We start from the raw sequence: 72,089 nt of genomic DNA on the forward strand, positions 1-72,089 counted from the left end.
TAATATTGCAAATGGAAAAATTAAAAATATGTAAATCTTCACCATATTTTGTATTTGTCTGTTCAAGAATAAGTATAGTCAAATGGGGTAAGACAGGATTGCAGCCTTCATGGGGTAAGAAAGGACCAGCCCATGGCATGCATTCTAATTGCACTGAATTCAATTTGACAAAAGAATATTTTAGAACAATCATTGCCTTAATTTGCCTGTCATTTCAGTGTTTGTGGCACAGTGGCAACCATCTTCTGCAAATAATGAATTTCTGACTAATTTTTAAAGAAAGCCTATGGAAAGAAGGGTCACAAAATAGTTAACCCTGTTTGGGAAATAAGCTCTGTCTAATGACAAAAAAATTTTTTGACCAGGTTTGTGGATGTAGGCAGGTAACCTCAAGTAATAGGCAACTTTTTAGACAAACTAGGCATTCCTACCTGCTACCATCACTGCCTGACATGTATTCCAAAATGGGGTAAAAAAAGGACCGGACATGGGGTAAGACGGGACCACTAAATGATCCTGTTTTACCACACAAATGGTCCTGTCTTACCCCACAAATGGTCCTTTATTACCCTACAGTTTATGAAAAATAGTTTTTAAATGAATACCTATATTATTGTATAGTACATGGAGTATTTTGGTCAAAATTTTTATCTTTTACTCAAACTTCATTATAACTTGTTAGCTTTTTTAATTAGAGAAATTTAGTGCACTATTTTAAATTGCATCAAAGGGATATAGAAAATAGGGATGTCTATTCCCATTAGTGAGCTGCAGAACTATATGCAAGATTGGCTGGGGGAAAAATCACTGCGTGAAACATTAAAAAGAATTATCATCACAACTCTGTGAGAGGGCATGAGCTATGTTTGAAGAAGTGCACCACAAATGCAGTTAGCTAGAAACCACGTGACATCTGACACTTTTTATTACTGACATCTGACATTTTATTTTTATAACCAATTTGATAAATTTTTCAGACAATGACACTAATGGTATATACATGAAGCATTTAGCAGTGCTCTACAATGAACCAAAGCTAACCCACTATTACAATGCTTAACAAAGTTTTCTCGTGACAAAAACTTCAATGTGACTGATATTAGAGTTGACTTCCCACAACATAAAACAGTAACAAGTGATCGTTTAATCAAATAATGTGTTTCTAGATGGATAATTTTGAATATCAGGTTTGTACTTTTATTTAAAACCTTGTTACATAAGAATTACCTGTTGGTCCTTTCTTACCCCAGCCTGGTCCCATCTTACCCCAATGGGGTAAGATGGGACCAGCTCACTTTTTTTAATCTATACAGAAAACTATATTAGATGCAAAACATCTGAGTTGTAGCTTAGAAGCCCATTGCGTAACTACACCTTGTGATAGGTTTAGGGTTTTTAGTTATTCATGGTATGGATGCTACAGGCTTGTTAGTGATTTCGGTCCTGTCTTACCCCATCTGACTATATATTGTGTAAAACAGTAAAATTATGAAATGTAGCAAAAACAATTTTAATTGCCAAACCCACTATCGGAATTGTCAATGATTTGAATACGTCTCAAGTTATTCTAGGTACATGTCATAAACTAAAAAAGTCTACATCCCAAGGTCCCATCATATCATTAAGTGGCTTGTCTGGTTATAAAAGATATAAATTCCGGGAAATTTAAAACCTCCTATTTTAACCAGGATGTCTTGACCTTGTCTTGTCTTGATATCATGATATCATCCCAGAATTCCCACTGAGTGCTGAAAAGTGACAGCTGAGACAGGAAGCTTTGTCCCGGTTCGCAATAAAAACCGGGACAAAGCTTCCTAAGTTTCTCTCTCGTTTTGTCTTGTCTCGATTGGAAAAAAGTTCCAAACGCAAGAGTCTAGTGTCCAGTGCAACCCTAATCATCGGCCTGATGGGCACAGTCCCTGCACAGATGTCTGTGCATCACTGCATCATAGTGACAAACCAGAGATTTTTTAGAATCAGTTCATTTTTAATTTCCTCATTTATTCAAGATTTTAACCAATTTCTTAAGTATGATAATGATGGTATCCATGATACTTTGCTGGTCTACTTATAGGACTCAAAAATGAACTTGAGAGTGTGCATTACCGTACAATTGACATGGCCTATGAGTATGGGCTATGGGCCCTATGGCTGCTATGACTATGAGGGATTATTGGCACAGTTGTATGCACATTGCGTTTGACATAGCTGATGCATGAAAATTGGCTTAGATGTATGTGTATTACAATTGGTAATTGGTATGGGTGAACTATAGGTCCTGGCAGATTTGGGCAATCAAAACGAGCTGGAGTTGCATGCAGTAATGGTTGAATACTTCTTGGTAATGTGGCAACTCATCCCAAATACTGCTGGCTATGTTTTGAGTTTAAAAACCATATCTTGGTGATGCATTTGCAAAGTCTGCACCTGGCATGATACTACAAAGCTGTTTTGATCACACAAGAAAGTTGCATTTCAGTTTTGTTTATAAAATTAAGCATTTTTATTGAAGAAAGGCAACTTTAATGTTGCTGGCAAGGTTATTGGCATCTTTAATTGCCATATGTCTCTAAATTTTTTTTGCACAATTTTATTCAAATGAGACATGGTTGTGTGAGAATTTGTTTACATTCTGAATTATTTCTTTGCTATTGTTCAACATTGAATTCCAAGCAAGTTCAAGTTTTCCCTGTTCAGCATCCTTTGCAAATAGAAATCTAAATCCCATTTATTTGGACTTGTTATAGTTGCCAAAAGTTATCCTTGATATTCTGCAAATCATGTGCCTTTTGTTAGGTGAAGTTTGATTTAACTGACAAATTTAAATATGTTACAGCTCATATGCTTTTTTTCAGGTGAAGTTGTCTTAAACTGCTAATTCGACATTCACATTAAATTTAAATTATTGTGAGTTTTGGCACATTCCTCTTGCACTGCAATGAGCATAATAGGAATTTTATGCTTTACTTTATTTGTTGGGTATGTGAATGTTGCTGGGAACCCATTAGCTGCTGACCGAACAACAAAATCTCTTTACAATGAAACTGACTTGGTAACAGTATTGGATTTGAACAACTTCTATGAGACCCTGCTGGGCAAGGATCATGCCTGGCTTGTGCAGTTCTACAGCTCTTATTGTGGACACTGCATTGCTTTTGCCCCTCAATTCAAAATTTTTGCCAAGAACATTTCTGGTGAGTTTTATTCTCTTCTATGCTTCTGTGTTCAAGTTGATTTACTAACAATTATTATAATTTGCTTGTTTTCTGCTTAATTTATTATGAAATCTGGTATTTTACTTGAGATTTTTTTATGAATTTTGTCCTGTTGAAACAGGGTTAACACAATGCCAATATTAAAGAGTACATATATATTATTTGCACATAGCTATAGTGAGCCCTTATCCTCCAAAGATATCCAATAAATTTCAGTAATAGATCTCTTTACAACACTTTACAACCTTTACATGCATAGTGACTCAGATACATCAGACAACATGTAAAATCAAAGCTATGTAGATGAGTTTATATCCACATCAAGACTAGCTTATGCCAACACATGTAACACTCTAGTGCCTAGTTGCATTATAAGCTTAAGAGCTGGTTTTATTAAAGCAATACAAACCACACTGAACAAAACCAAACATATATATGACAGAAATTGTCACCTTCACATACGGACTGTGTTAAGAAACTCCTACATAACACACAAGCAGTACATAGGCTCGTTGCTGAACTATTTCAGACAAACCTTAGCTTTCACTATCTACCAGCCTACTTTAACTTGCTTAAAAGGCATGCAAAACCCATGCTTGACAGTGCACTTGGGGCCACACCCGGCAGCACACAAACAATTTCATGTCAAAGTTGTACAGAAATACTCAAAATGAATAGTCCTTAATACACCAAGTCTTCTGCCTCTGCTCTGCATGACCACACTAGTCCTGGCTGAGCCTCCCAAAACTGTTCCTCAAAGTGCCTGAGAAGTACGTAGTAAAAATTGTTCTATATCATACTTCATAATACTCAATTGTATCCCTTTATCCACTAACTTGGCTTACCTTAAAGCACTGTTGCACAGCAAATATGACAGGCTCTCAGAAACTTGCCCACAAGCTAAATATGGAACACGCCCCCATTTAACAGCATCACTGGAAACCACCAACTAATGTTGAGTTACTTTTGCTTGACTCGGCTCTACCATCAGTCAAATCACATCTCAATGAACTTAATATAAACACATTCAATAGGAAATCAAAGTCTCCTAGAATGTTGGCTGTATTGACTTTGTCATTAATATTTACCTATGTATTGTAAATTGTAGTTACTTGTATTTTAAATAAGAAAATAATGATATGATAATGAAGGAATATTATTTAGACTGAAAATTTTCTTTTTCAAGTTATAACCTAAAAATAATGATAAATGGTTCTTTATGGGGCAATTTCAAATCTTACATTTTTAAATTTAAACTGCAAAGTTATTTTTATCAGTACCATTAAATGCATTACCTATATCTATTTTTCTGCAATCTTGAATGTATTAGCACCAGCTGCTTGAAGTGTCATTTCTTCCAAATAGAGCTAACCTTCTCACTACTTGTTTAAAGTAGATGAAATATATAATATGAATATGAGTGTTTTGATTGTGCCACAACCAATAATGTTGTTTTAAATTATGATTGATTCTGCTAAGATAGGTGTCTGATGGAATTTAGTATAAGAATGACAATAAATGATGTACAAATTTGTCTAATTTTTGATCTTAAAATCTTGGTAACTATTAATTTTAAGACTTTTTTATTTTCAAGACTGGGATCACACTGTCAAGCTTGCTGTGTTGAACTGTGCTGATGAAGCTAACACAGGATTGTGTCGACAATACGAAGTATTTAGCTACCCAACACTATCATTCCTACCACGCAATTTATCCAAGGTAAGAATGTCAATTGAACTCTTATGAACACCACCATAAATTATATTTATACATACCTACCACTGAACTTTTCTATTGAACATAATGGCATTGCTATTATGTGCTATCAATTATAATATTCGATAGATATTCCTTACTATTGAACTATGGCAATGCTAACAGTAAGGAGTGCAAGATGTGTCATACATTTAATAAAGAGTATATATTCCCAGAATGTTTATGTTTTGGTGCAGTGTCAGTGTAGTTTGATTTTGATCACAGTTTTTGTGTTTGAAGTCGTTGCATGCATTCTTACTTTGCAAAGAAAGTCCATTTTATATTTTTGTTTAATTCAGAAATGTGTTATCATATTTGTTATGAGTATATAGGTATATATAGGTATATATATATTGAAATAAATCACAAATATTCAGGATAAAATGAATTTAAATGCTAAAAGTTTCACCTCGATAAACTTGGAATTGTGTTTGGTCAAGATGAATTGCATTTGTGCTCATCAGGCAGACATTGTTCTCACTGTAATTGTTGTATAAATAGAGCTTATGTAATACAGGGTGATGTAGGTGTCCAGCTGCAGACGGAGCGCACTGTACCCAGCCTACGGGCAGGGCTTGTTCAGTACCTGGCAGCACAGCAGGCTGCAGGCAATGGGTCTGCCTCCTGGGTCAATCTGCAGCCATTCTCGTAAGTGCTTCTAGCTATTTTAGGTCTTGCCAGAATTATCACCTGTTCAAATGTGTAATTTTATTGAATACCTATATATGAACATGGTCATTGACCATAGTATTCATTTATGATTTCATCGCTGATGCGGCTGCAAGTGAATTATCCCAACTGAATCAATATTGCTGCTAGAGGTGACCCGAAAGTCTGGATGTTGACATTGTTGTGTTGAGTCCTATAGGCTTGGAATTTGAAGTCTGATATTTCGTAGTGAGATAAGGAGGTGGCTTGAAAGGTGAGCAGAGGAGGGCGACAAAGATAGGAGGAAGGTGGGCAAGTGATGGGAGGAAGGCTAAAAAGGCCGCAGCTTGGAGGGCTGTCCCAGAGAGAGGATGGAGAGGACGGGCAGGAGAAGATATGCTGTAGAGTGTAGAGGATAACTGCACTCTGGGCAGGCCATACTCAGAGAGTGTGCTGGGCAGGCCTTACTCAGAGAGCCTAAAAAATTGGTATGCATTGTGACTGCAGAAGCCTTACCGTACCTGAGCCATTTTTGAGTGATAGGGGTGAAGGAGCAGGGTTTCCTTCGGGCGCTATCAAAGGTGGTGGGGAAGTCAGGACCCTGTTGTTCCCAGCGTTCATCGCTGCATGGTCGGCAATACCTTCAAGGCTGGGTTATGGATGACTTGCATTCTTGGGAGGGACAACGGGACGGGTATATTGGATATACCAGATTGAGACCGAGTTGTAGAGAATTGGGCGTGTGATGGTTACTATGTTAGTGGCCGTGATGACTTTGTTTGAGGAGCCCTTGTTGGTGCTGGCTGAGTATATCTGGTGAGTCCAAGAATTCGGATGAAAAGAGAGACTTGGGGGCTTATAGGTCTTCGAAGAGCAGGGAGCTTATTGAACATAAATGTGACTGGTGGAACACGAGCAGACTATAATGTACCAAAATTATGATCTAGATTGTAATGTAATATAAATCCAGATCATGTTCCAGGAAACTATCATGAGATGCAGTCAAACTTGTAGCAAGTACTACATTGACTGATTCATCTGATTCATTTTATTCTTCTAACTCTTTTCTCCAAACCCTGTTTTTAGACATATTATTTTTACTAAAACATTGCTTCTGTCATGGAAATGGGAATCCTTCAATAAAGACAAATGAATCCTTCAATGAAGTCTTCTTCCTGGAATTGGAATTTTTATTGCATGATCGGTTTACTTCCGCGATGTTAATGGATTTATTTTCTCTCCATTTATCAATCTATTCATCACTTTAAGGGTATTTGTTCCAAATCTTTCTTTTCTTAAATACAGATTGAATGTAATTGAAGAGAATTGAAATTAATAGCTTAATAAACTATCACTAGGTATTCAAATTGCGAAACATCCGGAATATTTTGTTTGCCACTAAAAAATTATTTCAGTTTCATTCAATGCTCTATGGAATGTGACATTTTCTCGCAACGGCAATGCACTGAACCATTTGGTTGAAATTACTACCGACGTGTAAAGTTTAAAGGTTGTCCAGGACCATTCCATTTAACCATATCAGTTTAATTTTATTAATCGTACATGATTCTATCATGAAACTCATTTCAAATTCCTTTGAGCCAGCTTCAGCGGGCTGGACATCTGAGACCTTCCGCCCCTTGTGGGTGATGAATTATTGAGACCTTCCACCTCTATGGTGATGTTCATCTTGACTTTCAGTGCGAGATAGCTAAATAGCTGAAGCTCTAGTAAACATTTGGCCACTAAACTAACTAACTAACTCATTTCAAATTCTTTGTTAATTTCATATGGATTGCATGACTACATATGCATGGCAAGATATCTTGCCTCGTCTTGACGATGTTGTTGTTGTGCAGGGGCAGCGAGCAGGAGCTGCTGAGCAGCGCTGGGCTGGACGTGAGCGATGGCGTGGTGTTCGTAGGAAGGGAAGGATACGCCCAGCAACTCATCATGGATCTTGGACACTTCCGCAACGTGAGCCGTGTGCCCACGTTACCCTGACCTAAAGACCTATAGAATATCACTTTATAAATAATGATAAGCTAAATCAAAATGTCCTAAATCCTAATACCCTATATTAAAAAAGTGTAATATCCCAAAAAATAATACGATAAATAGTAATACCCTAAACTAACCTTTCGAGGATCAAACTGAACTCAACTTCCTCATTCTTAACTTGCATGCTCACTATGTAGCAGCTCTATCTGACAACGCTCCATTTTGATTTATTGTTTGGTTGATCTTCAAACATGAGATTGAAAAATTGTGGCAAGATTTTTTATTCATACTTGTGCATTATAGCTTAGTGGTACGAGTTTGAAATGGGCAAGTGTGATTTGTTTTATTTATTTACACATTCACTTCTATTGCTTAGAGCCCCAAGCGGATCGTTTTAGTCAGTTGGCATGTGTAGATTTAATACATATTTTATTCTGTACTGTGAACCATCATGTCTGGTGTTTTACTACGTATTGTTTGCTCTCTCTTTCAGCAACTGTAAGGATTTAATACTTTTGATAATTGAAATTAGGACTCAGTTTCTGCACATTAATTCTTACTACAGCGTCCGTCTAACGGCAAAAAAGTAAAATTCAGTGGTCAACAAATTTAGGTTTTAAAATCGTTTCAAATCGACTTATGACTCGTTAACCCTTATGCTTTGCAATACCTTATGTTTGAGTTTAAACGAAATCAGTCTCGCCGTGTGAAAATCTGCTCACTAGAATCAGCTCATTCAAGTCTCTGCTAACTTCGAGTTTCAGAAGACAATCAGGAGATAAAAAGGCTGCTACTACTGGTACTTGATTGATAAATCGAAAATAGCGAGCACAGGATAGGCAAAAAACAGTTTTCAGCCTGATCGCCCTCCGTGGAGGAGGAGAACGAGTGATACCAGGATGGTATGAACGCGAGATCTCGAAATCCCCTGTGTGGATTTTGAGATCTGTTAGTTGGTCTCCTGTGAGAATTTAGAGAATCAGGTAGATCAGACAACCTTTACTGGCACAGTGAATCCGATAAACCAGACAACATGCAAAATCAAAGCTATGTAGATGAGTTTGTGTCCACATCAACACTAGCTTATGCTAAGGCATGTAACACTCTAGTGCCTAGTTGCATTATAAGCTTAAGAGCTGGTTTTATTAAAGCAATACAAACCACATTGAACAAAATCAAACAAATATATGACAGAAATTGTCACCTTCACATACGGACTGTGTTAAGAAACTCCTACATAACACACAAGCAGTACATAGGCTCGTTGCTGAACTATTTCAGACAAACCTTAGCTTTCACTATCTACCAGCCTACTTTAACTTGCTTAAAAGGCATGCAAAACCCATGCTTGACAGTGCACTTGGGGCCACACCCGGCAGCACACAAACCCGTTGATGAATAATTAAAGGAAAGGGGAACGAATTCGCCAGTGGGAATTTAGATTAAATAGGAAATAATCTTGAAACTACACTAATGTTACAATGTAAAATTGTGCATGATTTGTTGTTGCGTGTGCATGTTGTGAAATCATCAAAATTGTTTGATGATTTAGATCGTTCAAAACTATGGTCAACAAGGCACTACAATATCTTTATTCTATGAAGCTCGTATGGATCGAATCACTGATTGCTTTCTTGTATGCATAATTTCAAAGATTACCTATAGATTTTACAGATGACATTTATTCTTCAAAAATTGTCACTAAAATTAGTTAAGAATTCTGAATTAGTTGTGGTCAGCTTAGTAAATTGCGTCACGAGTAGTGACGCAAAAAAAATATTTGCGAAATATACGCAGAAATATACACAGAAATATATTTGGAAAACCTTCTATTTTGATTAGTGCAAAATGCCCTTATTTGGCTTCTCATTTAGCTAATTCACACTTCTTCGGAGTGTGGTCCGATTTCTTCTTCTGAATTTTGGTTTCAGGCATAATTTTTGCATGAAAAATACTTCTCGTTATTCAGAGTGACGCTAGAACTACTGGAAACTACGAGGACAGTCATTTAATTGATCATCGCTCAGAATGTTATTTTCATGAATCTCCGACACTTTTTTTCAAGGGACCCTCAGCAGTGCGTGCGGATGTAAAAAACTTCCTTGCTTTTTACTTGATTATGTTTAGCAGTTAATTTAAACTTCGGCTTTAGTAAAATGTGCGTACATATTAACCGTTTTATGTTATTTTTGGCTGGATATGAAGATTGCATTATGATTATTTCTATATCATTGCCTAATTTTTGTACAGGACATAATTCTGCAAATGATGAAGCGTGATGCGGGCTTCTTGAAGGACATGGAGTTACCGCCGGAGTCTGCCTTGCCTGTCGTGGTGCTCGTACACAGGACCCAGCAGCCGCGTGTGATCGAGAAAAACTTCACTTCTCTGCAGGAAATCATCGACGAAGTCATTGAGGCTTTGGGTCTTGATGTGCAGAAACTGCCTTCCAAAAAACTCCATGTGGAAGGTGGGTGCCACTCGCAAATGTTTTAGCATCATACTTCGGATGTTTGGGAATCTCGGTTTGTTGAAATTATTTCATATATTAGCGCTGCAAGGCTTCAACAAATAAACTAAGTTACCCATATGCAAACTTTCATAAGTACACAATTGATCTATCTTGCTTGGTTCTGCTCGGGACTGAAGTTGTGAGAGTTAATTGGGGAAGCTCAGTTCATGGTCAACTCAGCCATTGACCCAATGCTGGTGGATAAAATAGTACCTGGCTTTTCCAGGGTGTTGTGCACAACTTGCTTTTTTGGAAGTATGTGTGAACGACCGGAAACATTCGTTCCAAACTTACGTGCTTTTTAATTATTTATGTGTAGGATTTTAATGTACCACCCTCTGGATAACTTCTATTTACGAGGCAGTACGCATTGGGCAGTCGTGCCATATACATTGCGTCAGGACCTTTGAGCTGCGCGACAGTGGTTTGTCGTGGGCGGCGGTAGCGGTAGTAGCAGTACTGCCAGTAGTTAGTTGATTGCCCGCTGTTGGTTAAACGGAATTGTTTGTTTCAGAAAACGCGATGAGGGAAGGGGAGGCCGGCGTAGGTGCTGGAGTCAACGACGGTCTTGTTAAGCCCTCTTCTGACAAGCCCACTATCTTCCTGGTGGATGTCGAAAATGCAGTGGGCATCGCCCTGCGTCAGGAGGTCGCCTTGCACCGCATTATATCTGGGGAGCGCCTTGCGGCCTTGAAGAATTTTCTGTCTGTACTCACAAAGTATCTTCCTGCTAGACCAAAGGTTCACGCTTTTCTCTCTGACTTGAACAAAAGTATCGGGGCGTATGAAAATTCGATGACATATGACGAATACTCCGCCGCCATGCAGAGAGCAGAGCAGCACGGAATGTTACCTCCACAGCAAGCTTGGATTGGCTGTAGGGGCAGTCAGCCTCATCTGAGGGGCTTTCCTTGTGGTCTGTGGACAACTTTTCATCTTTTGCTTTCTAGCGCCGCAAGCATCGTTCCTCGAGACCCAACACCTGACCCACTGGAGACGCTGTCAGCCATCCATGGCTTTGTGAAGTACTTCTTCTCGTGTTCTGAATGTTCCCAACATTTCCAAGAGATGTACATTGAGGATGCAGCCGCATCAGTCGAGTCTTTGGACGCCGCCGTGCTTTGGCTCTGGAAAGCTCACAATAAAGTCAATAAGCGCACGGCGGGCACGCAGTCTGAAGACCCTCTGGTGCCGAAGGTGCAGTACCCGCCTCGCTCATCGTGCCCCCAATGCTGGACCCGGCCAGGATCCAGGGAATCTTTCAGGCCGTTGCGGGTTCTTCAGTACCTCAATGCAGTGTATTCCAAGGACGCTCTGTCTCTCAAGGGCATTTCCCGAGCTTCGCGCATGCAAGATCTGGACAAAGTTTACATGGGTAAGAATACACAAGACTCGCGCCTGCTGATTGATCAGCGTGATTTTGACGCTTCGTTTGGTGGAGATGCCAACGTGGTTAAAGTCGTGGACGATGATGCTCAGAGCGAGTCTAAAGAGTCAATTTTTCGCAGCTTGAGTGAGATCAGTACGTGTATGCTCCTATACAGCATCACGACCCTCACTGTGGGCCTGCTCTACCTCCTCTACCGCATGAGGCAAAGGATCCGTCGCAAGAAGTTTATTGAAATGTACAAAAATCCGTGAGTTGCGCTTTCAATTCTGGCCCCTCAGATCCTGGCCTCGTGACTTGCTGGAATGTCGACGTCATAATAGTTCGAAATAATTGCTGTCACTTGAATTATGATAATTTGTTACGTTTTTTATTTTTAGATTTTATTTTTTTTAATGCAAATACGCGGTTTAATTCCACATAAATGTCTTTACATTGATTTTGGCTGAGTACAGGTAGCGTTCACGATTTTCGTTGTGTACTTATGTGTAACTTTGTGTTATGTGCCGCTATTGAATGCAAACTAACCTTGTTTAAAATTTTCTGCTACTGTTCAATAATCTTTTTTCAGTTTAGTTCAAAGTTGTACTTGCCATGCATCTGATCCTCTCGCAATAACGTTTTTGTGTCCGTCAATAATCTTATTAAAATTAACCCTTCTATGCATTATATTGGCAGGCTCAATGCATGATGAACCTTTGATAAACAACTCGTCGTAAAATTCTTGCTATGTATACGGAAGGGACGGGCAAAGACAGGAGTAATTCTTCAATGGAATCTATCGTAAGTTGGAATTAATGTATTCCGTTGGGAGGCTAGAATAGTGAATACAAATGGGCCAAGCAGCGATCGCGATGCTATTTTTGTGTGTGGGAGGCTTTGTGTGTGTGGAGCTTTTTGGTTCCGATTCCATTTACTGAATCCCAGGGGGCCATACTTTCGAAATTCGCTAAGTGAATGTAATTCCTTACGCTCTATTTTCTTGGCTATGATTGGTGGATTTTGCTTGAAAGGCCGCCAATGGTTGGCTGATAAACTTACGATCTCTTAACTTTTTTTGACAGTATAGGCCCAGCTGCTGTAGGCCCAGGGCTGTAAACTTCATGATACTCGACTCTGGGATGAGTCGAAATTGATTCTTACGTTATTCAATTTTAGAAAATCATCTTGGTTCTTGAACGAATACTTTACACAACTCCACCTTCATTTGAGCCATTTTCTTGTATTCCCTCTTTGGAAAACATCTTGACCGGGCCCATTTTGTCTATGCGCCTGTTATTGCAGAACTTCACCGCAAACGTCGATAAGTTGAACCTCCTCATGAACTCTTTTGAAAAATATAAAATTTTATTACAATTAATGAGTTGGAAAGGTTTCTCTAATGAATTTGTAGGGAGCTTCGTAACCGCTTTAACATTTCGACGTTTCTTTGTGAATATCAGTTTTTCTTCAACTTCTTTAGCTGCAAATTAATAATAATAACTTGAAATAGCTGGCATATAGTGCATGCTTTATTGCATTACAAATTGAAGTAAACATTGTCGCATCTAACAACTTTTTGATCAAGTGGTCCATAGTCGTAGAAATATTTGTGTCTTTCACTTCAGTTGTGGTCCTTGCACCATTTGTTTTTCTCAAAACCTTTTGTAAAAATTTTAGTTCAGACATCGTTGTTTGCAATCCGTAATAATGACGTTATAATGTGACCGTGTCTGTAGTGCTATTATAAGCTGTGATATTGGCAGAAGTATTTGACTGAGACTGGCTATGTTCCACATGTTCTAATGCTAAGATATTATGGGGAAAGATATGGGAAATGTAAGCAAAGAAGCACCCATGAACCATCATAAGGCTTGCGCGTTCCCATTAAAAAGCCTCAAGTGAGGCTTTTCGAGAAGCCTTCGAGTTTATTTGTGTCTGCAACACAAATGATTCTCCACATCATGAAAACCTTCACCAGGAACGTTGTGAGCGTAAACGTACGTTGCCAAGAACAATTTCCAGATAAAATCTTACTTATTAAATAATGAAACTATTGGTGTTGAATTTAATCTCACTGTAATTTTATACTTTGCGGTAGCGTCGGTCATTTACATGCAGCGACTTGAAAACTGCCGAAAGATAATCACAATCAAAAGTTACTTTAATGTGGAAGTTGCTTCGGTAGTGGCAATTCAGCAGGTCAGTGTTCAATGGTTATCAGAGACCTCTGGACGCTCATATATGTTATTATATGAATACTTAATTATGATACTACTTGTGATGGCGTGGTTATGATGAGTTAGGCGAGTCATGATGAGTCAGAGCTCGATGTTCGCTGAACAATGTGTTATGATGCGTGTCTTGGCGTTCGATGAGCATCAATATTTCGAGTTTAGATATTTATCTTATATTTTATCTCGTGCATATTCTGTGTGAACTTAGCATCCATGTTTGTTGAGCACAAGGATTGAGGCACTTTTTGATTATCCCTGCGAGAAGGCAGTTAATATTTCGTATTGAGTCTCATATAGCCTTAAATATTGTTGTCAAGGTCCCTCGTAATAAAATTGAGTATTAAGAGTTGCAAATTAGGTTTCGTTTATTGTATTGTCATTATTGTATTAGAGTGGATTGTACAATTTTTTCAAAACTTATTGATGTGTGAAACGTTGCTGAAGGCAAATAGTTGTCAAAGTATTGATTTTGCCGATAAAGTAAAGCAAGTACGATTATTTTTAAATAATGCTTTTGAAATTACCTGGCGAGATTCTCATTAGAAATTAGTGTGGTCGTCGTCAGGTATCGGCGTTTTCTCGAACTTTGGCGACATTTACAGACTTGTTATTTTAAATTCCAATGCTGAATTTATATGATTTCTTGTGTGGCCGGCGAAACCTCGGCCTCAGCTCGTCGTCTCCACTGCCCCATAACAAAATGTACATACCGAGTTGTGCCTCACTATTTCTATTTGAAGTAATGAAAGAATAGATTTTATTCTGATATTCCGGATATTTTTATGTAATGTCTCTACATGGGAAACAAAGGGTTTTGCCCATTATTTGAACATGTCAGAGCTGAAGATGGCGTCAGAATATTGAACACGTCGCTAAATTCTTGAACAATGAAGAGAGCTTCTCGAAAAATCGAAAAATTCTTGAACATGTTGTATTTTCAAAATTGCTGTTCACCTAAGAAATTGATGTCAAACTCGAGGTTACCTGATCAGATATCTGGTGCACTCTGTGATTGATTGCCGTAGTATTGTTAATTAGAATAGAATAGAATAGAATAGAAGTGTCGGCGCTGAAGAAATAGGCCCATGGCCTGTTGCCGATTCTTGAACTTTTCGTGACTTGATTCACAAGGGATCCGGCCTTTGGAGCCCGATCTTTCCATAGCTGACGATTGATTGAGATAGCTGCTGGACTTATTGCCTGGTCCGTAATATAATTTGCTAGGCATTTTAAGACTGAACATATGCTCCTGCATAGCTTCGTCTAGTCTGTTTTTGAAGATGTTCATACTCGGAGCGTCAACGATGCTAACAGTGCGGCTTGTGGTGTCCCGAGCCCTTAGCTGTTGTACGTACAAATTTCAGTATTAGGAAGTGTTCCGGCGAGCTGGCCGAGTTGAGGAAGGTTTACAGCAAGGTCGTATATTTTTCTACTGTAGTTAGTTCAAAATGATGAGAATTTCTAAAATTTTAGCAGCTGGATTTCGTAGCTTGGTACCCGAATGGTTCCAAATATCACCGTTTGATTATTTACTGCACATTCACATAATGCGTGTTATAGGTTTTCAAGATATATATTATATATGGCATAAATATTGTCAACATCAACAAAGCATCTGGTATCCTCCTCTCTAATGTTGAGTTAACCGGAGTGAAGGAGCCACGATGTTGAAACAGAAGGTTGAAGACATTGTTTATCAGCACGGCATATTACCCAATAATTAAATTATTAAAACCATTGTTAATTTCGTGTCAACGATTTAAGCTCATGTGTGTGTTAAGAAAAATTTTCATTTACTGGTGCTGATTACTTAAAACCTAATTCGATCTTTTTGCAATCAATTGAATTTTTTTCCCTATCCGTAATATGAAAAGGAGAGGCTTTTGATTGGCTTCTGCTTGCTCAATTGAACTCGCTTGTTTATGTTCTTATTCTAATATGTGAACGCCCATGCAGTAGTTTATTCGCCTCCATTTTGTGCAGGAATTCAAAGATTTTCTTTTACACCAAATGCAAGCCCCGAGATCTACCACCAATATAGATGGTGTTCTTTTTACCGTCATGGACGTTTTTGAACAATTCGAAAACAATCCTTAGCTTGAAAATTAACCAAAAAAGTCACCTGCCCAGTGGCCCGCTTCGCTTACTTGCTGTACTTCCATAAAATCCAGAATCTTAATCACTGTAGTTCGTTGGGTATGTCAATGAGTTATAAGTAAACCGGTTAATCTTCGAAATTTCAGCTCAAGTTAAGATTTGCTTAACAAATCACCAGAACATCGGTACAAGTTTCCGATGTTTTCTTCATTGTTGCATTCTTTCCTGTTTATGCTACGCTTTTTTTTCTGAAATACAAGATTTCTATATTATTGTAGTAGGTACGTTCTTAATGCTCAAGTGTGACAATTTACCTTCTGCAGTACGTAACATAATCTGTGCCGTACGCTCTTGTATTACCAGCATCAAGTGATCCGCGGCCTCGCTTACTCCCTTCAACTGCATAATTATTTTTACTGCGTCTACTCCCGAGTTCAGGTTTGTCTGCATCCATCTTTATACGAAAGCTTTTTTCGAGTTTGTATGGATTTTCCTTCACTCTGGCGCTGTAGGTTGCCACTTTCCTTGCTTTCTTCATATCTTAGCCCGTTATAACTTTCGATAAAAGACCTATATTATCGGGTTGGTATCACGTGTTGAATTTGGGAAGTGTGTGGTCTTGTAATTTTGCTATTTTCAGGTGGAGACCGGCAATGGCGACGCAAATCTTCTCATCATCACAAGCTTTATGTTTGTCCCTCTGAACTCCTTGCAATTCGTGTGCAAGTGTTTCGCGGTGCGAAAGCGGATGATTTCTATTTCGAAATTATTCATCTGTTTACTTTATTTGTTCGAATTATTCAACGAATTTTTTTAGGAGAGACGCCTATATCTGAATGATTAAACCTTAGGGGTTCAAGGTTCATAAATGACTGCAGTATTTTATTTACAATTCAATTGTTTTTTTCAATTGTATCCGATTATGTTTGTTTCGCGGTCAGGCTCTAAAAAAATTTAATTAAAAGGGGCCTAACTCTGCATGTTGCATTGAGAATTGCCGAGAACGAACACACTCTTGAGAATGTTGAGAACGAACACACTCTTCAATGTTACGTGCTTATCGGAGAAATAGAAAACCAAAATAAAGTAAAATATCTTTAACTAAGTGGTCACTTTAAATATTATTTTTTGAACATGAAAAAACAACCTTTGAATGAAAATACATTATTCGCTCGGGGATCGCCCTAAAAAGTAGGATCCGTACACCTTGCGGAATGGATTTTCCGATTTTATTTATTTAAACAATATATTCACCTCCCTGTCGTGAAGAATGTTGTGTATGGTAACTCGTCTTTTATTGATATTTTTGCACGTGTGCTAGTTTATTTGGCATGCATCTTTAGTTTCTGTAGTGTAAAAATAATATAGGTAATAATATTAAATAATACAAGTTATTTCTTCAAATGAAAAATACACACGTTTAATAGAGGCTTGACTTGTACTGCAAGTCGATCTGAATTGTAAACGATGCAATTTTGATTATTCTAATTGTTTGCTGTAATCTTCAATTTTAACAGGCAGGAATTTACGTCAATACGTATTATCTGCAACGCTATTCTTTCTATTCTGTGATAAATAGACGTCTTAACTCTGGTTATAATTTCCATGTGCTGTCCGTCAAATGCGAAGTATTCGTAATTCATTTTTATTTTCTAAATCCTGAAGGTCAGGGGCAGAGGCGGCGGGGCCAGCGTAGACGACGCCAGCGTAGACGACGTGTGCTGCGCGCCAGGCGGGACTAGCGCTGCAGCCTGAGACGCCGTCGCCGTCACAGGAGCGGGTAGTCGCATCGAGGCTGCAAGCCTCAAATTGGTACTTGTTCCGTCGTGTTGTCCGCACTGAAAAATACTGCAAGATTCCAGCGTGTTCCGTCGTGTTGTCCGCACTGAAAAATACTGCAAGATTCCAGCGTGTTCCGTCGTGTTGTCCGCATTGAAATATACTGCAAGATTCGAGAAACGGTCTCCTCCAAAGTTTTTGAGGTGGTCGGCCATCGACGACTAAAGCAGAAGTGGAGGCTGCAAAATTGTGTTGAAAATAAGACTGAGTTTTCTGAATGCTTCAACAAAGGACACCAATGTTTAAATGTTCACATCCGCTCATTTCTGCAAATATATTACAAATTTTTTCTTTCGAAGGTTATATTGAATTTTCATGAACAAAAAATGGTGATAATTGGAAAGGGCTTCATTATTTGAGGGCAATGATTCATGTGTCTTGACACCTTAATCAGGCATATGACTGCTCGCTCTTCTTCATTGCTGCCAGCAGAACTTTTTCCTGAACTTTTCCTGAGGTTTGGGTACTTGGTTGATTGTGATTGTCATGTAATAAGACAATCGCAGGTCTGGTCTAAGAACTTTTGTATCGAACGTTACACGACTCGAACAGTGCAGTCCACTGATAACGCGACTGAATCAGCCTCTAATGATTGTGTGAAGGTTCTATCATCTTAACCTGACTAGGCAGAGCTTCGTACTGGACAAGCATCTATAGGTTTTTGTATTTAGTATTATCACTAATCCTGAATCAGTTTGTTTCGGGTGAATTTTCTTCGGGCATGTTTCCTTCGGGCATGTTTCCTTCGGGCGAATTTGCAGTGGCATTGTGATTGAGTAGGTTAAATTCTATATTTGGGATAAAATTGTCGAATTTTTTTAACTGTTGACATCAAAACTGTAGCTAAGATCCAGAAAATTTGCTTCACTTCCTGACGTATAACTTCCTGACGTATAACTTCCTGACGTATAACTTCCTGACGTAAACTTGGAGAAAAATATCTGAAGTCGCGTAGTTTTTTTTTCGTAAACTTGCCACCTACTCACACCTCAAGTTGTACGATTACCCTTGAGTGGCCACGTAAAGTCTGCCTGCGTTGATTATTCTTATGATTATCAACAGAGATGACTAGCTTCCTATTTTTGCTGTTCTATTTTTTAACTGGATATCTGCATGCAATATTTTTTTATGGGCATTCTTTTCTTGTGTTTTCAGGGTTTGGTTATAGGGGCGTTTTTTCTAGTATATTATAATGCACTATTTGGAAAAATACTCCTTGCATTATTTTACGCTATGTGCAACAATACTCTATATGCTATTATACACTATATGCTACAATACTCTGTATACTATTATTCATTATTTTATGTACAACATTAGGTTCTGCTACATTATAATCTATCCTTAGATCGCCAGCATTGTTTTGTGTTACGCTGCCTTGTTTTATTATTACTTTGTTTCTATGGTTTATTGTGTATTGAGTTTATTTTCTGTGTTTTTTGCACATTTATAACGTTTTTAGCTGAAAAGCCCATTAATATCTTATTATATATTTAGTCGAAATTAAATGTTTTGTTCTGCAATGCGCGCCGCGAGAACATTGTATGCTTATAATATTATGCTTTTGTTTCTCTTAGCGAGTAACTTGATCGCTGAATGTTGAGATCCGTTCAGCAATCGAAATATAATCGAAATAATGACCGCTTGCCGATTAAAAAATCTTTTGATGAACTCATCCTTGGAAATCACGAGTATCTATTTTGTTTTAATTTTACCGAGAAGAGGAAACCATTCATATTTTGGATTCTTTACAAAGAAGAATATTTGAGACTGAATAGAGTCGAGTTGTTAATTGGCTTGTTGTCGTATGATATGCAATGTTATTGTTGCCATACTTGTGAGGTCACAAAATTCTCATGTAGCCTGAACTTAATGCGAATCAAGAATTTGTTTTAATTATGTTATCAAGAGTACTGTGGATTGTTGCTTGGTTTAATGTTGTTGTTGTGTTATTGCTTGCTTCAATAAAATTTTATTGATTCCATTGAATGTTATTTAAAAAAAAAACCTAAAAATTAGTGCGTTTCTTAATCGAAAAATTAAAGTTTTGTCTGAAAAATTTTTTAAACGATTTATGCTTATTAATGTAAATTTATTTTACTTGGATTTGCATTCTAGTTGTGGATTTGATCGTTCAATTTTGATCGAATTGATTGCAAGTATGGATTACACTTTTTTGTGTTTAACACGTTGACTCCGAAGTGGTACATATGCGTACCACAAAATGTATTTCTCCAGGACGTAGTGGTACATAATTCAGGTTGCCTAAAATCGGCCAAACCCGAGAATTTTTAAAAAGGCCGATATCTCAATATATACTAGTTTATTTGTAGGTTCCGCTATAAAAATTCCATTTATTTTCTTTTTGCAGTACTTAAAATTTAATTCGGAAGTACCCCTATCATAAATTTTAGACGGCCAACGCAATTGTGAAAAACTAAATCACGGAATTTGTCCGGAAAAAATGACCGTCTGGCAACCCTGTTTAAAAACAGTACAAAAAATTAAATAATAGTACAAGATGAAGCAATCGGTGTCAAAGTGTTAAATTAACGTTTCTGGCCTTCACTCTAGATTTATGTTCAGTGGAAATATAATTGCCATAGACTCGACCTATTGAGCACAGTAGTTGATGATAATAGTATGTTAATTATTTGTTACGATGTCGGAGCGAAATCGACTGTCTATTCCCAGTTTGAATGCTAACTTTCATTCGAGATTAACTTTCGACACATTCCTCCATTTTGCTCCAAACTATTTTGGTCAATTTGTTACGTTATAAACGTTGATCAGCTCACGGTAATAGTCGTGTACTATCCAAGGACATATCACAAATGTAACGGTAGGTAGTAAGGTCATCTTTGATCATTTTCATTGAACTATATACAACTTGCTTTAAATTGGGAATTGTCCTATGTTGTATACAAGGGTCATATACAAGTATGGAAGTTCTTAAGTCGGAAGATCTCTTGGGACGATTTCCTTATTGTTCTCTGCTTAAGTTAGAATCATTTTTGCTTGTTTCGGATCATTAAATGCTTGTGAATACCCGTCCTCTTATTATTTTGGGTGGGTAAGGGTTGATTGTTTAGTGGCATCGGATTAAAATGCGGTCACGAATCTGTCTGGAAATGCGTGAATTCCCGCACGCGTGATATACGTTTATGATGGTCACTCTACGAATGTAATTCATTTCCATCTATTGTCTCCAGATGTTGTGCCACTCTAATTCTTTAAACGTGCCCGTAAGTGCATTCAAATTTAACCAAAATTTCGCTCTCAACTTCTGTTCCTGTTGAATTGTATTCGTAATTATTCTTGATCAATATCGGCATAAGCGCACTAGGTCGAGCGACGGCACGCTGCCTCCGCTCGCGCGCGACGCCTCCGCCACAAAAAGCAGCGCCCAATCCTGCGCAGTAATTGCACTGCGCCAGACACAAAAGACGGAAGCCGCTCGTTGATTGGTTGTCACGTCGTCAACGAGACCTAAATTGATGTTCATTTGAAGCTCAGGCCTTTTTGCGGCGCTCCCAATATCGTTACAAGTCGATTTGTTCTCTGCCGGAGCCTCTGTCATCATAAAGGAACCCCAGAAATGATCGAAAATGACGCCTCGAGTGCCTGGCTCGGCACCTAATCTCACACTCAATGGGAGCGAGCTGATTCTAATGTCATTAGCTCTTCATTAATTTCTGTAAAATGAGGGCCAACCGCGACTAGCTGCTGAGATCGATAGACTTGCGCTTCATCGCCTACACTTTCAATTTTAAATGATTTTGCTGGTGTTGAATGGTGAATGTGATGGCTATATAATGATGAAAATATTGGCGATATCTTGTATGGTATCTGAAAGCGATTTCGGTGATAAAAATTTCGATAAAATTTTTAGCAAAAAAAATAAAAAATATTGATAAGTAATGTCAATAAGATGAAATGTTTCGATTCAATCGAAGGTGGAACAGTTATTCAACATAATTTAGTGTAGTAAAATATACTCATGCGTTCATTATTTTAGAATATATGCAATATCAATTATTACTGTTATATTGATTTGGTTTACGATAATTAAAATCAGGAAGTTTTCTGCCTGGTAACTAATCGAAAGGCAATTAGCAGTGCGTGCAGTTGTGTCTGAAATGGATCGTCTCAGTAAAAAATGTGAAAAAGGTAGGCATCCCACCTCATGCACCTGAGAAGGGTAGGCATCCCACCCCATGCACCTGAGAAGGGTAGGCATCCCACCCCATGCACCTGAGAAGGGTAGGCATCCCACCCCATGCACATGAGAAGGGTAGGCATCCCTCCCCATGCAAATATATTTATTAATTTGCCTAAAGCAACTTTCTCGTATCCGCACGATTTTTTGTTAGATTTTGACTTGGAAGCCCGGAGATATCGCCTTACTCAAATGACCGCAACAAATACCATTGATAATTTTTTGACGATTTTTTAAGATAAAACTTGGGAGACTTGATCATTGAGGCTTAAAAGCCTTTAAAATGGGAGGTCCTAAGGCTGTAAAGAATACTTGCACCAAGATAATTAAAATATAATGTCTCGATGACTTGACTCATTCTATTGCGACGATAAAGTGCGTAAATCGTTTGCAATTGCATGAGAAACAGAGTTTCTGATATGTAGGAAGGAATGATCTTAAAATTCGTGTTACAGTACATTAAGCACCAAGTTCACGTTAATTTTTGTAAAAGCACCAAGTTCACGTTGATTCTTTCTAAGCACCAAGTTCACGTTGATTCTCTCTAAGCACAAAGTTCACGTTGATTCTTTCTAAGCACCAAGTTCACGTTGATTCTTGCTAAGCACCAAGTTCACGTTGACTCTTTCTAAGCACCGAGTTCACGTTGACTCTAAGCACGGAGTTCACGTTGATTCTTTCTAAGCACCAAGTTCACGTTGATTCTAAGCACCAAGTTCACGTTGAGTCTTTTTAAGCACCAAATTCACGTTGATTCTTTCTAAGCACAAAGTTCACGTTGATTCTTTCTAAGCACCAAGTTCACGTTGATTCTTTCTAAGCACAAAGTTAACGTTGATTCTTTCTAAGCACCAAGTTCACGTTGATTCTTTCTAAGCAGCAAGTTCACGTTGACTCTTTCTAAGCATCAAGTTCACGTTGATTCTTTCTAAGCACCAAGTTCACGTTGACTCTTTCTAAGCATCAAGTTCACGTTGACTCTTTCTAAGAACCAAGTTCACATTGATTCTTTCTCGCCAAGACATTACCTTCATCATACGGTAACTCCAGGCTCGTGAATTTAAGAAAGAACGGAAGGAGGCACCCATTTTTTTCCTTTTCCGTTTTTTTGCAAGTTGTGATTAGCACGAGCGCGATAGGTAATTAATTAAAGTGACAGGGTAACTAAATGACGAGTTAAAAAACTAATTAAGGAGTCATCCCATGAAGAAGAGCTAAGATTGGACAGGAAGCGTTACTGAGGACTGGCCACCCGCAAGTCTCGTCAGAGCGCCTCTACGTTGACGAACTGCACGCCGCATTTTGCATCCTTGGTCACGAACTGCGGGCTGCGCTATCATGTCGCTTCCACTCTCCCAGTTCTTGTTTTTTTCGTAAGCCACTAACGTAATCAACGTTTAGGCATTGCATCTTCAATAACAAACCAGTGGAAAACATTTTGAAACTGTTTAATTGAATTATTTAATACTACCTATTCCGAAATCTTGATGTGAAAACTAAAAAATATAGTTCTATTATGAGCCTCGTTTAAAATCAAGTCTATTTTAGATTTTAACACAATCTTCGTAATTTTATGTCGCTTCGAGATAATTTCTTATAATTGCAACCGCGTGTCATACTGAAGAAGTTATTTCCATTCGAAGAGAATTTTTCAACCTATTACATAAGCAATTTCATAACAATTAGACTACTGTTTGAACTTAATTTTTGACGTTCAAAACGAAAATGAACATAATTGTGCTGTATGCACTCTCACTACTCGATTCGGTTAGATTAATTTACACAAATTATGGTATGTCTTGGTAGCAAATTTAATGGGGAACACACCTCATGCCTATAATTTTTGGTGTTCACACTAAATTAATATATCAGTGTTCTTCAGTAATGTGTGAGGCGCATATGGGAACAACTAAACATGAACAATTTACTGGAAACGATGTCATTTAAAAGTCATGCAGTAAAGATCAGTAAAACTTAAACTGGAATTTCGGAATATTTTTTCGTAATCAGTTGCTGGAAAATAATAAATTCAAGATTTGTAAAATTTTGTTCTTCGAGTTTCAATTTTTATTTTGGTAAATCTACCATGAATAAAACTATCAGGAAGATTCCTGAACCGACCGAATGGCATCACAAAAAAGTGCAACAAAGAAAAAGCAAGTAGAATAAAGTTTTTTTAAAAACAGTATTAAAAATACTGTTTACTAGACTTCATCGTTGGTGTGTAAGGTTAATATAAGACACGCGACTTTCAGGTAAATATACATGTAATGATGACCGTATTGAAGTTAGTAGCCAACTTACGTGTTGATGTTACTATACGTTAGGTGCAGGTTTTATGCACTGCACGAGTGACCGTATTGAAGTTGGTAGTCGGCATGAGTGTCAACTATGTGAGAATCTGTACCCACCCTGCGCACCCTGGGAGGCACTTAGTCAGCTCGTGGCCGGGCCGAGAAAAGCGTCTGGCATGACCAGTTTAGCGCTTCAATGGCCTCCCTGTGGTTTGATGAGACCAACAAAAGTTCGTCATTTCATTCTGTCATAAAGTGAAGTAGCAGGAGGCGCCTATTCGACTGCCGTGACTAATGCTGTAGAATGGGAGCGCAGAAGTGCTTAGTCAGCACGCTTTTATCAAGGAGGCGTTTGTCTTCTGAGCGGGAGCGCATTTGGGGCTCAGCTTTAACGCGCCACCTAATCATAAAATCCTGCACTTATTTACCGCATGACATTCTGAGTGTGATAACTTACAGGTGCGGTGATTATTTTGACGCTCTGGGCCTGGCATATGTTGGCTACTATAAAAATAAACGGACGATTCAAGCGTGAAACAGTTTGCTTCATTTAGTATTCTAGAGACCTCCTTTGTCAGAGAATCTTTTAGATCTAAGAGCACATGCGATTTTTACCTTTTAAACTTTAAACAATTCAATGCTCTAATTTGATTGCGAATTGACCTTCAGCCATTTTTACATGATGTTCTATGAGACTCGTTTTTCATTCCTTTCATTGCAGAGCTTCATTTACGACGATTGTATCTCAGTATCTGCTTGTAGCTGTTTCTTGCACAACATTCTTGGGTCGCGCTCTAGAAAGTCATTATAATGGAAGATGCAACTGGTTGATTGTGCAAGGCAATGACACTTGTAAAACAATATACAATAAGAAATTTGCATAGAACTGTATTCGATCGATTAGGAATCTCAGTTCTGAGCAGTTGAGTACCTAGAAGTATAGTTTGAAAAGTTTTCAACATTCCTGAGTGTGCTTGCAAAACTTTATCATGTCAGGATGAGTTATTTTAAGTAAAATTAATGCTTATACCATCAAATTAATCAACAAGTTTGCCTGGCAGCTAGTCAACTCAATAAAATATAAGTACAATGGATTTCCTGGCGCACCATGGTCCCAGTCGTAACATTCACTGGAGAGCATAATCTGAACAGAGATAAATTAAATTCAATGAGGGACGTGATCAACAATACGATCCACGTTAGGGGTGTTGTTTGTTTCTGCTTTCATATATTATCAAGCAATTAAATTGTATTGTAAAAGAAATTTCAAGCTAGGATTGGAAAATGTTCAGTTAAATTTACTAATCAATCAAATTATCATGTTTGATATGAAACATGATTGGAGGTCGATTGAATAACTTAAAAAGCCTATCTTTTTTTTACATGATGAATTCTACGTGTGAGGTTGCCTGAGCTGAATCCTTGACTGAAAACTAAGATGCCATGTGGCCATGCCAACTTCTTCAGTTAGGGTACTACAAAATTTTTACTCCTCTTCTAACTTCCTGACTAACGAGGCAAAAACTCATAAAATGAGTTCTGCGAGCAAATGAAAAAAACATAAAGAGTTTTTTAGCTTGACTCTATAAGCCTCATTTTTTATCTCTGACGATACCTAAGAAAGTTGTTCAAGTATGTTAGCTTTATGACCTAGAACAAGAAACTGCTCGTTAAATGAAATAGTCCGTGATTTGTCTACATCTCAAAGCAGTGTTACATTGTAAAAAATTGTATGAAACAGCTTTTATGAGTGCTTCTTTGTACAAGATTGTTAAAATGTTGTGGCAGACACTGCCTGACGTTGGTTGAAATCGTGTTGGTTCATCCACTTGTTATGGCTTTTAACGTTGTTTACTCTTCTGCATAGCGCTATGAAATTCCATTACATTGCTTTACTGTCAAACAGGGAAGACAAAGATTTTAGTCAATATTAAATTTTCCAGATTAAGTGGGAAATTAAATTAAGTTATTTACAATTGTCATAAATTAACCGCAATATTGTCATGGTTAGTGTGTACAGTTATTCTTTAGATTCATTTGAATTTACCTATGTTTGTAGTTTGTGTGTTGATTAGCGGATAATTTCTCGAGACAGCTTTATTTTGCTGTATATACAAGTGGTCAGGTGCTAGCGAGATTTCGTGGAAGCGAGACCTCGCGTCTGCAAGAGAGAGCATGAGGCTGAGTGCCTCAGGCGAGAGCAAATCCCACGCACATCGAGTATGTTAATGTCGGCCAGTAAATATGCCTTTAATAAGTCGCAAGGGCGCGTCTTGAGCTACCGTACAATTAGACGAGGCCACTTACGAGGAGTATACATCGCTTAACGAGCATGGGAAGAGTAGCGCTCGGATTCCAAGCATCTCAGAGATGTCGACAGAACTCAGGTCGTCTGTTTGTAAATTATCCTCTGTTTTGGAGTTAAGATCACCTACACAACTGCCACTACAACCATTATATTGGGATGGAAACTACTTTACTGAAGGCTGTGCTAGTAGCTGACTCGGGGTACGATGAATTATCCAGAGAGAATTTCGCCTCGGTGTTCAGACCAACTCTGCGCAGCCTAGTCAAGACGGCAATTGTTGGGCAGCTCAACCCGACATTAGGGAGATTGAACAGACACTGCCTGCGCTGTCGAGCTCCATGTTCATCTTCTTGCTTCTTGACGATCGTTTAGGCGAGCACCAGCAAAAACAACAAAAACTCCAGCGCCACCAAGAGGCCTACAGCTCAATGTACGCTTAGCGTGTTACACCTTCGAATGCTCCAAGATAAGCCGAGGGATTTATTGCCCTTTGCTTTTTTTGTAATAGTATTAGGGAAGAAATTCTCTAAATCAGGAAATGTGGTTTTACGTTGATTTTCAAAGCTAGGATTGAATATTTATTAACTAAGCAGTAACGAAGTTCTTTAGTGATAGAAACACTGCGCTTTGGAACACGGTGCTCTATATTGAAGCTTGCAACGTGCGCCTGAGAAGCACATTACTGAAAGATAGAAGAAGCAGTACACACAGAACAATTAGGTCAGGACGTCAGTTTAGTTGCTAATTCATCGTGTAATATGTACGAGTAAGAGTTGCTGCATTCTTCTAAAATCTAAGTGATGACATCAGAGGGATTCATTTATTAGTGTGAGTTATATCTCCGTAAGCTAATTACAGTTTCTTTGGCTTTAGTATGTCTTTCAATTTTACTACCCTATTCATGCTCATTCACTGTTTTCATGGATATAGCTTTACATTTTACACTTGATTATCATGCAAACTCAATGTCGAAATCAAGTTTACAACTATATAATGTATACTAAACTGGTAAACTATATTTTTTTCAAGGTCTTTATTACTAAATCTGGACCGGAGCGGACATTCACATCAATAGGTCGTACGAATCTGAGAGACCAGACGATGTTGTTTGAGTGTTGGCATCTCAACAACACACGTGCTACTCTCATCTGTGTAGGAAACGCATTGTTGAGTCGTGATCCTGGGCACGTGATCACTTGATCACTTCTGCAGCGGGACTCTTGATCACTTCTGCATCACTTGATCATATCTGCAGCGGGAGAGTTCCAGCCAATAAAGTTTAGTTAGCTACACAAGAACAGGATATAAGAACCAATTTATGATTTTAAGAGCAGGTACTTTGCTGCTCTCATTTCATTCATATGCATTATGAAGTAAATAATAAAGATTGCAGGAAAAAATTCAATAAATGGGGGTGTAAAAATTACTCCTCGTTTAGTCAATGCTATGCTACCGCTGATATTGCCAAAAGACATCCTGAGCGCCCTCTCTAAACTCATTTCACCTCGGACTTTTTTAGGTTAATACAAAAATTTCGAATTTTACGTGTGCTTTTGAACTAGTGTTTGAGCAAAGCTATAACCTAATTTTTTGAAAGAATTTCGAATGCCTCAATTGAACACATCGAGCTTGTTGCAAACATAGATGCAGTGTCATGTATACCATCCTAAATTCTAACCAGTTCTAGAACAGCGGGGAAACTCAAACACACAATAAGTAAATGATGGCAAGTTTTTGTTATTTATTAACCTTTGATCTAATATAATCGGTCTTGAAATTTAAATTCAGGTCTAGTTTCATAGTGCCGAATTGAGCCCAAGTTTTGGTAGCGATGCTCTTTTCTTATCTAGTATATTTGTGCCCAGGCAACCAAATTTTGGCTTTAAGTGAACATCAAGAGGCCTCAAGTGCTCCAAGATGCGGTGCTCTTGATCACCATAAAACAACTTAATACCTGCCGCGTTTTTGTAACTTTATGGCCTTCTTGAAATTCCAGCGGAAAGCGCCTGTATAGGCTGAACAATTGGCTGCGGAGAGGCGGTTTTATTGGCCTTCATTAGAGTTTAATTTTGTTGGAGCTGAATGGACGGCAGCATTCATTGCGTATTCATGTATGGGCATCACAGAGTCGTTGTTCCTGTTAGCGAGTCGCAAGAAGGGCTCAAGTGAATCCTAAAAAGATGAGTGGAGGCGCATTTGTGGATCTTGCCGCAGGTATAAGGCAGATGTTGTACGAGAACAGAATTTATTGGTAATAAAGTTACAAGATATTCAGAATTACCATGTGATGGATAATAAAGCGAGCTATACAGTGCTGGTTTGCGCGCAGAATTTCAGTCTTAAAAGAATGTCTTTCTTGTTCATACGTGCAGAATGTGGATGGATCCTTTTTACAACTCATGTACACTCACTATTATAACTTTCCTTAGATTAGTTCAAGGAATTTATCTTGAGGAAATTATGCAACGATATTTCGAGGAACATTTTATGACGTCCACTTACGTTTACCTCCTAATAGTCACTGTGTGACCTTGTAATATATTGAGGCTGTCTGCTTCCTCATTAGTTTATAGAAATATTTTTATTTTTTGATGCGTTTGTAAGATTCATTTCAGTCTTTCCTCGTCATGACCCACCACAATGCAGCGCCAAGAACAACTAATGGTGCTAGGAACCGCTGCCAGCAACAGGAACCACTGCCAGCAACAGGAACCACTGCCAGAAACAGGAACCACTGCCAGCAACAGGAACCGCTGCCAGTACCAGGAACCACTGCCAGCAACAGGAACCACTGCCAGCAACAGGAACCACTGCCAGCAACAGGAACCACTGCCAGCAACAGAGGATATTTCGTGGCGCTCGTATTTTTCCACGCGTATTTCTGACGGACTGCGCGGAGCCTGTAAATCGATATGATTTGGAAAATAGATTTAACTTCACTGAAGTTTCCGTTAATTTCATGTAGGAGTCAAACAAACAAATCTAAAAACAAAATCTAAACAAAAATAAATTACAACAAAATTTTATTCTATGCTTCAAATGTACATTGATAGGGAATGATTCGTTTGAACACATGGTCCAGTTTTTAATGCCTGAAACTCCAATTGATCCTGCGATCGCAGCTATTCAAAGTAGTCTATTATCTCAAATATCATTAAAGAGTCTCAGTTAACCATGGATTATTTTCTCCTTTACTTAGACGTATAGTCGCTCACTTGTAATATATCGAGCAGCAGTTGATAGTGAGATAATGGAGGGGAAAATAGAACTCAGTACTCACTGCAGTGAGTGACAGAGAGCGCATTTTCTCGTCGACGAAAACGTGGTCACGGACGGACAGACGGATAGACAGACGGACGGACATGACGAGCACAATAGCGCCTTTTTCCATAAATGAGAAAATGCGCTAAAAAGAAGTCAGCATGAAAGCGAAGGACCCAGACCGTGTTTGAGGATGGCTATAGTGGATCGATCAATGAGAGGAGAGGCTTTAAGTTTTGTTTTATTATGACACATTTTTCGAGTATTGTATCTGATCTGAATATCTGATTTATTTATGCTTACTTTTTGAGCTTGGAACCTTAGATCCACGTTGCACGAAGCACTGAAGACGTGATACTAAATGACATAGTTTAGATACTCGGTTGCCCATATTCCATGCAACCGAGTGTTAAGTGAGGCCATAGGTGCTTGTGCACACAATTTAATTGGCAGCGTTCAAGTACCTCCAGCACTTAATTATTGAAAATTAAAAAAATATTTTGTTAGTAAGTAAACTAGTAACTTAGTAGTAGTGGATAACTAGTTGCTAAGATTACTCAGTTTGTGTGCCTTGCAAATAAAATTAACCCGAGTTACTCGGGGCGGAATGTCTCACTCTCGCGTATATGTATGATACTAAACTTACGATATACACATCGGCAGAGGCCTTAGGGGATGAATTATGAGAGTATCAACGATAACAAGCATGTATAGTACAAAGGAAAACTGAAGATAACAAACATACACTAGATGACGCAGCTTTGAAATACAACAGGTTACCGGCGTTACCGAGTTAATTCTGTAATGCAACCTCAGTTTTGCGATGCCTCATTATCTCACAATTGAAAATGCAATCTCAATGAGATTATGAAAATTGGGAATGTGACTAATGCAATTACACAGCCATTGAAAATTAATATCTTTACTCGAAAGCTAATACAAGCTATATCCAAAACAGACAAATAATTTTGAGAATTAGGCAATAAATCTGCATATATGTACAGGGTGCGCCACAGAAACTTACTTATTTGAAAGGTCAATAAAAACAAAAGTACTTCAGTTATTGTTTTAATTTTTTTTTATTCGAGAAAACAGTATCCCAAATTTTTTTTAATACAGTTTTGAAAATTAAATCTCATGAATGACGGCCTCCATTGTGCATAAACTAATGAAGTCGCTTTTTTTATAATGGTTTCCACTCTATGCAGCATATCAATCGGTATTTTGGCAATGACGTCGAGAGTCTCGTGCTGTATGTGTTGTGGCTCCATCTTGCTGAGACCACACGTTCCTAAAGTTCATTTCTTCGAGTCTTGGAAGAAAAAGTTCCTCGATCATGTTCCTGTAACGAGCTCCATTAACGGTAACTGCGCGTTCGTTTTCTTAAAAAAATAATGAGCAATTATTCCCATTACCGACGTCGCACACCAGACAGTAACTCGCTCACAGTTAAGTGGCTTCTGGTGAAACTCACGTGGATTTACACCACACCAATAACGCATGTTTTGCTTGTTGACGCAGCCGGAAATGTGGAAGTGAGCCTCGCCACTGAAAAAAACGACCGCGTCTTCAGGCAGGTTGTCAACCAGCATTTTACATGCATTTTGACGGGCAACAAAATCGCGTTCAGTTAATTCTTGCACTGCAGCAAATTTATTTGAGAAACTTTGAGAAACAAACTTGGGAACTTTCCCCTTCAGATGCACCTCCTCTCGCTCCTCTACCCGACCAACTAAACGCACAGGAATTTTTTTAAATAAGTAAATAAGTTTCTGTGGCGCACCCTGTATATACTCACTCTGACATGTTATTAAATATATAATACATTGCACACTTTTGAATGCAAGCAGATTATCAGTGTCCAAGTATAAAAATTAGCAACGGGATTTTTTATTATTGGAATCGGATTGGTGAAATTCGGGATAATAGGATTTTTAATTTTCAGAATTGTACTGTGCCGGACAACGTCTTGTTAACCTGCTAGTATTTTACAAGTTTTGATTGCGGATTTGTTCGTGTATTTGACCCAGTTCCGGAAATGAGCTTCTCAGAATCACCCAGAATCATTCCGTTCTGAAAAATGGCTTGGGGTTTGAAATTTGTCCTCAATTTAATTCAAACGTTATTTAACTTCAGTTGCATTTGGAATTGAAAAGTTAGAATATCATTGACATTTCAGTTGTTCGTTGACTGATGTGGTCTTTCTTGAATACATGCACGTTAGCATGAAAATAATTGTGGTGGCTTGAAAGCTGTTGGTCTTCGTGCAGTGAAGACTTAGCGAGATATGAAGAGAAAATAAATTATCTACCATGCTACCACAGCGTTACCCTGCCACGCAAGATTATTCTCCCATGAAAGATTACTGTCTCTTACCCGGTTTTGCCAGGTTGTCCCGAGTAACTAAACCACGTCCGGTAACCTTTCACTTATGAGGTATTGTGACACTGGGTTACCTCGTCGAGATACCCTCGCTGCTACGCCTGACTGCCCTGTTACGCCGTGCTACGCCTGACTGCTCTATTACGCCGTGCTACGCCTGCCTGCAGTGTTGCGCCGTTCCTACGCTGGGTTACTTTAATTTACCGGGTTACTCTATTGCGTCACATTACTCTTTGACTTAACTTAGGCTAGAGGTTTAATTCAAGACTTTTTGATCAACAAAAATCGATATTACCTGCCAGTTTGAGGCATGTCTTGTATGAATTATACTGTATCCGCTTAGAATACAAGTGAATACATAATAGATGGACATTGCAAACATTATCTTACTGCAAATATCGCTTGACTTTCAAAGTTGTTTAGTGATGTATGTTGATAGGAAACACACTTCATGATCCGTAATTACTAACATTTGCTTAATTTTTTCTTAACCCTACTGAAATTCATTCCTAGTGAAAATGAAATGCATTCATACTGCGGGCGAAATTTGTTCAAAGAGCTAGTGAAATATGGGCGACTACGAAGTAACTAAAGAAATCGTACTTAAGCCGTAGACTTTACGTCAAAACAGCTCACCTTAGTGACCACAGCACACTGCAGTCGCTCATCCTCTCTCGTAGCTCTTGAGACGCGTGCAGCGTAAATACGCTGAATCGTGTAGAACCTGACCATTCAATTAGAACTCTTCAAACAGAAAATCATACTTTATTTACGAAAATGCTTTATAGCGGACAAAGTTTAAGAAGATTCCTTTCGAGCAATATTTTTTTCCACATGTCATTTCCTACATCAAGTTAACGTTGGTGCTAGTCAAAGTTTTGTTAAAATTATACGTTTTTTAGATAAATTCTGTGATATGATTGTCAGTTATTTTTTTATAATCTTAGTGCAATTCATCTTGAAGAATGATATTAAATAGTGTGAAGATCTGTCGAAACTTCTGTTATTCAACTCACAATGGCGCTGTATAGCGTAAGTGTGAAACACGTATTTAATACACATTGACTTAATTGAACCACCCATCCGTGATGAAAATAACCTTGATAAAATTCCAACTCGACAAGCACTGGGCTGTAGTTCAATTATTCATCGGAAAGTCTTAATTGACAATCACACAAATAAATTGATTAGAGATGAGTGACACTAGACTCTTTATTTTTCGGATGGAAGATCACCCAAAACCAAAAGTTGGCGCTTTGATCTTGCTTTCATCTTTACTACGTTAATAACTTTCGGTGATAAGAGCAGTCATTTTCCACTTAAAGATCAATAAGTTGTACATGATTTCTGAATTTGTCCAACTTGCATAAGAAAACATTTGAAAAGCAAGGATTTATTAAGAACTTTTCTTGCTCGCTTGTCTGTTTGTCGAAGAAAAATTAATGAATTTATTGAGCAATTTTTTGTCTTGCAGTTGCCGTCAACAAGATGCTAAAATGATTGATGCAATTATGCATCCAATAGATTTAATGACTCAATTATTAAGAATTTAAAAGCTGATTTGCATGATGAGAAGGAATCGCCTAGCATACGGCATAAATTTGGATGGGATTGTAAATTATATCTGTTGTTGATTTCCTTACTTTTTTCATTTACCGGTTTAATTCACATTCGTCGTAATTTCATCGAAAAATATTTTATTTGTAGCAACCAATCAAGGCCTTATTTTAATTCGACTTCATCCAAATCAGATATACAATATATATAATCACTGCACAAAAATATGCTAAATTGACGAAAATAACTAAAAATAAGTGCTGAAATGCATATTTAGCGCATTTTTTCATTTATAAAAAAACGCCATTGTGCTCGCCATGTCCGTCCGTCCGTCTGTCCGTCTGTCTGTTTGTCCGTCCGTGACTTCACGTTTTCGTCGACGAGGAAATGCGCTCTCTGTCACTCACTGCAGTGAGTACTGAGTTATATTTTTTTGTTTGGACATAAGCTGCAATAACAAGATATATAGCTACTGCATATGGTAATGCATGGGTTAAATATTATTGGACACACCATTAATTTAAATAGTAATGTTGGTTATAATGAATAGGTCGCAATTAATAGCTGTTGTGATGCAAGGATTTAATAACTGGACACACCGTCACTGTACGTAGTGATGAGCAGGGTCCGGGGCATAATGATGTGTAGACACATCATCACAGTGATGAGTGATGCAGCTTCTAAATAATTATACTCTTCGTTACAGGTAGGAGGGGTGTTGGGTCTAGATACTAGACACATCGTCACTGTAAGTAGTGTAGCGGGGTCTAGACAATTTGACACGTTGTCACTGTGAGGAGTGTTGTGAGTCTAAACAGCTGACACATCGTCACTGTAATGAGTGTTGCGGGGTCTAGACAATTTGACACGTTGTCGCTGTATGGAGCGTTGTGGGGTCTAAATAATTTGACACGTTGTCACTGTAAGAAGTGTTGTGGGGTCTAGGCAATTTTACGCGTAGTCGCTGTATGGAGCGTTGTGAGGTCTAGACAATTTGACACATCGTCACTGTAAGAAGTGTTGTGGGGTCTAAACAATTTGACACGTTGTTGCTGTATTGAGCGTTGCGGGGTCTAGACAATTTTTTGACACATCGTCATTGCTATTAGAGATGAAGGGTCTCATTGGGACAGATTCAGTGTCTCATCAAAAGTATAGTCGACAAAACGAAGCGATATTTCGCAACTAAAACATCTATGGTTGAACATGGCATAAAATTTATCGTCTGACCACGCGTTTCCAGTATTTTCTCAATTTACTCAATTACGGCGTTGACTTTATATAAGTTAATAAGTTTATAATGAATTAATTTATTGTTTCCCGACCCGTGTATACGCGTAAAATTAACATATAACCGTTAATGAAAATTGCATAGTTGCTGTGAAACTTCAAGACATCTATGAACCATGGAGGGAACATTATTTTTATAAAAGGTAGCGTTTTTTTCCAACGCACCGAGGAAAGTAGACCGTAGTAGCCAAATCTTAGGCCGTGGACAATGAAGAAATGCATAATTGTGTTGTGCGATGAGATGAGTACGATTCTGTGCGATGAAGGATACAATTTTACATTATTATTATGGACACAAAACCACGACAAATAATTGTTGCCTCAGAAAACAGCAGTTGGAAGAGTGTGAGGGTTATGAGTATTGTGTTTCAACATTCTTGTCCGAACGATTAATCACCGATAGTTCAGGTAATCACTAACTACCAACTAATCACTTACCTGAACTACCAACCAACCAACTAATCACCTGAGACGTACGTACTTATCACTGACACCTGACAACAGCTCTTGTTCGACTTTATAGGATTAGAACTGTTCTGTTTTTGATTCCCGTGTAAATTTGGTAATGAAGATTTATTTAATTTAACTCGACGAGAAGTTGTTGCAGTCACCAAATGCTCATAAGCTTCAGCTTGTAATGGCGAAACGCGTCCTTCAGAAGCCCGCTAGAATTGCTGTAATACATCGCCGCGGTATCGACTTCACATTAATAATCGCTCCACGATAATCACTCAGGTTGCGTTGAGCCGCATACGTAATTATAAATCCTGATTTACTTCGTATAGATTTACAATAAAATGTATCAATCTAATATTTCACATGCTCATAATTACTTCAAAGCGTGTGATTGGAGAGTAATGTAGCATCTATGATGATAGGTCGTCGTTAAAGCTTACTTACTGCGGGAGCCAATTCCCGTTGACATTAATTCCATGGATTAGTTTAGCAGCGCGGAGGCAGCTAGTATACATGTTCGTGACGTGCTTTTAGAAGTATTTCATGGCGCCTCAAGTTCTCACACTAACTTGGATATTGGGAGGCCACTTGTATGCATGTTTTCATTGTAGTATTTCGTAGCACCTCAAGTACTCGCAATGCACATGAATAATGGTAGGCCACTTGTATGCATGTTCCAATTGAAATATTTCGTAGCACCTCAAGTTCTTACGCTGCACTTGAATAATGGAAGGCCACTTAATTGCATACCAGTTTTCAGAAGTGTTTCATGGCCCCGCATATTCTTAACTTACGGTCGGATATTGGGCAATCAACGTCGAAATATCTCAGCCACAAAAACCGAATCGTCAGCGCCTAACGATCGAATCACCATGCGTCAGTATAAATTATTATGCTGCTAAAGCTGGGATTCTAATTCTTACTCTAACAGAAGTAATGTCTTTTCAAGACTACAAACACGCCCCTGGTGAGACCCAAAACACTGAAGACGCCTCCACGTGAACCCAAGCATTGCGTTGTGTGTGCGCTGTAGGAAGTTATTGCATTGACGCCGACACCCAAACAACCGTTGGTCGAGTCCGGTATCAGGTCCATCTGGAAATTTGTTATGAATAAGAGGCCTCTATTGTCTCATTATTATTTAAGAATGAATTATTATTTATTAATTAATATAATGAAGTAACTCTAGATATAAGTACATTAATTTAGAGAGTATATAAGAGAATGAATAAGCTTGATTTTGTCGTTTAAGAAAACAGGTCACGCGTGCGGTTGAGGCTATACCTGAAAATGGAAAATGATTAAATATGTGAAACTAAAATATGACATTCTCAAGCTTAGCAAACTAAGATTTACTAACAAATGTGTGACTCACTCTCGCATATTATTCATACGGGCCTCATTTTATAAAATAAAACAGAACCTGGAACGCGCACATGCTGTTCTTTTTTTCACTGGTAAACAATTCTACTAACATGCTCTGCATAACATTAAACAATGCCACGATATTCCTTAAAAATATCTCATAAATTTACACCTTTATTAAATCTCATGATGTGTAAATAAAAACCGGTGAATATATATTGAATCAGGTTTAGTATAAACTAGACGCTCTAAATCCCTGATAAATAATTCAAATTTACGTGGCAACGTCAGATAGATGGAATATATCATACTATATTACCAAGCCATTATTAATGAATAAGGCAAACTTTATTATTATTTGGACCGCCTCAGTGATAGTTGATAAATGCGTCGTGGCTCATCTGGAGCCTGCATGAAGGAAAATGAAGATTGAACATTTAAATGAAATTTATGCTCTAATTATTTTTGAATCCGTAAATTGAGTCACTCGGAGTCAGAAAATAATTAGTTTGTTTCTTATTTTTGTGAAATAAGAAGATGTCATCTAAGATTGCTGCTACATTATTAACGCTTAATTTGAGATAATGAAATACTCATCATGATTGGTTTTTGATTTATTGTACGCCTAATAAAAATTTAATTATCAGTTAATTACGATTTCGTTCATTTTACATTAACTAATATTCACAGCTCACGTAACCAATAGTAGACCTCATCAACAATATATTTAAATTGAATCAGTTCGCTGTTACTTGTTTTTTCAGAACTTCAGACTTCACTATATGCCCTGTTCTATTAATCTGATTGCAAATAGTTTCTTGATTTAAAGGCGAAAGTCTGCATTTGAACGGTCTTTGAATAGTTTATAGTAAATAATCAGCCTTGAACAAATCTTCGAGCTCCTCACCCAGTTTTTCTATGGGAAAGATTTTCTTTTACGTCAATGGTTATAATTTAGCAGTGATGTTTTGATATTTTATGATGTTTTGATCATCGTCTGAGCTTTTTGTCATCAGGATTACTTTCAACAAAAGATGAATTTTATTTTTGAACGCAGATATCAATTCATCTCATTAAGACATCACAGATATCAATTTGTCCTTCTACGAAGTCACATATATTAATTCATCTTTTTTTAGATTACGCAACTACCGATTCTTCTCAATAATTGAGATAACGCAGATAGCAACTCGTTCATTTAAAAAAACGTAGATATTATTTCATCCCATTAAAATATCGATATTATTTCGATATTATATATTATTAAGATTATATTATAAGATATTATTTACGATATTATAAGGTACTATATTATTATCATAAGATATTATTTCATCACATTCGTTAAGGTTCAACCACTTGTGCATCAATCCCTTCTGTGGGAAATGCTATCACTTGTAGCGACGTTTTCAAAGGAATTTAATCTGTTAAATGAATTATTTCAAAAATTAATTTTTAATAGCTGAAATAGTCTTCTTTATTTTAATAGCAGAAGTTGAATTCGTAGAAAGATTTAAATAAAAAAATAATTTCACCACGGCATTTCATTATTTTTGTTTCAGGACATCGTTCCCACTTTACGCAAGAATTCAGAATAATTGCCAACTTTTTGTTTTATTCTCTTATTCGTTTGAAATACGCATCGAACAATTGCTGATTAATTTCGGTTATTAATGATTAAAATACGCTGTTATATTGAGTGTTAAATATTTCACGAGATTTAATTTTAATTATAACTGTGCGCTAGGAGCGAATGGTGCGCTTCAACGCTACTTTTCTGCTATGGGCAAGACATTCGTTGATAATAATTAAGGAGCGATCCCAAGCTGATACCCGGTGAAGATGGATCCGAATATGGAAAACCGAGATCGATCTCTAGCTGAGAGGTAAGACGACGGTGAACTGCATAGCTACTCAATATTAGTATTTAAATGAATTTGGAATATATTAAATAGACGGCTATTTAATGATAAATCTAATTTCTTTTAGCTCATTCTATCAGCAAATACTCATGCGTAATGATTACAAGCAGTCGATAGAGATGCGTATTTTGTTTGGAAATGGAATGCATCATTATGCATGCCTAAAAAAATTTCCGGTATTGATTAAATATTATGCGGAAATACGCCGAATAACCTTAAACCCTATTTTGGTAAGATAAGCAGAGAGATACAGGATTTTAAAAAGTCACCAGTCAAGGAATAATATATTCCTTGATTTCCAAGATTTTTTCCCAGAACCACAGAAGAATTGTTTCTCCTCTAGGATCATTGCTCTGTGGTCAGATTCCACATGATGACGAAAGTCAGTCCAGTCGAGAATATTTCACGGGAATTATCCTACGCCAAGGCATTATTCAGGAAATTATAGAAACGTGTCGATTTTGTGTGCGCAGGGGTTCTGGCGGTCAAATTGAGGCCTTACATGGACAAGATTTCCTCATTTCTCTTAATATTGCCAGGCGCAGGCCACGACATTCATGCAACGATGCTACGAACTCTTGATGTAATTTGATACGCGCCTCTGAGATACCTTAATAATTGTACGTATCGGCTCACGACGCTCCGATGCCGTGCAATACATGAATATAAAATGAGCCTGTTTTTGACCATTGATACAATAATGTTTTTTGTACCTTCTTATTATTCAAAACTTGCCATATCTGTCATGAGATCGAGTCGTGCATGTGTCGGTAGAGACGAGGGCCTCGGGGTGAAAACGAAGGGTCGCGTTCGATGGCTGCGCCGGCCGTGGCCGCGTTACACAATTCTTCAAAAATCATCAGTCGCATTAATAATTTTCTGCTCTATTTGTTGCATTCGAAAGCGAGAAATCTAGCGATCTTTAATGAAATCACAACTGTGAAATGGTTACCGCACGCTGAAAGAAGTTATAGCTAAGATATCCAAGCTTTTGTGCTTACGAACAACTTTGTTGTTGAGCTAGACCATGCCACTATTAAACTTAATAGAAATCAAAGGAAGCATTAAGCATGAAGATATCAACAAGGGACCTCAAGAGCCTCACATGCATGGCATCTTCCAAGAGAAGAGAAAAAATTGTTTTGCCGGCGCCATCGAGAAGATGAAGCTGCATCAAGAGTGATCGATAGCAAGACGAGCATTATAGCTCATCACAAGTGACGAAGCTGCGCGGCCCATTTATCTTCTATTTGCCGCACCTCATGCATTCTCTTCCAACCTATAGGTGTTTATTATGCTATTCGTAAGTACGTGTCGCATGCTAAGAAGTCCTCAGGGTATCGTCAATGCAGTGAGAATTGTCATCCAGCAACCGATTTAGACGAGGATTTAAAAAGCTTTTCAGTCCTTGAACATTTACATGCATTATCTCGAAACACTCAAAGGAGAGGAAATTAACAGAAAAAAATCTCTAGTGCTTTTCATCAATTATGGTTGGTGTTCCAGCTCGCTGTGAAAACATTTTACTGAAAATAAATTAATACTTAGAAATAATTTTTGGTGAATTTCCGCGTTAAACTTATTATTTTGACAAATAAATGTTAATATTCAACTCTTTGGCATTATACCAATCTTACCATTCGAGCAAATCAGTGTGAAAAATAATGCAATCCTTAAAAGAATATCACATAAATTATTTATAGACATCCTAATAATTAATCATTCATGTTTGGAAACGACAACGTTGAATAAAAATTTATCTATGATTATTTCACTACCCGTGAACATTGACATGGAACTCTTTTCAGGGTTATTTCAGAATATTATTTTAGTTGATATGATTGTATGAGTTTTGGAACAATTAACACATCCTTCGAGTGCGTGACTCAAGCTCGACACGCAGCCATTCTAACATCAGCAGCACACACTGCACATATCCTACTCAAATTTGTCACTTATTTTATTCAATGCACATTCAGTCACACGCATACATGAACCTCGAGACAAAATATTTATGCGTCGTCACCATGAGTGTCGCGTAAAAAGTCATGATTTACTGATGGTTGGAGTAAAGCTCAACCTGCCATGTTGGAGCTAGAGAGGCGCCGCCGACATGTACACAGCGAGAAGATTACGAGTTAGCCAGCAAACGATCGTCAGTAAACAACGGTTACCTCGGTAACGCCAAAGCCTTGGGGGAAAACGTCCTTCTAAGGTCCGAACACCTCCTAGGCGGCGAAGAAACGTTTAAAGCACACAGAGAATACCCCTGCGTCCCAACACGGCTGTAATTTTGGCTTTTTGGTTAAAGTTCGTCTTGACGACAGCTCGTCGAAGTGGTCCTGGAAATTGTTTTATGGCTTCGTAATGGGGGCGTGCGGTCCTGGGCAGGCTTGGGCTAGGGGGCGACAGTGCTGCTCAGCTCTGATAACTCTTATGTGTGTTCCAGCTCAAAGATCTCGCGGTAGATGACTTTTGAAGATGCAAGCAAAAACGATATGGTTGAAAAATAATATAAACTGATGAGGATGATTTTAGGAGGCTATATAAATGAATGTGTAATAAAAATCAAGAAAATTGATAAAATGAAAATGAATTACAAAGTTTGCAAATGTTAAGCGGCATTTCTCACGTTAAGAATTCACAATAAAAGTACGTATAGTGAATTGAAAATGTCCAATGAAAAATTCATTGGAAGTCTGTCGAATACGTATTTTTTATTTTGTTCTTCAGTTATGTTAATACACATTAAGAAAATCAAAGTTGCCATGTGGTTGACATTTATTAGTAGTTTGTAATATTGTATGGTAGGAATTGCTACTATACAGGCACGCAACTAAATAAGCGTGTCAAATTCGGAAACTGCCCTCAATCATGATAAAATCAGTTACAAAACGTTAATAAGAGCGAGCTAATCTAAGTGGTCGGTAATTAAAATAATTATCGTATCTTGGCCTAGTTGCGATAGCTTGAATTATTTGACGTGCATCCTAACAACCCAGACCTAATTTGCCCGGAATGTCGGCAATGCCTACATTGTGAGATCAGAGCTTGCAGCACACATTCTCTACCGCGCTAGACAGATCCAGCTCCTACACTTCGGAAATGTGAAATGCTCCTACACTTCGGAAATGTGAGATGGTCCTACACGTCGGAAATGTGAAATGCTCCTACACTTCTGAAATGTGGAATGCTCCTACACTTCGGAAATGTGAAATGCTCCTACACTTCTGAAATGTGGAATGCTCCTACACTTCGGAAATGTGAAATGCTCCAACACTTCGGAACGGTGAAATGCTCCTACACGTCGGAAATGTGAAATGCTCCTACACTTCTGAAATGTGAAATGCTCCTACACGTCGGAAATGTGAAATGCTACCACACTTCTGAATCGTGAAACGCTCCTACAATTCTGAGTTCCGGATCAAGTATGAAACAACTTTAATCATCTTCTATAAACAGTTATATATCCATGGACAAAGATAAGATTATGTTATGTATTGCATTACCTGAGTCCTATTTAGGGATCTTATATGTGCGGCGAGTAATGAATGTGTTGAATTTCCGATCGCGTCGATCATAAAAAAGTTAAAAAAATATAATTCAGTAGGTACTCACTGCAGTGAGTGACAGAGAACGCATTTTCTCGTCGACGACAACTTGAGGTCACGGACGGACGGACAGACGGACGGACAGACAGACAGACAGACAGACGGACGTGGCGAGCACAATAGTGCATTTTTTCCATAAATGAGAAAATGCGCTAAAAAGATCTCATGGAAAATAAATTCTTGAGCCGGATCCTCCCAACGAGGGGCGTTAAAACATTGTTCCAAACAATGAAATGACGTCTTATTTTTAAAATTCAACTTCTATGCTATTATTATTGATAGTGAAATATTATGTTATAAAAAAGAAATCTATCATGGAGTAAAAAAAGTAAATGTATCATGGAGTGCGCTATAACTTTTTTCCCTGTTGAATTCATTTGTATTCATCAGTACTACTAGATAGTAGTAATCAAATGCATAATTTCGATAAAATTTTCGTCTTCTCTTACACAAATTCAGTACCAGTACCACAAAGAAGGAAATCATCACTGAAAAAAATCAAGTGTACGGGAATATAGGATCGATCGCCCTAGGCTACCGAAAAATAGTATACGTGGACACTCTTCTACTAAGTTTGAATATTCTGTAACAAATAGGCATTCAACTAAAGTTCCAAACCGCCGAGCTTAAGTTGAATTACTGAAAGCAATGTGGAGTATTTTAGTTGTAAATTTTTTTTGCATCAATATGATTATTTGCAAATGTTTAATGAATCGAGGCTCGAGAAGCAATTGATTATTATCAACTTTTTTAACTGTAGAAATAGCATGTCAGGGGTCGAATCCGCATAATATACACCGTGGGGTTTTGCTGTTCTGTAGTTCAAGAAAAATTTTTTCAGGTTTCAATTTCCGGAGTAGTATCAGAGACAGAAGGAAAGAGTTACACAAGAAATTGATTGCGAGTTCTTGCAACTTAAGAGTTAACCAAATTGAAGTGAAACTTTCGCTGCATCAATGTCTGGCGAACGGGTAAAGCTGTGGGTATATTTTATCGGTCAAGCAAACTTCAATTATTATCTAGCCAATGATCGAGGTCTGCTGAGTATTATTACTTCAAATTAGTTATTTGCTACGTACATTAGGGGATTTTTAGATTATGCATGGTGAATTTGCCAAAATGATGTTCTTGGATATATTGTTCCGTCACTAGGGTGCAAAAACGTATCTTTTAAGGATTAGCACGGCTTTTGGAAAAATGTATTGAGTTGCTTATTCTGAATAAATCAAGCAAGTTTTTGATAATGTTGACGGGCATTCATCTTCAGACCAACTGCCGCAAAACCAGGGATGAATAGGATCTACTACAATGCCCGGTTCTTCCAGATTTTTGGTGCTCCTAACCTGAACCTAGCAAAGAGAATAGAATGGAAAACGAACATTCGTGGAACGTTGTTTCTTGCAGATAGATAAATTATTCGGGTGGCATAAGGTCTGGCCTTTTCTAGCGTATGTCCAGAAGCGACCACATAGCAGTATTGCACTGGTCGACCGCCTACCCTTACATTATCCCGTCGAACCAATCTCATGGCTGTGTCATTTTCTAGAACAATCGAATGGTTGAGAAATTTTTTGAAGCTCATATTCGTTTGGGCTTGAGCAATTTCCATAAATTATCTGAAGTGGCTACTCGTCTTACGAATTACTCCGTGCATGCTGCCACAGCCGGCCATTTATTCGTAATATTATTTCAGTCAGGGCGTCAGCAAGATTGCTGCTCGCGGCGTCCCGCCACCTCCACCAGCTTGCCTTGCTGTATGACCAGCATCATAGGACTTCGCTTGATCAATTCTCATTGAAGTGGTCACATGCAATTGTTAGGTTGTTCAGAGGATAGGAACTGAACGCACACGTAAACCGTGTCTCAATAATGCGTTCAGTTCCTATCCTCTTGAATTAGTGAATCGCTAGGTTTTTATGTTTTATTGTTTATTCTTATGTTTTAATATTTTTCGTGTCTCCTATGACTCTGTGTTCTGCGAGTACTGGTTTTCAATTCAAGGTTGTTTTGTGTTTTAGGTCTTTTTAGGCTTAAATGTCTGACTTAGAATTTCGAATTATAAAATGATTGTATTCATTTTTAGATTGTCGATCTGATGATGTAGCTGGATTCCGAAACGTTTTCAATATCGATATGGTGAATTTGCTTGGCGTTTTCTTTGCTTTTAAATTCTTTGTAAAGTATAAAGAAATCTGTCATGAAATGCGTTTGATTAACATGAGGAATTGTGAATAACCCATTATAGTGCATTCCCCTTATATTATTGATGGAATCTAGGTAATCTAATATTATTATTCCATTATTTAAAAAATATTATATCATAAAAATTCGTGATGACGAGGCTTAAATTAACTGCTGTCGTCCATAGTGTCATTACCAGTCATTTTCGACTGTTGTTTAAGGTCACGTACGTGCGCAGAACTGATCATGTCTTTTTCGTTGTAAAAATGAGAGTTTCCACAGTAATTCATTGATGATTGAAAGCGATAGAAATATTGAAAATGAAAAATTCACGTAGGCATCTCAACGGCCGAGTTCATTCCATGGGAAAGGAGGTTCTACGGACTCATTCCATGTGAAGAATCTAGCCAATACCCCTTGATTTTTCATGTTTAAAATTGTGTGAAATTTAAGTGTGTGAATGTGTTAATCATGTTGTGTGTGAATGTGTTAATTAATTAAGTGTGTGAATGTGTTAATCATGTTGTGTGTGAATGTGTTAATTAATTAAGTGTGTGAATGTGTTAATCATGTGAATGTGTTAATCATGAAATTTAAGGTGAACGGTCTGCAATGGAGGCTATTTTTGGCTATTAAAAAACATATAATAGCATATTATACATTTAATAATCCACAGAAACATGTATTCAGAGAGTCATTTAGCTTTTATTTCAGAATAAATCGTATATGATCAAAAAAATATTCAAATAGATTTAGATTTTTATTATTTAGTTTGTTGACAGACGGACGTAATTTTTCGTAATTGTTCAAATTGAAAACTCATTTTTTGTTTAGCGGAGATGAATTTGAAAAAATGTAAAAGGTATCAAAAATAAACAAGTTATGAAGTTGATGTTTTCGAAAATGAAAAATAATTTGATCAAGTGGATTAATAAGGATTAGGGATATAATCCTTATATAGTTCCTATAGGAATATTGGAATTAAAATGATAAATTATAGCTATCCTTTTATCCTCTAATAAGTATTTTTCCACTAAATTATTCCTCACCAAACACTGACGAAGTATTTAATTCCCGGGTGATAAGTAAGCAAGGTATATTTTTCGTTAAAATAAAATGAAGGGATAATGATAATTATTGATTTATTTACCGTTTATAGCCACCATTTTTGATGGCTATCGAGCAAAGATTTTTTGGTGGCTATCAAGTAAAAGATGTTTTGGTGGCTATCAAGTAGAAGATGTTTTGGTGGCTATCAAGTAAAAGATGTTTTGGTGGCTATCAAGTAAAAGATGTTTTGGTGGCTATCAAGTAAAAGATGTTTTGGTCGCTATCAAGTAAAAGTTGTTAAGATGTTCTGTTGAATATCAAGCAATATATGATTTGGTATAATTGCAAAAGATGTTTTAGCAGGTACAGTATTTGACTTTAGGTTAAGGCAATTTTCAAGAACAATTTGATAACAGAAAAGAAAGTGTAAAATCAGCGAAGAATTCTTAAAATCTTATGTTTAATTTGTTTGTCTCACGAGCCACGCTTGGAGAGAAGTTTTTAAGACATTCATACATATAATTCTGTATTTCAACGATGATTCAAAACGTATGATTTGATTCAAAACGTAAGCTAGATTTGAAAAAAACTTAAGCTACTTTACATCACAAGAAATTAACGTAAAACCACTTATTACGTCCACTCACATTGACGTAATTTCTGAAGGTTTTTACATATTTCTGAAATGACTGCATTTCGGAAGTTTATTAGTTCAGACATCTCATCGCCCCGAGCATTGCCTTGCATTTATTAAATTAACAAATGCGGCTGCAATATTGACTTTATTTTGTACAGACCAGCATAAAGTTTCATGACTGAGATGAAAAAATGCCATAAAATTTACGATACTGCAACTGAAAATAATAAATTAATTTATGATGCAAAATTTTTCAATCGCGACGGGTAACGTAATCTTTATTTGATTAATTAAGCTTATATAAACTCATCATGAACTTTTCCTTGCAAAAAAGACAAATTCCTCAAATAAAGCAGGAGAAGTGTCATAGAAAGCGAATGATTTACATGCAAGAAGGTGTAGTCAGTAATTAGCCTGGTCTGCACGCTCGCCCCACAGATGCTCCTGTGGGTGACATTACACGCATTACTCGCTTAGTCACATACAGTCCATAACTTGGTAATTGTAGAGCACATTCTCATTGCAAGGTTTGGTTGTGTCTCGCTGCTGCAACATTGTGCTCTCTCTTTCTTATGTTTACTGTCACTCCGCATACTCCAGTAAAATTAATAAGAACTAACTGTTAACTTCAAAGGACTTTAAAATTATGTAACCATGTATCATCTCAGTTTTTATATAAATAATATTAAATCGCCCTGTATTAATTATTAAATCACCATCTTCGCGTCTCCATTAATTCAGCCAATAAATCAACATTGAAAAAACTTAATAAAATGACTGATTGTACTTGTAATTATAGAGTTAATTGATATACTCGCATGTTTAGGTTAGGACGCAGCGTGCGATTGTCACAACGTGTGATGGATGCTCAGCGGTTCCCGGCAGCCGGAATGGCTCTAGGTTTGCTTATCTGTCATCAGCCGCAGGTTTTCCTTCATACTTTGCTCTTCCGCCCGTCGTTGACAAACCTGCTCATCTGACATTATTCATGGCTGCGTAATTGCCTGTTGCTGTTGAGCTATTGCTTCTGCATCTCATTGGAATTATACCAGGAATTTTGTACTTTAATTATCCTGATTAACTGGTAACCAGTACCAAAAAGATTAGGCAAAGTATTCATGTAGGAAGTCAAATAAGATTACTACTGTTAATTTATAGGAAAAAGACGCCCTTAGTGCTATGCAATCGAGCAAGGTAAGAAATGTTTACTACAGAATGGCTTTTAATAACTTATTTTAACAAATAGAGCTGTTCTTCGATTATCATTTACACATTATTTGATTGATTATTATGATATTCATTCGCCTGCTGATCAGTCGAATGAAGAGGGAATAATTAACGGAGAGCATGCAGAGGAGTTGGATCCATAGAATTGACAATAAATGGGAGCTGAGAGAAATTTTGCTGATGCTTGCAGCCCTCTAACGCGTACATAAGTAAAAAAACATGTGTGGACGATATACGCAGACGTACTCACACGAATAACATGCAACGACGTCAGTATGTATGAACGCAATTCATGCCATGCCGTCAATATGCGTGGATACATTTTACGCGCATATTATGCCTCATGCTGGCACAGAAGCGCCGGTGTAGCGAACTGCCGTAATGATGATTTATAGAATAATAAAGTGTCTCCGCAGCAATCCTAAGCAAAGGCCGATGTGTAATTATTGTCGCAGGGAAATGCGACCGCCGAGGCGAACGCATACGTTGACTGCGGTGAAGCCGTTAAATTGACGCGCTCTGTGCAGGAAACTCTACGCTCATGCGACAAGCCCATGCTTACAGTATCCGCGCCTGCGAGCTCGCAAATTTCCGCTGCCAGTTGCAAAATTAGATTTCATATCAGGTAAGGAATAATTCGCTGATATAAATTCGTACTAAACTTATACAGAAAAATGAGCTCAAAATGTGAAAAACCGCTTTTAATTACAATTTATAATTTCATTTGCAGTTCTGTTAAAGTTAATATAGATATCCTGTGCTTATTGTTGGTTAATTGTAATTATAAGTTAAATTAGATTGTGCAAGATGAATAATAATTTTATCGTGCAATTCAATTCTTTTAATCCTGGAGCTTCGGGTGTTCAATCACCACCTTAAAATTCCACGTAAAAATTTTTTAATTGGAATCAGTAAACCTATGGTATTACATTATTTAGGAAACGATGATTGACTTTGTTTGTCTACCGTTCATCGGAAAATATATGCTGTTAATGTCTAGCATGCTGGAGAAAATTTTTTTCCTGGTTTTAATCCAAAAGAATTATTTTTATTGGGCCTTAATGAAATGCAACATTCAACTTTATATTGATTCATAACTGTAGCTACCTGTGCGATGCTAGGCTGAATAAGCATCGTATATTATTTGTTATCTGTTCAGCCATCCGATAACAAATGTTATTGATCATGATATTAGTCATATTGCGTTTGTTCCATAAATATTATGCATCCGCAAAATTCGTACGTACAGCAGAGCTGCGTATCTGTGTCTTGTATCCTCAGCATTTGTCTCGGATGTAGCAGTCCCAGGCTACGATGAATCCTCGCCTCTGACTATCGCGCATCCGTTCTCATTTTATAGCCACCTGATGCAAGATGCTGTTGCTTGCTTCTCGCCGCTGGTAGTGGTGCAGGGGCGGCGATCAGGGATTTTGCCCAGGAACACGTCCAGTCGTCTCGTGATGGTATCCAGGGTGAACTCCCCCTCTCTTGTAACAGTTGGTAGGTCATTAAACAACCTCGGCCCTGCCACGAAAAGAGATCCTTCCCGCAGGGATTGAAATCTGAGTGAGGATCTGTTACTTAGTGGAGGAATCCTGCTCAGTCAGCCCCCTTCTCTCGTTATGCTATGTTTCAATCCTGAAGGTCTCACTTTCAAAGTTTCGTGCCATTCCTGTTATTATTTTAAATGTTTACAGAATGACATACCTCTCCCTTCTCCTCTGCGGTGAGTACAGACCCATGCGCTCTAACCTCCCTAGTAATTCAACTCGTCTATCCCTCTTATCCTGAAAGTGAAGGTTCGCAGGAACCCCTTCTAGTTGCCGCACTGCCCCGAGTGTGAACGGGGTCCAGAGCTGGCAGCAGTATTCAAGGATAGGTATCACAAGGGCTCTGAAGAGTGTGATCATCGGTTCCGCTTCTCTTGTTTTAAGCTTCCGACTGATCCACACCATCTGCCGCCTGCCTCTTGTCTCCTGCGGTTATTGCCGCTATGTGATCATCAAACTTGACCTGAGCTTGATCTATCAGGTCAATATCAGGTCAACACTCCTAGATCTCGAACCAGTCGCTTCTCTCCGATTTCCGAGCCGTCAGGTGCCAGGTAGCGGTGCTCCGTACCAGCTATTCCGCTACCTCTGTATCTCAGAACCTCAAACTTGTCCCGTTGAACTGCATGTAGTTCACTTGAGCCCAGTCATGTATTGTAGAGAGGTCTTCTTGCATCCTCTCTCAGTCTGTCCTGTCCGTTATAGTCATCAGTATCCTGGTGTCATACACGTATGACGATACAGAGGCGTGGTACAATGCCACATCTATGTCGGCGATGTGGATGAGGAAGAGGCATAGGGCAGAGTACCGTTCCCTGTGCAACTCCACTGTTCACCCTAGCCTCACTCGATCTCGAGCCTCCAACGATAACTTGTAGTCTTTCAGGTAGGAAGCTGCGGACCCATGCCAACAAATCACCTCCGATCCCCAGTAGTCTTAATTTTCTGAAAAGCACTCCATGGTCAGCTTTGTCAACGCTTTTGCGAAATCTAAATACACTACGTCCACCCCGGCACCCCGGCCCTCTCCTCCAGATTGGCCAGGATATGGTGATGATGCTCCAGTAATTGAGACAAACAATAGCTATTTCGCCTAAAACCTGTTGAAAAGATCAGCTTCCACCATATACTGCACCAACCTTCTGGCCACGACCTACTGATATACATTGATTGCATGTGATGTGTGTAACAGGCCTGTAATTTTGGGGCTTTTCTCTCGCACCTCCTTTTTAGATTGGAGGTTATTAGCCCTAATTTTAGGTATTATGCACATTAAAAAAATTAAAAATTAGGGTTATTAGCCCTAATTTTAGGTATTATTATGTTTTCCAGCGCAAAGTCAGGGGACCATTAGTGCACCGACATAATTTTTCACTAACACTGCAGGGACTCCATCTGGCCCAAGGGCCGAATAAGTCGATAATTCTTGGATACTCCTCTCTAGATCCGGTGTTTCGAACCAATGTACATCAGCACCCGCCCCTCTGGCAGTTGTTGAAGGACTCATTTAGTTACGGTGTCTTGATTATCGATGGTTGCTAAATACCTTTTCAAACTGCGCTCCTATCAGTTCGCACATGCACTGGTCGTCTCCTATAAGGACATCGTTATTTGTCGGTAGCATGTGGCAAGGGTTTTTGGCCTTTGACTGGCCATATTTATAGAAATATTTGGGATTCCCCTGAATGGCAGCCACCGCTCGTGCATTCGCCACTTGTTGCTCAGCCTCGTGCGAGTCCAGCAGCTGTCGTTCAGTTTCGTCAAGTTTCTCCTCTAGATGCACCAGCCTCCACCTCTCCATATTCGTGGAGGCGGCCGTTATCTGCTTGTTCATATTCGCTCGTTTTTTCATGAGAATTCGTCTATCATTTGGAATTATGTGCCGTTTGGGGGTCGTTCTTTCCGGCGTGAGGCGCGTGCATACATGCAGTAATATTTCACACAGCTTGTTATACATTGCATCGGCATTCAACTCCTTGAACTCGGATCTCCAGTCGACTTCGAGGAGTTCATTCCCAATAGCTTCTCAGTACGTTTTTCGATTGTGAAAATTTAGCCCAGCTTGGCCATCTCGAGATGTAGGTCTGAGCTGGTTCCCAATCCCAATTGTTGTCTCAACCAACACTAGTCGATGGTCTGACAATGTGGTCTCCTCAACCCGGACATAAACAACCAGTCCTTCATTGCTGGCGAAGAATAGATCCAGGATCTTGTGTTCTCTTGCTGGCACTTGCACCTGTTGATTTAGCAGGTGCGCTTTAGCGAATCGAAGTAGTTGTGTTGTCTGGGTTCTGTCCTGATCTCCGTGTCGCCTTTAACAGCCTAAGTGTGACCAACTGACCAGTGATCATAGTTTGCATGGTAGGCTAAAATCTCCTGCAACCGCAATATTTGGGGAAAGTTCACCCAAGTGGCCATCTCTGTTTCTATTCTCTCGAGAGTTTAATTGAATATTTCCGGTCGGTATACGATAGCCATGCACAGTTTGAGATGGGAAATGTGTAGTATAACATGTTCCATGTTTATATTTGGGCCTAAATGCAGGGGCACTATTTTTGCCGCGAGAGAGTTTCTGAAGTATACTATAACGGCTCATTTTTCCCCTTCCTTTCAGTCTGTTCGGTAATGTTGAAAACCTTCCAATTTGATTTCTACATCCTGGATACCATCTCTTAGATGTGACTCGGTTAAGGCAAGCATGATTATTCCTTCTGTTTCAGCAATTTCTTTAAGTACGCTGATCTTGTGGCGTTTTCTTATTGGGAAAAGCCTCTCGATGTTGGCATTCTTGATGCTAGACTCTTCCCTCCCATGCATTCTTAGTTGCTGCAACACTGCTCTGCTATGGGTCTCTGGCACAGCAGCGGTTGCATTTGTTGCTTTAATTGCTGTTGTTGTTCTTGCAATGTCAACAGCTGTTGCATTTGCTGTTGAATCTTGCCTCTACAGAACTAAAAAATTACTGTGACTGATATCGAGTCCTCTTCGTAGCCCTCCAGCCCGGTAGGTTGTGGTCGTCCGGTGTGGTAATTATTTTAACCGCTCTGTCAGTCCTCTGGTTTCGATAGACTCGCCCTTCCCACACCGTATTTTTCTAACAATTGCATTTTTTTTAGGAAATTTTTAGTTTGGGAGTAGAATCTATCCAGTGTTCCGGGAATGAAGTATCGAGGTCTGCTGGGGAGGGTAGTCCCATCTCCCCTCGGCATCACCTCCCGCCTGAAATGTCGGGCAGCAGTGGGGGAGGCGGGAGCAGAGGGAGTTGAGGGTAGCAAGGCTTGAATAGAACTGAGGGAACCACTCAACGAAGGCCTAATTCGGTTCTCTGCCCACGCTAGAACAGCCTGCACACTCTCCTTAGTTTCTTTGAACCACTCCTCATTTTTCACGCATTTTCTGCAAATGAATGATGCCCTAATCTTGACGTATCTTGCAGGTTGGTATTCTGGAAGTAGTAAACATTTGAAATGACAAAACAGGCTGCACGAGTTACACCTAAGTGCCACATGTTCAAAATTTAATTCGTTGCATGTAAAACTTTTTCCGGTAGGTTTAGTAACACTAGCTTTCGCCGCCGTGTTTACTGAATACTTTTGTTCCTTTTTTTGTTCTCTCTCTCTAACTGACTCTACTCAACAAATTTGTTTGCCAAAGTTCTTGCCAATTTAATGAAAATTTAATAGATTGAGTCAAATTTATATACATGAGGAAGCTTAAAGAAAACCCTTATGCTATCAGTTAGCACTCTTAATCGCACTCATTTATTACTGACTTCACTAAATTCCAGAATTTTCACTGGAAAACCTCAGTAAAACGTCAATATACTCCAGTATACCTTCGCCAATAATTTGTTTCAACAATCTTTCGACTCCATGAAAGTAAGGCGGATAAACATTACGGATAATGTACGGGGTAACATCTGCGGAATGCTTTGTCAAAAAGAAAGTTAATAAGCTCCATGTCAAATGTAAGAGTCATAATTTTGTATTTCAGGGTAACTTAGAGTCCAATAATTCTATAACTTAGATTCTTTTTACAGCCTAAATCAGACGGATTGAAGCAAGCTGTGCAGAAAGCTTCTCATCAGATTCGAGGCACGTAAGGCGACACATGCGAAGCCAGTTTCGGAGGCGAAAAGTCTGGCAAGTGGCTGGGCGTAACTCGGAGCTTGCTCGACCACGGACTCAAATTGTGATTAGAGCAAAAAGCAGGTAAGATGATAATGCTGATGATGATGGTAGGGTAGCAGCGCTTCAGCAGGTACGTTTTAAAATTGCCCGTGCGATATGACGGATCGGGATAGCATCAAGATTATTCTTTTATTTGTGGCAGGCAACATAAGTCGCGTCTGCTCCTGCACTGGCATCTGGATGAACTGCTTGGTTCAGGAATTTATATATACTCAGATGGCGCGATTTTTAAGCAAGAGTTTTAAAATTAGCTGTAAATATTCAATAAGTTATGTGGAGATGAAGCCACGGTAAAATACATTTTTACGGCCACTTCCTCAATTTCAGGACGAGGTCGTTAGGTGGTTTCAAGTCTTGTATCATATTCATATGTTTTGAATAAATACATAATAAACTTTCGGTCTCAGTTTGAAGTTTATGAATGTGATGCGAGGTTTACTTGAGAAAAAGATTGAGAAAAACAATCAAGATTTAATTTTTTTTCGCGCATTGAACGGTATTTAAAAGTTTCCACGTTTCATTTATAGTTTGATTAATCAGCTGTGTTTGAATTATAAATGCTGTTAGCTACCATTAGGAATGATGCTCGTCTGATGTGAGAGCGGGAGCTCCTCCTGATTTTAGATATAATTGCATATAGTAATTTGCAATTTACTTGCAAGTAATGGCAAAAAACTGATGAACGGTTTTTTCGGCGTAATGTAGCTACAAAAATAAATTTATTGATTGCCTTAGTTAAAAAGAGTGGAGAAATGCCAGAGTGGACGCTGTGTGGGACGCTGCACGCAATGTGTCAGGCGGTTGATGACATATTTTTTGGACTCTTCTTGGCTCGAATCTGAGAAGAGATCGCCCTCAGGGGGCGAGATCTCTGCAAAAAAATCGGCAAATGAGAAGACGGTCGATCACTGAATGAAAAAGAAACCTTCCAGTCAAGTATAGGAATCATGGTGAGGAATTTACCTCGAAACCATAAAGGTAAACGCGCGGGTAATTCGGGCAATTTGATGATCGACATCGAAACTTCATGATAGGGTTTGCGGTGTGATGAAGAGAGTGGGGGGCTGATGCATGCATGCAGTCTTAGCCGTGTTAACAATCATGTTTTCGACATGTTTTTCAAAAGCTGCGAAATCCAAGCATGTTTGCGACATGGTTTGCTGGCAAGCTGGGTAATCCAACCATGTTTCCGACGTAGTTTGCTCGAAAGCTGTTTAATTAATCCAAGCATGTTGGTGACATGATTTATAACAAAGCTGTTCAATCCAAGCATGTTTGCGACATGGTTTGCTTGCAAGCTGGGTAATCCAACCTTGTTTGCGATATGGTTTACTTGAAAGCTTTTTAATCCAAGCATGTTGGTGACATGATTTAAATCAAAGCTGTTCAATCCAAACATGTTTAATTGTGACATAATTTGATTGCAAGACGGGTAATCCAAGCATGTTTTTGAATTGGTTTGTATCAAAGCTGTTCAATACAAGCATTTGCGACATGGTTTTCTTTCAGGTTATCGCAAATGCATGAATTTATCGTCTCATTTTTTAAACTTTCATGTTAAGACTCCAAACGATTCGATCGCTAAAATGAAAGCCGAGAATATCATTAGATTTTTTTTTGTATTTTCCATCTAACGAAATAATTTATCTCTGGTGAACTACTATAACTTTAAATTTATTCACAACACATTTAATTATTCCGCTAATCTTCTGTGTACCCCGGAATGACACGATGAAATTATTCTACATATAAGAGAGTGATGAATTCACCTGCGCCTTAATTAATTGCTGGAGGCTATAACGTGGCTATTAGGGAATTTTCGCAAGCTGAAGCTTTTTTTCGAGAGATAGCTTTTTAAAGCTATTTCTAGAACTAAGGGCATCATGACTGATTTCAAGAAATAAGTCCCTGGCCTGTTGCCGGTTCTTGAACTTTTCGTGACTTGATTCACAAGGGATCCGGCCATTGGAACCCGATCTTTCCATAACTGACGATTGATTGAGATAGCTGCTAGACCTATTGGAAGGCCCGTGAGGTGCTAGACATTTCATGACTGAACCTATGTTCCTGCATAGCTTCATCTAGTCTAGTGCTGAACACTTTTCATAGTCATAGAATTCATGGTTCATATCAAAATAAATGTTAACAAAAGTAAATACTAGTAACATCAGTAGTGTATTTGATACTAGTGATACTAGTGTAATTTGATACTAGTGATACTAGTGTAATTTGATACTAGTGTAATATACTAGTAAATACTAGTGTATTTGAGTAAAATTGTGCAAAATATGAGGTTTCTGGCTAGATTTTCCGATTTCCTTCTGCTCACACAAGAAACGAATCGATAAATTTTTATTCAAACAAGCGCATTCAATTGAGGGCTTACAAAGTAACTGAACCTCAGTGATCAAATATTTATCCTGAGTGCTCAGTAAATAAATCGATCCTTATTTATATCTATGTTCTTTAAGTTTTTATGGCTATTAGGAGCCAACGTGTTAGTGATTAATCCCTCTGCATTTTATATCTACTCTTATAATGATCGGTATTCATGCTAATTAATGTACGATTCTGCATAATGCTTAATTAAGCAAAATAACAAACACAAGTTACAAAGTTTCCTAATATGGACATATATGTTCATCTATTCAAGACCTTTTATATATATATATATATATATATATATATATATATATATATATATATATGTTCATCCATATATGTTCATCTATTTCGCTGACTGTGTCCTTTTCTGCATCAATCCCACCTTCCTCCAGGTCGCCATTAATTTCAGCAAAAATAACAAACAGGTTCTTCTGTACCTTTTTGCTAATCCACCTTGCATTACCGTCTGTTAGTTGCCTTGGACGACCAGGTCTTGGAAGGTTAGCAACAGCATGCTCGGATGATATCAGGATGATTGCTTCCTGATGATATTTCCAACTGTACTCAATGATAAATCAGGCTCCTTGGATATCATTCGATACCCCTTCCGTTTCATGTAAAAATCTATCATATTTTGACGCAAATCTGTCGCCAACTCTCGGGTTTTAGCCATTTTAAATTAAATTTTGACGATGAAGCTGAATAATATCTTCACCGGAACACAATAACTTGTAAACAATGGCAAACTGCTCAGATTGGCCAATTAGATAACGATATGAGATTAAAGGAACGTCTAAAATTAAAAGCGAATTTTGAGCACGTGCAAAAAAAGTTACAGGGTGACACAAAAAAAACAGAGCTCATAAAAAGTTGAATAATTTCCACAATACTCAAGTAATCCTGTTATTTGTTTCAGATTCATTAAGAAGACGGATTGATCTAAGAGCTGTCTCTTATACAGCTCTANCATAATTCCATAGAATTTTTGTTTCAAACTGAATAAAATTTCAGGAGTTATAAGACTTTTAGTGAGCTCTGTTTTTTTTGTGTCACCCTGTATTTATGTTCATTTTTGAACATGTACCCAATACTTTTGTGTAGGTTAATTTTTTTATTGAATAAAATCTAAACAATGCTTACTTTTCAATACCTTTCTATATAATGTTTCTAGTGTCATTAGCAATATACTGACCAAATATTAGGTAAAATCTTGCACTTTAACTTGAGATATGAAGAAAACTGTAATGTATCCAATACTTTTGCGTGTCACTGTATATACTCATATGCGCAGAATCAATTCAAGGATACATGTTCATTGTTCAGTGCATCGATACATGTTCAGTGCATCGATACATGTTCAGTGCATCGATACATGTTCAGTGCATCGATACATGTTCAGTGCATCGATACATGTTCAGTGCATCGATACATGTTCAGTGCAACGATACATGTTCAGTGCAACGATACATGTTCAGTGCAACGATATTTGTTCAGGGCAATAATATATGCGCAGTGTTGATGTGTTGGTAATAGGACGAGCGTCCGCACCGAACCGGCACAAGTGTCCTGTATCCGCAGTGTTGTAGACTGCATCTGCTTAACATCCGCCCCTGAAGAGGACTGTAAGATACGCCGTGCAGGTTGACAAGAGGTATCACCGATGTATGATTGTCCAGTGCATGGCTTTCACCCCTTGCAGCTGTTCAGCTCTTGGTTATGTAAATGTTTGAACTCGTGGAAGTGGATTGGGTGATAATTTGAGCTTTTTGATTAATTTGATTGAAGAGAATTTGATTTTTGATTGAATTCGGATTAATGAAGAAGAGAAAAAACTTCTCTTCTGATGTTCAGAAAAAAGGACATTTAGGAATTCGCATTTGCCGTCTTCAATGTTTGTGAATTGTAGATAGAAAAATTGGAAATGAGTTTTCCTAACAGAAGGAAAGAAAAGTTTAATCAGAGAAAAAAACATTGTTGTGGGAAATTGTTCCCACCCCTATTAATTTTTGTCGTGCTTTGTAAATTTTGTTGGCTAGATGTCGTTTTTTTAGTTTATTTTTTGTTAAGATGTTGTGTTAATGTTTCGTAGTTTAAGTAGGTAGCAGTTCAGCTAGCCTGCTAAAGTAAAGGGGAATTCATTTACCGGTCATCATTCGATCCAGTCGTCCAATTTTCGCTCGGCCTTCATGAACGTAGCAAACTCAAATATCAATTCACCATCTTCAACACCGCATCAGCTGTTTAATAAGTTCTACCTATCTTCCTAAATTGAGATTTCACTATCGTTCTGTTTGAATCCATGTGCTACTTATTCCTTAAATTTATTTACGCTCTGTAATTGAATATCTCTATGGTACTTTAGTCAAATTAACGATCAACTATTTAATTCTAAAGTTTTTGAACGTTGTTCCCAGTATTGGTCGGGGAACTAGTTTACTCGGCTGTGACCAGCGTTTCCATATCTTTTCCTCAAATTTTCCAAAGCCATATCTTCAACTGCACTGTACTTTCCTGTATTCCGTCTAGCTTACCATGCCTTCTATTGATTTCTTCTACATTTTAAATTTTCCGTCTTCTAACAGCATTAACACTGAGGTGCATCCAAATCTTAGTATCGGGGACCCATCAGGGCAACGTCGGTACGGACCTATTTTTTCGCTGGTTTCGTCCTTTTTAAATGGTCATCTCGCCCGTTCTGGTTTTACATACTCCAGCCTGTAAACCTAATTCAGCAGGCTTATTATACTGGCCATATCACAGCTAGGAGCACCTGCAAATCCTCGACTTTCAATAAATATCAGCTGCATATAATTTTGGTTTATTTGTCTGATTGTGTGTGTCAAAGTTAATTCCTCACATTGAATTATAAAAGGGCACATTTCAATACTTTGTTGGAAACATGAATTGCTGTAAATTATTTATCTTTGTATTACAAAGTTTCTCAGATATTTTTGCCTCCATCAGAAAAGAAAATTTGATCAGAAAGTGAAAACGTTCTCCTTGCGAGTTTCAGGCTTTCCTAAAAAATAACTTTTGCACTTAGATGGATTATTGAAGACTGCAGGCAGTATAAATCAGTAAACTTCTAACATGAGATCAATTATAACCTTAATTTGTTTTAATGACATAATACAAAAAATAAATGCGTAAACTTATAACTTGAGATCAGTATAACATTAATTTACTTTAATAACTAAAGACCAGAATAATTTCGTGAGCGCCGGCTGTTTGTTTTGGTCTGATCCCGCAGCCAGGAGAGGGAAGTGATCTATATCACACTTTTTTGAACGGCGGGCAACGAGTTATGATAGAAGATAAGTGACGGTGATGAGGCCGCTTAGCGAAAAAAGTAATAGAAAATTGTGTTTTAGCTTTGCCGGGGAAAATTAGGAAGAAAGTAGAAGTAAAATTCTGTGATTAAATCACAGCAACTCATTAACAGGCTGCATGTAAGAGAGTTTGAGAGTATGAGAGAGGTTCTCTTGGAGAATTTCTCGTTTGTAGATCCTATTTTATCGCTTGTAGCCTTGCTTTCTTGCTTTATCCTCAACGTTTAAACTTTATAATTGGTATCATAGTCACTTGTCTGCACGGTTCACCCGAACACTTGCTTCACACTTTTCTTGTCTGCACGGTTCACCCGAACACTTGCTTCACACTTTTCTTGTCTGCACGGTTCACCCGAACACTTGCTTCACACTTTTCTTGTCTGCACGGTTCACCCGAACACTTGCTTCACACTTTTCTTGTCTGCACGGTTCACCCGAACACTTGCTTCACACTTTTCTTGTCTGCACGGTTCACCCGAACACTTGCTTCACACTTCACTAGTCCCAATGGATACACGCAGGTGCCTTCCTTGAGAGAGTAATTAAAGAACACCTGTTGAGGTTTGATCTGTTCAGGCTAGGCTAGACAGTCGCACTTGTGATTCTCTATCGTGTTGGTTCATAATTCTGAACAATCCTCATGTTATTAAATCAAACACACTCGCCCACTTGTGCAACTTCTCCAGGCGGGCTTGGCAATAGACTGAATGCCGTGACTCATCGTTGTTGAAACACGTGTGGAGGCTGCACTTGAATTGTTCACAGTGCAAAATTTATGACCGAAAGGAGTTCCAAAGTGGTCTTGAACAGTAACGAAACATAAATTAATAACGACTTCAAATTAAATGAACTAATATCATCATAACTTAAAAGAACTTTTATCATCATCGAATGAAAAAATCTCACAAACTTGCATGCTAATTTATTTGATGGATTATTAACCTTGTCTTCAATTCATTACAAAGATTGATCCTTCTGGAACACGGAACTTCAATATCACGAGGAAGCTCGTTCTGAGACACGAGAGTTCAATAGCAACATGATGTTACATCCAGGAAAGGAAAGAAATTGTCACATTTCCATAAGAAAATCGAAAAACATTCTTATAAATCGGAATTATAATAGGAATTTATTGCGAAAGTATAGCCGTCGCTCTCTAGCTGGTCTCAAATGATCCCAAGCGGACACGACTTTTCATTCAAATAAATAATTTCGAACGAATGTCTCTAGCTTTACGTACTGCATGCGAACGACAGCGACGTCAACATCATTGACATATTTTTCATCTCTCTGTCACCTGTGACGTACGATAATGTCTCTGCGCCATTTTACCCTGTGACACGCTTTTTGGCACAATGCTGCACGTCTCATTTTTCACTTCAGATAATAAACAAACACTACGCCAATAATTTACAATGGACATTTATTAAAAATGACACTGATTGAGAAGTTCTTCTATGAGTAACATCGTGTTCAATCAATTCATGGTGTCCACCAGCATATATGTTTTTTGTATTGATTTATCAGTGATGGAATTGAGACTGATCTCTTTATTAAGTTAAGTTGATTGTTTTTTTTTTCAGCAGCATCGTTCTAATTTTTTAATTAGTGGCATTGTACCTGAATGACCATTAAGAGCGGCAAATGCGAGCACTGGTTCAGTTATAATATTCATTACATCGTTGCTAAAAAATTCATCGTTGGGACAATTGTGCTAATGAAAAACAAGGAGGGTTAAATGAGGATATTGTGCGCAATTGGGACAGTCGTGTCAGTATATTACTGCTCATTGCATAACATAAAAGTTGGAGTATAACTATAGAATTAGAAAAAAAATTTTAATGTGCTATTGATGTAAATGAGGGAGAGATGACATAGTTTGAGTGTTGTAGATGTTTTATCACAGCCCCGTCGTGTTTGCATCCTTTTCTGTAGTCAGAAAACGCGTTTTTTGTGGTCGAGTTGTTTTCGGTAGGCCAAATCTCCAGATGAGATAATAGGATCAACATTAAATTAGCTTTTAAGAGGTAATAAAACTTATTCAAATGAGACCAGGTGCGGTTCATAAAAACTGCCACTTTGATTTCGTCCTTTCCCTCCAGTGGCAGGCGACGCTGCCAAGCATGAAGGTTTCTTCTCAGTAATTTTGTCATTTATAACTTCAATGAGGAGTTAATAACTAAAGAAATGAGTACGGACGGAGTCCTGAAATATCGTTCTCCTCGATCGGCCAGGCAAGAGCCATCTCATGGCTTCAAGAAAACCTCCCGAGAACCTAATCTCGTTACATGTTTCAGCTCTACAGACTGGTGACAGAAAGCCTATGTTTGCATGTGCTGTGTACGGTGGGTTGGTGGTTATCCTGGGCCTCAAGTATATGCTTATCAGTGATCCAGAAGCTGTAAAAGCGCTGGTAGCTGTTGTTTAAGGGATCTTCAGACCAGAGCGTTGAGGCGCGGAGGTGTTGACAAATATTCCAAACTCGACCAACGTAGGCTAACTGGTTAGCAAGCTTCTCTAATTACCTACGTCTTCTGTGATAAATATTCGGCAGGCCATCCTCAGGAACTAATATCTCATCCGCGGCTCGGCTCTTCGGCATGGCTCATATGCTCATGGAATGTTAATTCCTCTAGACTGAGATAAATTCATTGTATATACCTTTTGACCACGAGCTTCTTGTATCTTTTAAACTTCACTGATGAACGAAACATGAAATGCAAAATAAGTATATGTTATTCAAATCAAGATGCTACGGACTTAATTCTTAAACTGTCTAGTTGTATCCACAGCGCAAAGGTTTTCTAGTAAACGCGTTAAATATATTTTAGGGGACATGAGTCAGAAAACTTTTTACAAAACAAAGAAACTATTTTTGTTCCCTTAAGTATACTTGTTTTTTCCCTATACTTGGTTATTTGAGAGCGAGTAATGGCCACCCTCATGAGACACAGGCTCCCTGGCAAATTGTGTTCATCGTTCGTGTTTAGAGTCAGTGTGGCCATTGAATCGTAATAGAATATATTATATGTAAGCAGCTTCTGTTCGGAGCAAACAGGTTTGTGGCTCCTAAAGTACAGGGAATAAATTGTATTGTCGTATTATCTCTTGATCTCCACTGGGCCCGGTGCGCTGCATAGCTGCATCAGGGATGTGCTTGTGACGAGTTCTTTGGACAGACTTGTTCACCTCCAGAAATTTGTTCGTCTTGTTATCCACGTCACATAATTAAAGTCACGTAGACTCAAATGATCTAAAGAGCTTATTAGTGACCTGATATATGTGCAATTTATTAAGTTTTAAATCAATTTTTCAATATTGGGGCTTGTGAACAAAAATGTCTAACTTCGTGATTAAATGTTCATTTTGAGAAGGATCATTCCTGTTTGAGTCCATGGACAAGGATTTTTAGCTATTTATTCCAAATGCTGCTGTGTTTGAAACACGTATAATAATCTGCATTAAAAGAAAACAATATGATTGAGAATACTTTTGCTACAGCACAGGAGCCTTTTACAATGAAATAAATTAATAAATTATAGAACAAATAAATCTTACATTATTATGAGATCTTTTAAAAGTATAATAATCAGCAAATGAACATTTCGAGAGCGAAATAGTATTTCGGTGGCAGCGCCTTACCCATGACATCTCAAGAAGATGGAGACGGAGATATCGCTTTGCTACCGAATTGATCCTGAAGTACCATCGGGTTTTTAACATGTCTGATATTTTGCTCTGGGCGACACTAGGTCAGAAAACTAAGAATCCTGTAGGCAGCGCAGGCTGCCTCATCAGCAGCCACGCTGTAGTAGCCTGCAGAACTCGCTACCGTATCCAGAGTAACGTGCCATCATCTACAGCCCCTGGGGATGTGGTTAGCAACACAAGAGAAAGGACTGCGTTCATGATCTAGACGAAATCACTGTCGACTAATCCTTAACAAACTTAAAAACTTCATCCTTACCAGCAAAATTCTCATACGCAGTCAACTAACAACAAACCATTATATTCCTGTCGTCAATTTTTGCCTTTCGCATACACGCGGTTTTTCTTCATTGCCCGACGTGCGCACTTGCATGGGAAGTACGTTTTTGGCGAGAGGCGGCAGCGTTTTGGCTCGAAGTGGACGTGTGGCTCAAGCAAAGAATAAATCGAGGAACAGTAGAATGAGAAGAAGGGGGAAGGTGAGGATGGGGATGAAGGGGTTAGGGTGTTGGTGGAGAGTCGTTGAGCCTTCACTTGATTATAATTGCTGGCCGATTGCGAACTACTAGACGCCGGACGGTAGCAGGTCGAAGGCGCCCATGCCACTTCTCTGCACGACACATAGGAATCTCGGCCAGAGTTATGGCCGTCCAGATCATTATAGTCCATAGCATCAGAACATAAAGAGTGAGGCTCCAGCTTCTGTTCTCGAAGAAATTGGACTGTCACAAGGAAACAATTTGTTGCTTGGATTCCCTCGCTTGGCGGGGAGTTTTTCATCCAATTAATTTCTCCGGTTATGAAAGTATGAAGCTTTCTTGTTAATTTTAGGTCAGCGCTTCTCGTAATGAGCTTGTTTATTGGGGCTTGCAAGTGGGCAGGAAATTAGTTGTGATAAACCCAAGTGTCGTACATTCGGCATAATTTATCTGAGAAAATGAACTTTATTTATCTAAATATTCGTTGCTCATGATCCTTGAGTTAATGATTGTCTATGCTGGTATACCGACGATGATGTGTTGTAGAGAATCACCAAGTATCATTATTACATTTTTTATAGTATATGAAGATCAATATACAAAATTAATGCTTATGTGTTAAGAATATTATCTAACCGAAAACAAAGAATTAGCCACATGCAACGACGGAAATGTCAAAGAATATATGAAACAGTTTGTTGAACTTTAATTCTTAAACAGCACACGAAAATATCAAGATTATTTTATAAATATGAATATTCAGGTTATTTTTGAGAAGGCAATGTATGTTTAATTGGAAAATAATAACTATAACTTCATAGCTTCTACTATGAGAATTTCGGAATAATGTCGATATGCAAATTTTAAGATCAAATTAAGATTTTTCATTTTAAGACAAATTTCATAAATATTAAATGAAGCTTACATTTTATCGTACTCGTAAATAATGATTTTCAATTTTGAGTTTCTTATGATTATATTTTCGCGTATATCTCGTATACTGTATATAATCTAGTCACGTATACTGTACATGATCTTATGGGACTAGGTTTTTTGTTTTTTTTAGTTTGCTTTTCTAGATAAAATTATGTTTTGACTATTCAAACAATTTGTCACTGTTATCAAAACAAAGTGGGCCTGAAGATGATCCGACACACTCAATATCCGTACAAAGTTTGTGAGGCATCATGAAGTTGTTGATAACTATGCATAGATGATACGTGGAGGCAAAATTAAACCTAGGAGATTATTCATTGCATGCTTTTCTCATTTATCAGATTGGAGGGGAAAAAACTCTGATGCAGTTGGATGGTCGGCGAGACGCTCGTTCTCTTGACAGTTACTCAGTGAAGGAACTAAGGATTAATTAGTTCTTAATATTTTCTGCTGTTTTCAAGGATTACTTATAGCTTAAGTAGTTCATGTTATCAACCGATTGATCCCATCATGTTTGTCTTCAATAGTTGTGTGATTAATAGGAACTCATTGAGGCAAATTACTCGCTCGCATCGTCGTTTATATGAAAATTATTTCTATAAGACTAGTCCAACTGATCAGCATTTCCTGTGAGTGAAGGCATGAGCTGCAAGCCTATACCCTGAAGTACGACGCTGTTTTGTTCAGTTGGTAGTGAGCGATCGACGCAGCAGCCGATCATGCTGCGAAAATTGGCGCAACGAAACGAGCCCGGGAGCCGCAGGTAGCGAACAAGATATTTCATTCAGTCTTTGTTGAGGCATTTGTCGTGAGTCATACAAATGAGGTGAAGAGATGCGATCAAGGACGCTAGCAATTTCGATCGTCCACGAGAAAACCAGGACGGAGGTCCCCAGTTGGGAACTTTTTGAAACGCGGTCACGTCGGGGGAAGGGGGGGGGGATTTAAGCTGTCCGCTGATCGAGTGATGCCCAATCTTCAGTTAAAAAGTATCCTCGGTATAACTGCTGACCTCTGATTGATCAATTTTTCCACAATATTAGGGAGGCTTCGTGGTTTAAATTTCAATAATGAAATATCATCAAATATGGAAGTGCCATTTTTAATGGATAAACTATTCAAGTGTAATTCTGTGGTGATTATGGAACTGATTTGGAAATTTCTTAAATTAATGCCAATAACATCAAGAACTTGAGTATTTATCATCCGACTGATAACTAACGTGGGCTCAGTCAGGTACCACAATGCACAGAAGCAGCTACGAAAGTGTCAAAATAAAGGAAGGACCCAATATTTGCACACATCGTGATGTGCATTTTATTAATTTTTTATGCTTGTCAATTGTATGAGCGTCTTCTACAAGGTTAAAGTATAAATTTCAATTACGAAAGCATTGCTGAATGGACCATTATGTTGAACGTCATGAACTTGCTAGACTCATACATCCGATTACAGTTTACTCCTACCGACTCGTAATTAGAGAGAAGTGAAACGTCATGAACATAATCGATGGTGTGGCGAATCAATGTCAGAAAGCGTTAATAAAGCGTCATAAATGCCACGCTCCCAAGAGTGATCTGAAGACAACGTCGTATCGATATTTTACCAATAATTGATATCTTCAGAAAAGTTTGGACTGTGGAGCGAAGTGGAGCTGAGAGCGACAGGCAATCTTGGAACGTAATGTGTGGTAATGAGTACCATGCTATCGATGGATGGGCATTTCAATTTTCTCTTGATTTATAGTATTAATGGCTTCTTGAAATTACATGGCTGCTGTACAGCGAAACAAGGATCCTGACCGTGCCATAGGCCTCGAGACATCGCCACTAATGACTGCGGACAGACCAAGTTTTGAAGCTAAAAAACGTCGACCTTCTTAAACTTTCTATACGTTTCTGAACTTAGATGCACAGCATCTTCTGGATAGTCGAATAAATCAATAATAAATATTATATATATTACAAGACCATCAAAATACTCCAACAAGTCACAAGTCTTATTAATTGGAAAATTGTTAAAGGTGACTGCAGATCCGAGAAGAAGGAATAAATCGTAACAATATAATAGATAATGAATTATGTTGAGTAATATAAAGTTTCGTAATTTCAGGTTCAAAAGATCTCTTAAGCAGAGCACTAACTTTCAGGTTGTGGGACAATTGAAAAATTTCGTGAGCGTTCAGTGCTACTATTCTGCAAGCAGTCAGAAAGAAAAATTGTCGATAATCTATCATATTATAATATCGGGTTCTCTTTGTGCCATTTGTACCACAAAGCATTATGGTAGAGAATTTATTACTCATTCAATTGAGGAGAATTTCAGTCATGAGCGATGGAGTAAAATCTAGGCTGGAGAAACGACGTCAGATTGAATTTCAATTGATCAAAATACTAGTAATAACCTTGCTAACAATCGCGATTATATTTATTTTATTTCCGTATGATTAAGTAAGCGGGACTAATTAATAATTGTACACAATAATTTTTTATCTCGAGTAATATATTAAGAGGTCATGATATATTAGAATGTTACGGGCGTTCTCGCACTCTCCGAATCTCAACGGTAGCTGATGAATGTAAATCATTCACGATCGGAGGTTCCAACTTGTCCTGGTTTATAATTGAGGTTCCAATGAAGCGGACTCATAAGAACGTGTGTCATATGTTCGTGACCTGAACTTATTGTATATAAGTACATTGCATTAGGAACATTGTAATTAGGTGCAACATTTCCAGTTGTTGTCACTCAGAGTCATGCTCACATCGAAGAACTAATCTCACAGTTGACCATAAATCTTGATATAAAAACATAAAACTGGTTTAGAGAGGAAGAATTGGAATAGAGAAAGAACTAGAGGAACTGGATTAGAGGAAGAACTGGATCTTTCACGTAAGACCTTGCCATATTGACAATCACAATAACGCACTTCAATGGAAACTGTCAAACTCATTACTTGAAAGTCTATCACCCGTTCTACCTCAACTGACGTCTAGAAAATCAACATCACCCGTTCTACCTCAACTGACGTCTAGAAAATCAACATCACCCGTTCTACCTCAACTGACGACTTGAAAATCGACATCACCCGTTCTACCTCAACTGACGTCTAGAAAATCAACATTACCCGTTCCACCTCAACTGACGACTTGAAAATCAACATCACCCGTTCTACCTCAACTGGCGACTTGAAAATCGACATCACCCGTTCTACCTCTACTTACGACTTGAAAATCAAGATTAACGGTCCTGAAATTCGAAATCACTGACATAAAAGACTAAATGAGTATTAGCAAACTAGTTGAATTTTTTTCCGTTTTAAATCTTATCGATAATAAAAGTAGCTCATAAGACCCAAGATGCATACAATAGGTGGAAATTTAAGAAATTTGACATGCACCAATATTAAGACCATATATTTAATTCAGGACGGTGCCCAAGCATGATGGATCAAATGTGTTATTCGTGGGAAATGATTTTTCTCTTCTTCCATAAAGCTATTCCCACCTGAAAAGGGAAGTTTTCTTGTGCATAAAGCTATTTCTACCCGAAAGGGAAGTTTTCTTGTTCATAAAGCTATTTCTACCTGGAAGGGGAAGTTTTCTCGTTCTTAAAGCTTTTCTTACCTCAACAGCGAAGTCATTTTGGTCCGCATTAAGGGTTAGGTTCACCATCGACGTCAATCACAAGATCGACGGCAGCAACCGCTGACGAGCAGCACACGAACTAATCTGGACGCGATTATGGCTTATTTTATGAAGAAAAGGCGTTAATGTTCAAATTGCTTATCATAACTTGATAATTTCAACGTACAACAAGAGGCAGAAAGCGCTCCGGGAGTAATGACGACGCGTTTCGTCTAAGCGACCACTAAACGTTTGATAATCAAGGGAAATTGACGCGCGTTTGAGGAAGGTGCGGTTGCTTACACTGCGCACGTCCCCGCTCTGCGACATATTTCTTAAGAAAATTTCGGTTCTCATGCGACGGTTAACAAACTCGAATAAATTATTCTCGCTGCATCACTGATTAAGTCATCAGCTGTCAAGATAATTTCACCCATACAATATATTCGTCAGTTGAAGCTCCGAAACATCTACTCAACTATGCCTGAACGAGAGACTCTTAAAAGTAAAGCAAGCCATTAACTCTAGCTTAGGAGGATGTTTTTTGGCTTTTATAATTCCTAATGTTGACGTACTGGAATCAAACCTGTGGTCCAGGAAGTCGTGATTACGATAGAGCGAATTTCCTGGCCATCGGAGTCCATAGGAACCTCTTGACTTCCAATCAGAAGAAGTTTGATCCCTTAATTCTGCGTCAAGACTCTCGCTTCAGTCACGCATGCTCGACGTTTCTCCCAGCCACACTCATGCATTACAACGAACTGCAACCGCAGCCACCCTCACGTCAGCTTGCCGAAAGATACTAAGTAGTGAGCGAGTTTCATTCTTAATTCACAGCTTGAATGCAAAATAACGTGATGGATCCTGGCCGCCTTTACGGAATTGTATGGTAGGTAGTAGAGTGTTTATTTTTTTAGTACGGTAAGTGCGAGCGGCAAAAACGATACGTCAACTTTGCGTTTTAATTAAAATTTAAAACTCTCTCTACTGTTGATCGGTTTTATACTTGGAAGAGTGAGAACTTCTGTGCTTTACACAATTTGTCCCACCCACAGGTACACAACTTCATTATCTTTTTGAGATACAACATCGATTCTGATCAATAAATTCTCCCCTTCTTACGTTCACAAGTAAGAACAAGCAGTAATTAATTAAGACGCTCTTGAGCCTTCTCAGTTTCAGTCAGCATGCAGGGAATCGCGGCTGCACAGTGAAATTAAATGCACGGAATTCCAGACGGTGCCTCTTTTTAAAAACCTCAAGTTGATCATAAAACATGAGATGATTATTAATTAAGTGCTCACGTCTCCCTATTAGGTGTTTAAAACTGTATGGAAATTTACCAATAAATTCACTAAATCCTTGCAGCATTTGTGTATCACGACTGAGCAAGTGAATCCTTTTGGAAGCGGACTCGCCACAGCTGGAGAAAAGCCCACGGAATAGTTCATAATTTATTGCAAATTAGTTGCCGAGGATCGCCGTTTGTATATTAGTCCTGTCGCACTGTAATTGGATACGTACATTACAACGAATTGCTACTGCACCATAATTAGCATCATAAGGTAGCTATGTCTTCCAATCTGCACATAGACACAAGAAATGCGAAGACTTCAATCGACGACTTACAGGGCATGAAAATGAGGAAAAATTAAGAGCGCAGAAGTGAAGAATGCAAGCAATGTCGATCTAACATGCCTAACTAGTTAGTCAACGAGCAGACACGCACTCCTCACAAACTGGGGATGACAAATGCCAGTCGTACAAATACCCACGAGTGACATTCAATTAGCAGCAGCAATGTCTGTCATGGTATATTGAACTGCCTTCAGAACACAATTGGGAAACGTTTTCTCTAGATGGTTATATTCTTTATGGCCTGAAAATGACTAAAATCCTTGTAGAAAATATTAATGTCAATTACCCATGATGTATTGAATTGAATTCGGTACAATACTACAATGCAATAATATAAATTACAATAATGAAGTATAAGACAGAACTATTAATTTCATACAGTCATAACATACCTCGATGTTAATTTCATCTAACTTCAATGTGCAGCACAAAACCAAGCATTCAATTCCTGCAAATGTCAGCTTCTCATTCCGATGTGACAATTGCCTGGTCTTCTCAATCAATGCAGCAAGATATCGTGCAGGAGTTCGTTTTCTGCAGTATCTCGACCAAATACATTTGATGCTATTTTTCGCAGATGGGTAATTCTCCTTGAAACTACTTTGTCAACGATACTTGTGAGAAATTATTTTCATTTATAATAATTGGCAGTACCAACATCCGCAAATGTTGGTAACTTTGCCTGTATTTCAATGAGTGGTCTCCTTAAAATTAAAATTTAGATCAATTTCAATAATTAGTTGCTTTTAAGAGATTCTTTGCAATTTTGGAATCAAATTGGTGAGGAATCAAATTCTTGCAATGATTTTTGTCATTAGTAATATAAAGAAACACCATACACCATACGCATTAGAAAGCCAATTTAGGTATGAAATGAGTGAAATTTTCGGTGAAATTTGCAGAGACATTCATTTTTGGAAAACCATCTTGCGCTGAAGTTGACCACAACAAGCGTCCCAGGGCACTGGTGCCGCAGTATCGAAAAGGTGCCTGTGATTGCCTCATTTATTTCAGCGTACTTAGTGTCCGCCCTGCGACTGATTGCGTCGACATCAGCACAAGCGCGTAGTCATGCAGCAGCCAAAGCTGCTCATACAAAGACAATCTTGGCTTTGCGTCGCAGAGAATGGCCGCGTGATGGTCGTCGAAGCGGAGCTCGAGTGCAATTATCGGAGCTGAAGCTGCAAAGGGTGCTGAGACCAGCGAGCGTTCACTGTCGATGGTAACGTTGATAAATGTGCTTCTGAGTACCAGACAGCATCAAGAAGCAGCAGACCGTGCAAAGCTCATTGTGTGAAATACATACTCTCCCTACCACTTCTCAGCTTCAACAATAACAGCAACCTATCCCAGGCAGTTCAACGCGTTGTACGCCAGCTTAACGAATCCAGTAGAGCAAATGATAGTAGCGATGCAGTGGATTGCGTTTAGAGAGTACTGGAACTGGGCGCAATTTGGGACATGGAACTTTTATTTTGCTCATTTCTAAATTGCGTTTTATTGCTACTCCGTAATTACTGGATGATTATGGAACTAAGCGCTGTTCTAATGAAATTAAATTGTAAAAAATTATCACTGGCTCATCATATTTGAGCGTTTCTTCTGGCAGGTCTAGTATGACTAACATCTTCCTGGACATGACGAGTAGACGGCTATTTTTCGATGAACTTGGAGCCAGATTTGTTGGGTGAAGTTTCCAGGAAGAGCAACTCCATCAAGTATTGAGCCTGCAAGTCCTCGTGAAAAACTTTTTCGCTTGTCAACTGTATTAACATGTACCGAAGACGTTTCTCAAGAAGCTTGTCGATTTTTTCACAATTATGTCATATGATTGGAACGCCCTTCAGAAGAAGACTCAAATCTGTCGATTTTTATTGCTTCTATTGAAAGCGCATTTCCAGAGATGGTGGGTCATTGACGACTCCTCAAATGTGCCTATAAAACTCGTCTCTTGGACACGGAACGCCTTTCATCCCTTCCATCGCGAGTGAAAAAATAAGAAGAGGCAGGCGGCTACCAAGGGCGATGTTCCTACCGCAGAAGTGCGAGTTTTGACACATCCTGATTAAGGCCATTGATTAGTAAAGCAACAGCGGCTCCGGCGCTCCAATGGAGGTGTCAAGAAGTGAAAAATCGAGCTTCGTCGTCTCGAGCTTGAAGCAAACTTACAGCTTTGATTGGTTGCGGGCCTTCTCTATAGAATTTTGATTGCTCCCTTTCATATGCTGAACTCATCTTCAGTGTGAACCCACTCATACCTGACACTTAGGAAATTTTGTAATTAATGAAAGGATATGCCGAATAAATTTGAATACAAGAGGCACCTGACTTTTACCAGTCATGAGTGCCCTCAGGATAGTTGGATATTTTAAAGCATTCAAGTTTGTGTCTGCAAGATCAAGTTAGCATTTTAGTGGTTAAACTTTAATTCAGTTGACTGTTGTTCGTTTTTCACCTCGTACTTGAGTGTACTCTTTGTTCAACGGATGAATAAGGTCGCTTGCACAGAAATTTAAATTCGCTCCACCCGATGAAGGATGAATAATTGTGGTCGGACCTATTGTGTGGAATACTCATTAATTATGCAATATCAGAATGAACGGCTGTGCCCTTGACGTGATTAATATCTCTTCCTATTCAAAAGTGTGTCCCAACAGTAGCTGATGCATGAGCACTTGTAAAAGCACATTTTTTTTGTGAATTTAAATGTACGAGTAAGTAAGATTGTTTTGTCTGTAGTTGCCATTAACAATGATTGCGGTCTTCCCATCAAATAATATAATGGAAGGATTTATCTAAGTCACGTATATTATTTACC

General features: G+C 38.3%; 1 protein-coding gene across 3 annotated transcripts; it reads left to right on the forward strand.

Moving 5' to 3' along the window:
* Window positions 1–2,836: 2,836 nt before the first annotated feature.
* LOC108672427 (sulfhydryl oxidase 2) lies at window positions 2,837–19,652 on the forward strand. Of its 3 annotated transcripts, XR_001930892.2 has the most exons (8): window positions 2,837–3,194; window positions 4,810–4,934; window positions 5,488–5,618; window positions 7,478–7,595; window positions 9,870–10,089; window positions 10,646–11,768; window positions 12,197–12,301; window positions 17,497–17,561. XR_001930892.2 is itself a non-coding variant. In XM_018160078.2 (7 exons), the coding sequence occupies exons 1-7, from the start codon at window positions 2,939–2,941 to the stop codon at window positions 17,571–17,573; spliced, it is 1,788 nt and encodes a 595-aa protein (XP_018015567.1). In that variant the 5' UTR covers window positions 2,837–2,938; the 3' UTR covers window positions 17,574–19,652. The 3 variants fall into 3 exon arrangements, 2 of the variants coding, with proteins under 2 accessions (XP_018015567.1, XP_018015566.1); XM_018160078.2 differs by lacking the exon at window positions 12,197–12,301 and having other exon boundaries at window positions 10,646–11,506; window positions 17,497–19,652; XM_018160077.2 differs by lacking the exon at window positions 17,497–17,561 and having other exon boundaries at window positions 12,197–12,490.
* Window positions 19,653–72,089: the final 52,437 nt, after the last annotated feature.

The sequence above is a fragment of the Hyalella azteca genome, unplaced genomic scaffold (genome assembly GCF_000764305.2).
Source record: "Hyalella azteca isolate HAZT.00-mixed unplaced genomic scaffold, Hazt_2.0.2 contig8433, whole genome shotgun sequence".
In the NCBI taxonomy this organism is placed as follows: Eukaryota; Metazoa; Arthropoda; class Malacostraca; order Amphipoda; family Hyalellidae; genus Hyalella; species Hyalella azteca.

Bases quoted from the DNA above. Each gene is read 5' to 3' on its own strand.
- LOC108672427 (XM_018160077.2), top strand. From the start codon at position 2,939: ATGAGCATAATAGGAATTTTATGCTTTACTTTATTTGTTGGGTATGTG. The intron at 3,195-4,809 runs GTGAGTTTTATT...TTTATTTTCAAG, and splicing joins TTTTGCCAAGAACATTTCTG to ACTGGGATCACACTGTCAAG. The intron at 10,090-10,645 runs GTGGGTGCCACT...TGTTTGTTTCAG, and splicing joins CAAAAAACTCCATGTGGAAG to AAAACGCGATGAGGGAAGGG.